This window comes from Cibotium barometz, chromosome 25, assembly GCF_041138505.1.
Source record: "Cibotium barometz isolate CiBa-2024 chromosome 25, ASM4113850v1, whole genome shotgun sequence".
In the NCBI taxonomy this organism is placed as follows: Eukaryota; Viridiplantae; Streptophyta; class Polypodiopsida; order Cyatheales; family Cibotiaceae; genus Cibotium; species Cibotium barometz.
In genome coordinates this window covers 13,450,442-13,522,530 of record NC_141070.1, presented here as the reverse complement: position 1 = coordinate 13,522,530, position 72,089 = coordinate 13,450,442, and the positions used below count along the sequence as shown (strand labels likewise).

Below are 72,089 nucleotides of genomic sequence, written 5' to 3'. Positions count from 1 at the left end.
TCAACCCTTACCATTGAATTCTAAACTTTAGTAAGGGGGTGAGAAGGCTTGGCCAGGATATCGGCAAACCAAAAGCTCTTAATAGAATCAAATCATTTAAGTTAGCTTCTTAACTATGAATACAGGTATATATTTTTATGTCCAAAAGTGGACTCATGAGTATATTTTTATGTTTATATCTATGCATGCTTATGCATAAGTAATTAGATTCTAAAAGAGGATGTTTGGTCACATTTGTATGTTTACATTCTTGTATGTGTATGCATGAATCATATAGATGTTAAAAGAGGATTAATGGTCACATTTGCATGTTTACATTCATGGTATGTATACATGAATCGTATAGATGCTAAAAATGGATGTTTACTTACATTTTCATATACATATTTATGGTATGTGTATGCACGAGTCATTAATGCAAAAAGAATGATCTGTAGTAACATTTTCATGTTTATGTTTATGCATGCATATTTATAGATGTTAAAAGAGGAAGTTTTATCATATTTTATGCTTACTTTTATGCAAGTATATGCATAAATAATTTAGATATTAAAAGAGAAAGTCTCATGATATTTTATGTTATGTTTAATTGATATTTATTCATTTCTTTGGAAAAGGAAATGAAAGAAACTCTTAGGATGGATATTAATTATTCATTTTTCAAGCTTCTTAAATATTAGGTTAAAATTTGAGAGATCGTTTGAAAAGCAGCCAAGTTATGGCAAAAATTTTCCTAGATGTAATTATCTTTGAAATAAGATGGTCGACGACCTAGTTCAATGGCCGTGAGTTAAGAGACGAGTAGAAATAATGGATAAAGACCACTTAGTCACAAGGTGAAGACCTGTGATGCATAAGAACCTTCCCTTGTTTTGAAGAAAAGGGGAAAGAAATGATCCTAGTGAATATAATCAAATTCGAAGGTTAGATCCCTGAGCGAAAAGGCTTCCTTGATGGGAAAGATCCCTAATAAGAGTGAATTTGCCCAATGTCTATGACTATAAATGAAGTCGTATAGAGAACCATCCTATAAAACTTGGTCTTGAAGAAAGGATCAAGGATCAATGAAACAACGAGGTGGTCATCCTCAGAATAGCCAAGAATCGTAGCGGGATAATGGCCATGTTGTTATCCTCTCGCTGAAGGATCGAGAGAAGAATAGATTTTTATGATGTTATGTGGATAACGAAAAGTTATGGGATTATATTTAGATTTTCTTTTTGTATTATAGGACCTGAATAAGTCCTCGTTTTGGGGGAGGATTCTACGGCTATGCCTCGCTTTTGATGGGAAAAAAAGCATTGATTCTGTGAACCAAGTGCGAGTCTTGTTCCACTGTCGAGTCTGACTGTTGACCTTAGAATGAATGGGAACGTAAGAAAGTTATTCAATTCTCAAGATCAGTTCGGAAAGGATTAAGTTGTCGGAATCAAAGGAAATGATTGTGGGAACTATCCCAAGGTTGTGATCAAGCTCAGAACGATGAGGTTCAAATTTAAGAAATTATTCGACGGATAGAAAGGAAAGATGATTGCAAGAAATGGATCGATGAATAACCTCAAAAAAGGACTGACCTTATCATAAGAGAAATGTCGTGGTTAGATAAGCGTATACTTGACTTGTTTGCTTAGAATTCTGTTCTACACCAAGATTGCCGGTGGGCATTTGGTTATATTTCGAAGGTGGAGGAAGTGATGTTGAAATAACAAAGGGCCGAAGAGAGTTGGAAATGAGAAACAACAATATGAGGAATGGAACTCCCCCTGGCAGATCGTTAACTCCCCCTGGCGGATCGTTAAGAGAGTATCCAAAACAGTGATCATTGAATAAGAGGTAACTCCCCCTGGCGGATCATTAAGAGAGTACTTGAAGAGTAAAAACTGGTATGAAATCAAAAATATGGGATGACTCACCCTGGCGGATCGTTAAGAGAGCATCTAAAGAGAAATAAGGATTGAAGGATAGCTCCCCCTGGCGGATCGTTAAGAGAGCATCCAAAGAGAAATAAGGATTGTGAAGGATAGCTCCCCCTGGCGGATCGTTAAGAGAGCATCCAAAGAGAAATAAGGATTGAAGGATAGCTCGCCCTGGCGGATCATTAAGAGAGCTACTTGAAGGGATAAGTAACATAAGAGTCAAGAACGAAGAAAAGAATTCATTATCAACTCAAAATTGAAGGTTCACTGATAATCAGGCAATAGAGAAGATAAAGGTTCAGTTATGTTTGGATAGATTATTTGAATAAATACTGTTTGAATTTTAAGGTGGTATGACTATTTTCTATGCATGTGATGGTCCTTACTCTGTGAGACAACGATGGGGCTCGAAGGGAAGACCTCTCTCTAAGTACCCGGACACAAACCCAATTGAATACTTTGGATTATAATTTAAACTAGAAAGCAGGTGGCAGGGTGGACCCAAGCAGTTATGGGTGCTTTCCAACATTAAGACTGGAAATTGTTGAGCTAGATAAAGATAGATGTAATAAGTTAGACCTTAGAGAATTTCAGAAGAAATCTCTTAATTTATGGTCTTTATACTCGAGAGGTAAGCTGTCGGCAGCATGAGCACGAGGAAGCCACATATATATCTTTTACTCGTGAGAAGTATGAAAGAGATATTCTCAGAAGGAGTCGTATAATACCGATAAAGTTTTAGATGATTCGGGAAACCGTTGGTTAGATAGACCTTAAGATGTTGAAAATTCATGGAGGAATTGCCTGTGTTCCAACAAGAAAAAATTTTTGGGTACGATTTTAGGATGACTGCCGGATTAGTCTCTTGCCCGGACATTTGTGGGCGAGGCCCCGAGTGAGATGCTCTACCCTACGTAGTTGCTATTCCGCTGCTAGCATTCCGATGGACAATAGAGGGTAGGGATCTCACAGTTGGTATCATAGCGATAAGAAAAAGTTTTGGATTTTGTGTAAAGTTTATAGGTTCTTTTGTGAAAATATTATCGTTAATCAAGAGACTGTTGATTTAGAATTCTTTTGATTAAAGCATAAGGAGCTATTAAGTCAAAAAGATTATGGAATCTTAAAGAATATCTCGTTTTGTCAGAATTATGTTTTGTGGTCATCGTGGTAGGTAGGGCAATCTTCGTTGTTGATGAGGAAGAGCTCGACCTAGATGTTCACAAAGCTCTTTCATAGATCTCAGCCTAGACCTTTCAAAGGTGAAGGGGAGCACTTGGGAGAAACAGTAGAGAAATGGATCGAAGCTATGGAGGAGTACTTCGATGTCAAAAGTTACAACAACGATAAAAGTAAGATGGCTCTTGCCAGGCTGAAGATCGTAGAGACAACCACAGTAGCGTGGAGGAACCGCTGTGAGTCAAACCGCTTGGATCGGAACATCGAGACGTGGGATGATCTCAAGGCCTACCTCAGAAAGAGATTTTGTCCTCCAGGCTTCTCGGAAACAAAGATGAATGAGTTTCTTGAACTAACCCAGGGGAGGCAAACTACAGAGGAATATCACCAGGCATTCGCTCTCCTCCTCAAATACTCGCCACCGCTAGATGAAGATACTCTTTTAAGATCAAGGTTTTCAGGACAAGGAAGTTAAGGACCAAGATTCCAGCTCCTTCCTTCCAGAGTAATCAAAGTCCCTTCCGTCAAAATCAGGGAAACCCTAGAGGTAGATTCCCTAACCAACCCTCAGCTTCGATGCAAAGTAATGCAAAACCTCGGTCTCAAAATTAGGGAAGTCAAAGAGAAAGGTTCCCAAACTAGCTATCTACTTCCAAAGTAGTAACGCTGGAAGTAATAGAAAAAGAAGAAGAGATGTAAGAGATTATCCTCCAGTTACGAGATGAGGACATCTTGTGTTTTTCAAGTGGGGTAGGATGTAAGATTCCTCCCTCCAACTTTTGAACATGTAAAGATGTAAGAACCTCCCCTTCAGTCTCTTGTAATCATCCCCCTCTTGTTTGACCCTGTTTTGGACTAGAGAGAGAATTTATTCTAGAGGGAGGTAGAATACTTTTGGAATAGTTTTGAGTAATATTGTTCCTTACGATATTCTAAGATGATCCCTTGAAACGGAATTCTGCTCTGAATTTTCTAAGTTGCATTAGTTTTGGATGATGGGTGAGCCAAGAGGACCCCTAGTTCAAAGTTCTAAGCCTTGCCAAATATTTTTTAATTTAAAAATGGGATATCCTTATCCAATAAGGTTGGAAAATAGGATTAAAAGAAAAATAGAAAAATTTAGAATTATCCACAAGAAAATAGTAAAGAAAGGCTCACATGAGGTGGAGATTTCATAATCATAAGTTTCTGATATGTAAAGGAGACTTTTTGGAGGCCTTTTGACACCTCAAGGGAGTGGGAAGCATGCTTCAAGGAGGCTCCTAGAAGTCCCAACAAACCTCCATTTTTTAATTCAAAAATACTCTGAAAGCATGGGATCTTTTATCTCTCATCTCTCCTCTTCCAAACTAGATAAAAAAGTGGGTGTAACTAAGCCAAATCTTGTCCAAATTGGATCAAACTGAAGCTGGAAGCCTCTAGATCCCAGTTGGTCTTGGTTGGAGGCCTCTCTCACCTATAAATATACCCCCATTCCTTTGTATTTTCATCTTAGTGTATTTTCACTTTAGTGTAATTTTCATTTTAGTGTATTTCCTTCATCCCTCTTCCTTGCCTCTCCATTTTGAAGCTTTGGTGCTTCACTAAACCATTCTATCTTTCCCTAATCCTCTCCATGGTGGCCATGAGTCTCTCCTCTTGAATCCTAATCCTCTCCATGGTGGTTTAGCTTCTTCTCTTGATGGTGAACCCTCTCTTGAAGGCTAACTTTCTCTTGAAGATTACCCTCTTCTCTTGGTGGCCAAGCCTCTTCCTTGAGGGCTACACACCTCCTTGCAAGATAAAGAATCAAGCTCATACCAAGGGTAAGCCTAAACAATGATGTTTATACTATCTTCTTCTCCTCCACATGCTTTGGAAGCATGGAGATGCATGGTTCTCTTTTCTAAATCTTGTTTTATGAATTAAGTGATGTTAAATCTCTTCTTTAAGCATTAAGGATTCTTCTTTTCTCTTCCATATGACTTGGAAGTCCTCTACTCCATGGTTCTCCTCCTAAACCATGTGGAGTTGGCTTATATGCAAATCTTTCATGTTTATGGTCATGATTTATGATTAATACTCATGTTTAAAGTAAAGATAATCTTTCTTTTTGATTATGTATGCATGAAGGATAACCCTCCTTCTTCTCTTCTCTTCCACATGCTTTGGAAGTATGCTACTCTCATGGTTATCTCTTTAAACCATGCTTTCTAAATAAGTAGATGATTAATGATGAAGATGTTAACCCTCTTGCTTAATACTTGGTTTAGGGTTTATAATGATGTCTAGATTATGAACATGGGCTTTATGTGGATGAGCTTTAACTAAGCTATCCTCTCGTCTAAACTTAGAATAGCCATGAAGATAGTGTCTAACCCATGCATGAGGATATCCATGTAGACTCATGGGTAGAATCAAATCATTGAAGTTAGCTTCTTAACTATGAATAGAGGTATATATTTTTATGTCCAAAAGTGGACTCATGAGTATATTTTTATGTTTATATCTATGCATGCTTATGCAGAAGTAATTAGATTCTAAAAGAGGATGTTTGGTCACATTTGTATGTTTACATTCATGTATGTGTATGCATGAATCATATAGATGTCAAAAGAGGATGAATGGTCACATTTGCATGTTTACATTCATGGTATGTATACATGAATCATATAGATGCTAAAAGTGGATGTTTACTTACATTTCCATATACATATTTATGGTATGTGTATGCACGAGTCATTAATGCAAAATAATGATCTTTAGTTACATTTTCATGTTTATGTTTATGTTTATGCATGCATATTTATAGATGTTAAAAGAGGAAGTTTTATCATATTTTATGCTTACTTTTATGCAAGTATATGAATAAATAATTTAGATATTAAAAGAGGAAGTCTCATGATATTTTATGTTATGTTTAATTGATATTTATTCATTTCTTTGAAAAAGGAAATGAAAGAAACTCTTAGGATGGATATTAATTATTCATTTTTCAAGCTTCTTAAATATTAGGTTAAAATTTGAGAAATCGTTCGAAAAGCAGCCAAGTTATTGGCAAAATTTTTCCTAGATATAATTATCTTTGAAATAAGATGGTCGACGACCTAGTTCAATGGCCGTGGGTTAAGAGATGAGTAGAAATAATGGATAAAGACCACTTAGTCACAAGGTGAAGACCTGTGACGCATAAGAACCTTCCCTTGTTTTGAAGAAAAGGGGAAAGAAACGATCCTAGTGAATATAATCAAATTGGAAGGTTAGATCCTCGAGCAAAAAGGCTAGATCCTCGAGCAAAAAGGCTTCCTTGATGGGAAAGATCCCTAGTAAGAAGTGAATTTTCCCAATGTCTGTGACTGTAAATGAAGTCGTACCATACTATAAATGTTGGTCTTGAAGAAAGGATCAAGGATCAATGAAACATCGAGGTGGTCATCCTCAGAATGGCCAAGAATCATAGTGGGATAATGGCCGTGTTGTTATCCTCGCTGAAGGATCGGGAGAAGAATAGTTTTTTATGATGTTATGTAGATAACGAAAAGTTACAAGATTTTATTTAGATTTTCTTTCTGTATTATAGGACCCGAATAAGTCCTCGTTTCAGGGGAAGGATTCTACTGCTGTGCCTCACTTTTGATGGGAAAAAAAGCATTGATTCTGTGAACCAAGTGTGAGTCTTATTCCACTGTCGAGTCTGACCGTTGACCTTAGAATGAATGGGAATGTAAGAAAGTTATTCAAATTTCAAGATCAGTTCGGAAAGGATTAAGTTGTCGGAATCAAAGGAAATGATTGTGGGAACTATCCCAAGGTTGTGATCAAGCTCAGAACGATGAGGTTCAAATTTAAGAAATTATTCGACGGATAGAAAGGAAAGATGATTGCAAGAAATGGATTGATGAATAACCTAAAAATGGATTGACCTTCTTAGAAGAGAAATGTCGTGGTTAGATAAGCGTATACTTGACTTGTTTGCTTAGAATTTTATTTTACACCAAGATCGCCGATGGGCATTTGGTTATGTTTCGAAGAAGGTGGAGGAAGTGATGTTGAAATAACAAAGGGCCGAAGAGAGTTGGAAATGAGAAACAATAATATGAGGAATGAAACTTCCCTTGGCGGATCGTTAAAGAGAGTATCCTAAAAATGGATTGACCTTCTTAGAAGAGAAATGTCGTGGTTAGATAAGCGTATACTTGACTTGTTTGCTTAGAATTTTATTTTACACCAAGATCGCCGGTGGGCATTTGGTTATGTTTCGAAGAAGGTGGAGGAAGTGATGTTGAAATAACAAAGGGCCGAAGAGAGTTGGAAATGAGAAACAATAATATGAGGAATGAAACAATAATATGAGGAATGAAACTTCCCTTGGCGGATCGTTAAAGAGAGTATCCAAAACAGTGATCATTGAATAAGAGTCCCCTTGGCAGATCATTAAGAGAGTACTCGAAGAGTAAAATTTGGTATGAAATCAGGAATATGGGATCTCACCTTGGCGGATCGTTAAGAGAGCATATAGGGGTGGATAGTCCAAGAGTGGAGCTCACTTTGATGCAAAGAAAGGGAACAACTTTAACAAAAAGCCTCCTCAAACCTTAAACAATACTCAAAGGATGGATGACCCAAAGATTGATGAGTTGAGAAGCAAAGGCTTATGTTTCAAGTGCAAAGAGCGATGGTCACCCGGGCATGTGTGCAAAGCTAAGAAGGTAGTGGCGATTATAATCCTCATGGATGAAGGATAGGATGCCAAGGAGACTCACGATGTTGAAGAATTTGAAAATTGCCATGAAGTAACACTAAATGAGGAGTCAAATAGGACAATTCTTTCATACAATAGGATAGAGAGTTTCCATTTGACTTTGGTGGTGGAAATGATGAGCAATTGGTGAGTGAAATGACACTTCAAAATTTCAAAAATTAGTGTCCAAACACCCTAAGGTTGGTGGGATCCATCAATGCGAGAGTTGCTCACATTTTAGTGGATTCAAGTAGCACCCATAGCTTTATCAATTCTAAATCCATCAACTCTCTCAAGCTTACTCCACAATGGAGCTACCTATAACCTTCCAAGTACAAGTGGCCAATGGGAAAAATGAGGAGACTAAGATGGCATGCTATTCTATTAAGGTGATTTTATCCCCTTCATACACTTGGGAAGGTTATTTGGTGGTCTTAGACATGGGTTCTATTGATGTAATATTGGGCTGTGATTGGTTATCAACATTGGTGGGTGACTTTCACATGAATCTAAAACAAGTTGTTATGAGCTTTGAACATCATGGAAAACAAGTAACCCTTGTTGGAAATCACTTAAAAGAGCTCTGTTCGATCACCCCAAAGCAACTAAAGAAGGAAATCAAGACTCCTGGCACTATCTATGTGTTTCATCTTGCTAAAGAAGGGATGGAAAGCAGTGGACATCATATGGACAAAGATTGGCAGTTCTTCTTAAGGAGTTTGGAGATTCTTTCAAGTGCCAAAGAGTTTGCCTTCTAAGAGAGAAATTGATCATGCCATTGTACTTGAACCCAATGCAAAGGTTATCAACAAGCCTCCCTATCGGTTGTCCAAGGTGGAAAGAGAGGAAGTGGAAGTGCAAGATTTGCTTTCCATGGGTCTTATTTAACCCTCACAATCTCCATTTGCTTCTCCCGTTATATTGGTGAAGGAGAAAGATTGGTCCTTTTGAATGTGCATTGATTATCTTGACTTGAACAAGGTCACAATCAAGAATAGGTACCCCATTCCACACATTGATGATCTCAAAGAGGGTTGTTTCACTTTATGGTCATGCCCTTTGGTCTTATAAATGCTCTAGCCACTTTCCAAGCATTGATGAATAGGATATTGGCTCCTTTTCTATTCAAGTTTGTGCTAGTGTTCTTCGACTTGAACAAGGTCACAATCAAGAATAGGTATCCCATTCCACACATTGATGATCTCAAAGAGGGTTGTTTCACTTTATGGTCATGCCCTTTGGTCTTATAAATGCTCTAGCCACTTTCCAAGCATTGATGAATAGGATATTGGCTCCTTTTCTATTCAAGTTTGTGCTAGTGTTCTTCGATGGCATATTGATATATAGCAAGAGCAAAGAAGAGCATCTATCTCATGTGAAGCAAGTGTTTGAAGTGATGATGGAGCACAAGCTATTTACAAAAGAGAGTAAATGTTTATTCATGGTCAATGAATAAAGAGAGTAAATGTTTATTCATGGTCAATGAAGTGGAATATCTTGGGCATTTGGTGGGAGAGAATGGCATAAGAGTCGACCCAAAGAAGGTTGCATGTATTAAATATTGGAAAACACCAAGCAATTCAACTCAATTGAGAGGATTTTTGGGGTTATCTTCTTTATATAGAAGATTCATAGAGCATTATGCATCAATAGTGGCACATCTTGCTAATCATCTCAAGAGGAAAGCTTTCTTTTGGGATTCTATCTCATTGCTGACAAAAGCGTCAATGAGCTCAAAGCGTTGTTTACATCCACCCCCATTCTTGTTTATCCCACCCCCATTCTTGTTTATCCTGATTTCTCCAAGACTTTCTATGTTAGAGCGGATCCAAGTAGAAGAGGAATTAAGGCTGTATCAAGAGCATGGAGTTATTGCCTTTGAGAGTAGAAAGCTTACTGTGAAAAGGAGATGGCATTGTATGTTATGAGCAAGAGATGCTCGCTATCCTTCATGCTATCAAGAAGTGGCATCATTACTTGTATGGTTCCAACTTCAAGGTGAGAAGCGATCATAGGGTGCTGAAATTTTTCTTATCCCAACCAACTCTCTCTTCCAAGAAAAAGAGGGGTGTTGGCCACTCTTCAAAGCTATGATTTTGAGATATCACACACATAGCAAGGACAATGTAGTAGCAGATGCATTGTTAAGAATGTGGGATTACACTAAAGTATCAATTATGAAGTTTTATAGTGATTGGATTAAGGAGATTCAAGAGAAATACCTCCTAAATGAGGTTGTTGTTCACATTTAAAGGAAATTATAACAAGCTAATCATGAAGATATTTCCCATTACAAGCAACAAGCTCTTATTATACAAGGATCGAGTGTATCTTATTTATACTCTATCCTACATACCACGATGCTTCATGAGATGCATTCTTCTATGATCATCTTAGTGTGTTGAAGACATATGACAAAGTGAGCAAAAGTTTTTTTCGGAAAGGCATGTGGAGGCATGTGAAGAAGTTTGTGATGGAATGTTCTTCATGTCAAAGAAGTAGCCATCAACTACATGGTGGTTTACTTCATCCTCTACCCATATGTTAATGGAATTCATTATGGGTCTTCCCAAGACTAGGCATGGGTTGGATCAAATATTTGTGGTGGTTGATCGGCTTACTAAATCAGCCCACTTCATTGCTACCAAGGTCACATATGGAGCAACTCAAATTGCCAAACAATTCATGGAGTATGTATTCAACTTGTATGGTTTGCCATAGAGACACCATGGGGACTTTTTGGAGATCTTTGTATGAGAAAATGGGCACACAAATTTCTCCATCTATAGCCTATCATCCTCAAATGGATGGGCAAACAAAGTGTACCAACAAGTGGCTTGAGGTGTACTTAAGGAATTATTATCATGATATACAAGCTTCATGGGATGAATGGTTGAATGTCGAATTTTGCCATAATTCAAGTAAGCATTTGAGCATTGGGATGTATCCCTTTGAGGCTCTTTATGGGTATCAAGTGCATGTTCAATAGCCTTTCAAGAAGACAAGGTAGTCAACCCATTGGCTAAAGAAGAGTTGGAGAGAATGAGGTAACTTCTTGAACTATGTAAGAGCAACATGAAGAAAGCCCAAGAGGTCATGAAGGCTAATGCGGATGAGCATAGGCATAATGTGAAGTTTCAAGAAGAAGATTATGTACTCTCTTCTTGAAGCTACCCACCAAGAGCCCTCACAACACTCTCACAAGGGGTTTATCAGTCAATTCCTAGTTCTCAAAAGGGTTGGTGATTTGGCCTACAAGCTTGATCTTCCTTCTTCTACAAGAATCCATCACGTTTTTCATGTATTTAATCTCAAGAAGTATGTGAGTTCTATACCTTATGAAGTGAAGAGCTTCCACCTATGGATGAAGAGGGTGAGATTATTTATGAACCATAGAGCATTGTCGGAATAAGAACAAGAGAGTTAAGGAATAGAAGCATAGAGGAGTTCCTCATCAAATGGAAGCATTAACTTATGGACGAGGCTACATGGCAACCACTTCCTTATGTGCAACAACAAGGGCTATCATTGGATGATGTGGTTTGACCATATGGCATGCATTTTATGGGCTTTATGACACCTACAATGGAAGGATTTACAAGGTTTTAATGACTACATGGGCTGTCATAACATTCCACTATGCACCAAGAGCAATTCTTTCATGTTTGGAGGATCTAATTCCACATCGACTATGCTATGGATTCATGGAAACTCTCTATGATTCATACGACATCATTATGGCTAATTCTAGAGATCCTTCCATAGCTTTGTGGTTATGATTAGAACCTTTCACTTCTCATCAATGTATATTTTAGATACGACAACTATACACATCATAGATTTTGAGGACAAAATCTTTAAAAAGGGATGCTTTGTAATAAAGTAGCAATGTTATAAGTTAGGTTTAGGATTATGGCCATTGGGCTCAAGTATAAAAGGGCACATGGACTCTCTTTTGTATCTTTTGATCATTTGACATTTGAATGAACCTTGGAGCCTTGAGCTACCACACTTTAGCTTATGGAAGACTATTTCCATTCTCATGGTACCACTTAGGCAATATGTGAGATACGTGTGTGAATCTTGCTAATTGCATGATAATCTACATGATGATGTGTCTTATATCTTAGCTTCTTAATCTTTCATTAGTGATTCTCCATTTCAAAGATGGTGGGTACCTAATGTCCTTCTATAGTGACCCAAGGATATTACAAATTAAATGGAATATCACTAATGCAACGTTAAGACAAGATTAAGCAAGATTAGAAGCTAAGATATGGAATAAATCATTATGTTGATTAGCATGCAATTAGTAAGAATCACACATAGTGCCTAAGTGATTTAACCTTTCACCAAAGGATGGAAATAGCCTTCCACAAGCCAAGGTATAAAAGCCATGAGGCTCCAAGAGTCAAGATGACCAATATCATAATATTTCCAAAAGATACAATAGTGGTCCATGAGCCCCCTTTTATACTTGAGCCTATGACCATGGTTCTAGACTTAATCCAAAGTTGTTGCTTCATTACAAACCATCCCCTCCTATAATGATTTTATCCTTGAAATCAAAGGGTTTTCATGTAGAAATCAAATATATACAAAAGGCTATGTATGAAAGCCAAAGATCGTAAGCCACTGTCATGGAAGACCCAAATACCATAACATGAATAGTATGACCCCCAGGGTTAAATGGAAAGAATTAGGGCCTTCCCGTTAATGAGATGAAGCTAAGCAATCTTCCACCTGGATCATATGGCCAATGTCGAAAATCATCATTGGAGGTAAGGTTAAGTATGTATCCTCCCAAATCAAATAGAAAATGTAAGGACCATCATCTTTACGAGACGAAGATAGTCATGTGCTCTCCATCAAAATTACATTCCAAATGACACAAAGCACATCCAAAAGTGAATGGCCCAAATGCATAAACCATCACCTTGCATCATCATCCACAAGGTCCAAATATGCACACCTCATAACTAATATCCGTATGAGTATATGTGTGATCATGATCATCCTATAGAGTCTCTATAGGTGTCACTCCCTGGGTGTCATCCTCTATGCAATGAGTATAGAACTTGCCAATATCCCATGCGTTCGGAGAATAGTCATACACATCACTGTAGTACAAAGCATCTCCAATAGGTGTGTGTAAAGCATCAATGTAATGCGCATAGCTATGATCAACATAGACTAAATCCTTGCGTGTATCATCATCACTGCATGTGTAATCCTCCCCAATGTCCCAAGTGTGATCCTCAAATTTAACACAGGCATGACCCTTGTCAATACTGGACCCTGATAAGGCATCCACATGTGAAGTGGTCTCATAAAGCTCACAATCATAAACCTTCCGATTTGAAATCAAAAAAACATCATAAGTTGGATTCACAACAAATGTAGTCCATAGACCACATATCAATGCATGACCAACAATATCCATAGGTGAATGCAAGGCACCACTGTCCACACCAAACAATGCATGAGTAATAATAACCCATGTATGAGCATTACATATGTCCAGACCATGAGCATCACACAAAGTAGATGCACAACTGTCCAATCTCTCGTGAACATAGGCATCCATCTCTTCCACAAAGTCATCATACCCATGGATACATGCATCAATAGAAGGTGTAGTGCCCAAAGCAAAACCATTCACCTCCATAACACATATGGACTCCATTATCTCATGCACATCAATATCTCTTGAAGACGAATCCACCAAGTCAACCCCAAGAAAAGATGAATCATTCCAAGAAGCTCGGTGCCAATCCACATGTTCTTGTTTCCCACAACAATTATTGATGTAACATGCCCATCTTCAATAATAATATATGCCCATTTGATAGATGAATTTATGGTCTTTTTATGATGTAAAAATTATCAATTTTATTAATCGAGCTAATTTCACTCGGAATCTTAAAAATCTAAGTCTCAATTTAGAATCTGCGTGCGATTTTACCCTAAAATAGGATTTTATGGCACTCAAAACGAACACCGGATTAAGCCTATACACAAATTTTAGTTATTTTTAGTTAAAATACGATAAAATTTAAACCTTAATAAATGCATGTCCAGGTGTCCGATTGACGATCTACATCCCCAGGACCACCAGGGAAACACATCGAACATTTTTGCTGAAATTTTTTTCACACCCGTTGGGCGCTTCGACACGCATATCGAGATCGACGTCCCAAATTAGGGATCCTCGCCCCAAAAAAATGGCGTTCACATACTCGGGCACTTGTACAATAGTCACGTAAGGACCAAAGGCCGACCACCCCAATGTACGGTCCACACTGGTCGACATGTGGACGTCCATGATGCCACTGACCTGGAAGGTACATGCTTACCTCAGCTTTTTCTCATGCACAGGTACCATGCCTTTCCCTAGGTTCATGCAGCCACACAGGTGAGCGTACTTTCATCGTACACCGTCCTTTGTACCCTGCTTTGCTCCCCTTTCCCTACACCCATACCCCTGTACACTTGACACACTGTACCTGACACTCTGTGCGGGACTGTACATGATAGCCATCTGGAGCCACTCTCCTAGCAAGCCTTTTTAGCCATCTCCAAGTAAGCTCTGTTAAGAATTTTTCACCATCTTACCCTTGTGTTGAGTAGAGGGTGTCCTTAGTTGCTCTCTGTGTGTGTGTGTGTGTGTGTGTGTCTCTGTGAATAGACTTAAGGGCCCCTCTCTCCTTGTAGGTGCAGCCTTTTGCCCCAAAATCTAGTTTAAGGACACCTTCCTCCCATTTGCGATGACTTTAGTAAGGGCTCTTTTGGCTCTTAAAGGTGGTTCCCACCTAGCAGTTTTATGCTTATAAAGTGAGCAAACGACCTCCGATTTGTGATCCGATTAAAGCGCTGCATTTCAGGGCAACGTGGGCTACGAGGAGGTGAATAGAATGGCTCCTCCACAAAGATACCAAAATACCACCTCAAAAAGCATGCATAACACAGTGACCCTAGAGGGAATGCTCCGGATGCGACCCCATTTCTCCCCTTGGGAGTCCCACAAGGAATTAATGGCCAAGTTAGCTTGGTCATCGTTTAAAAGAGGGTTTTTATTAAATTTTTAATATTAGCATTAAATTAATTAGAGAAAGATATCACTATCCTTGCTTTGAAAATTACCAAAATCCTTGTGATATTGTTGTTTTCTCGAGAAGGTGATGTTGTTTATCATATTCTATGGTTTAGTTTAAGTAATTGTTATCTTTATTAAGTTAAAAAGTATAGGTACATCTTCTCCCTGCCTCGAGGCTAACCCCGTTTCCATGCTTGTGTAGTTGGGCGGCGGTGTTAGTAGCAAGGCCCGGAGTCGACCCACGGTAACGCTCCTGCCATTGGGAAGATGAGGTTCACCGGTTTAGGCGAGTAATATGATGCTGCCCTGACGGAAAGTGGGAGGATGGAATGCCATGACGGCACCATCCTATGGACGGGTGGACCCGATTAGTCGGTAGCTTTCTAATAGATTAATTAGAGGTTTGACGTTAGGTAAGTAGGTTCTCGCGGGCAACTCTACTCTAGAGGACTAGGCCAGTGGGCGGCTGTGCCTTGCATAGATGAGAAAAAAAGCATTGTTTCTAGGAATTAGAATAGAGGTTGCCCCATTTAAGATTAGTCACTCTATGAGTGATCTGATTTTAAGAGTCATTTAGAAGACCACGCCTCCCCCTGCGGGATAGAACTACGTCTTACCTACGAATTGTATCCTTGTATCTTTACATGGTCAAGGTGTTGACGAGTAGGAAATTTTCGAGTTAGACTATCTTATGGTTTTTCCCTATTTCTTTAAAGGGGGAAACCTTACAATCAATGAATGCATCATAAAGCAGGGTGTAAGTAGTCCCTTGAAAAAGGTGAAGGAGGCTCGTCCACACAACTATCAATGGGCTGAAATTTTCTAGCCATCATAAAGCTCATCATTAGCTCACGATGGGCCACTACATCAACACATATGGATGTTTCCAACATAGAAAAAATATCTATGCACGCCGGAATACAATCGACACATGATATGGTGTCCAAAACTTCTTGCACTTGAGTGTATGGATTCACAATCACTTGCTTTTCAGAAATTTCACAGCAAGTGTGTTGTCCCTAAGGATACCCTCAATGAACTCACAAAGGCCCACATAATCATAGCCCATGTAATGACCAAAAGGTTAAGTGAGCAGGTAATCTCTTTTATCACTTTTGATACCCAAATCTTTCAACATAAGTTGAAGCATTCTGTACCCTCTCAAGCGTGAAGTGTAGCCAAGAATGAGGTACCACCAACTTATTTATTTCTATCTTGGTTAGCTCGACAAAGTTGCCTTTGTGAGATTGACCGTTTGGGTATGCATGTAGAAAAGTCTCACCAACACCATGATTTCAGACTAATGTCCTCATCAATTTGCATAATATTTTGAGATACTTGGATGAAGTCTTCGTCTAATCTTTGTACAAAACTCACTATAGTTTCTTTCTCTTGTCACACGAGGACAAAAAAGGAAACGTACCAATATCTCTCCATATAGCTATATACAGAGTCCTCATGTGAAGATACTATGCATCGATCTCTAAAGCACTTTTGCCCTTAAGTGGTCACAAAGTGTTGCACAACATCATATGCCAGATTCGAACAATCCCAGTCATATTTGTGCATTTCCTTCATCCACCAAGATCTAGCTTTTCCCTTGAAAAGCGAAGTCACTCTCTTCAATTTGTCAAGCTTGCTAGGAAAGGCATGAAGATAGGCATCCCAAATGAATCCAACGTTTGAGTCCCATGCAAGTGACTCCTAAACCATCAAATGCAAACAATGTTTGTGCAAATGGCTCTCCTCTTTTGAACCATAAACTACCCACTTGAGTAGACATGATATACTCAAGAAAAGTTTGCACTTTCATTGGTTTTAACAACCTTGCATGCATAAGCCTATACATCATGGCAAACATAAATCTTGCTTTTGCATCCACAACCTTTTGACTTTGAACATTGCCACCATAATGTTCTATACTCCTTATGTCCTCAAAAGAAGATTGTCCTTTATCTTGACTCTCAATTGATAAAGGCCTATGATAGGCATTTCCACCCATTGCCCTTGAAGATGAAAAGTCTTTGGTTGTCCTTGCTTGATATGGTGAAGGTTTGAATTTCTACATTCTGGAGTAAGATTGTAAGAATTGAGAGAATCCCTTTTACTCCTTCTTGATGAAAATAGGTACTTCCATCCTTCTACCATGTGCATCCCCTTGTCTCTCTATGAAGGACATATGTTCCCAATCTTGTGTGTCATGCATGACTCTTCTTCATCCCAATACATCTCCTCTTCTGCCCCATCATAAACTGATTTGTCTTTTGTTGGATAAACACCCTCCTCTTGGTATCCCTAAAAGATGTATCCATAGGCTTGAATGGTACTTTTAGCATCCATCACGAGTCCGATTGAGGGAGCCTTAATGTTGAAATCACAGGCAGCTTTCAAGGAAGCCTCTTGCCTAGCTTGCTTTTCTTCCCTATGGCTTTTAACATAAGTTTCTTGGAAGGTTTGCTTGCCAATGCCAACTTGATGCCCGCCATTTCTCCCTTTATGATTACTGACTTAAGGTTGATTCATGGATTGGATCAACCTTTCCTCCATAACTCCCATCTTTGTGAGTTGCAAGGCTTGAGGGTTTGGCTTATGAGCACTCTCCACATTCAAATCCTCTTCAACTTCCCTTGAGGCTTGACCCAATAGTGTCCTCCATATTTTGCATAGTGTCATGATCATTCATATACCCTCCATCCATTTCCTCAATGGCCAATGACAACTTCCTCGATCTCCCTTTTGGCATGCCGGCCCATGAAAATATAAAATTTTCCAAAAGTGGATGATAAAATAGAGTAGAGATGTCGACATGAGGTGATCTAAGGCTTGTTAGAAATCTCTTAAGATGCCCTATCCATCTATGGAAAAACAATGGAAATTGGATGTGCCCTAGTTAGTATTCTCTGTTTTAGAGTTAATAGGAATATAGCTAAAAATGAAGATTTACTCCTAAAATCCCTACAACTTATCGAAGTTCAAAGTTTTTTAGCCCTCTTGAAAATGCTATAGGAGTGTCTAAACAACGGTATAAGGGGTTTGGCCTTAGTCAATGTGCAACCATTCTTTGTTTTGACTTTTAAGTCAAAGTCAACCTTAGAGATTTGACCATCCAATGACATCGGAATTGGGTGTACTTTGGTTGCTGTTTTTTTAAATTGCCTTCCGGTGAAGTTATGCAATTTGAAAAGTCAAACAATGCTTGATTTGAATAGTTGACAACTTGATAGGAAGATCTAAGAGAGTACTTTGAGAGTACCTAAATGCCCAAACCGTAATCCAAATGTTCTCGGATTGAATTAGGGTTTTTAGTTTTTGAAAAAATTATCAAAGTGACTCCAAATAGCTTCTGATTGTCTTCCAATTGCACTAGGTCATCCTCACTTGCATCATAAGCATAATAAGCATTCCAAAGCACATCATAATGACCATATTTGCCTTCAATTTCTTATGTGCATATCATTTTTGAGAAAATTTTAAACATGGTCTCCTTTGCACTTGGATAAAATAGAGTAGAGATGTCAGCATGAGGTGATCTAAGGCTTGTTAGAAATCTCTTAAGATGCCCTATCCATCTATGGAAAAAAAAATGAAAATTGGATGTGCCCTAGTTAGTATTCTTTGTTTTAGATTTAATAGGAATATAGCTAAAAATGAAGATTTGCGACCTTGGTCAATGTGCAACCATTCTTTGTTTTGACTTTTAAGTCAAAATCAACCTTAGAGATTTGACCATCCCCCCATGACATCGGAATTAGGTGTGCTTTGGCTTGTTGGAGAGCCCTAAGGTTGTATAATGAGCCCTAAGGTTGTATTATTATCCCATGATGCCAAATGTCAAATCTCAAAGTCAACCTTAGAGATTTGGCATCCAATGGCATCAAAATTGGGTGTACTTTGGCTTGTTGGACAGCCCTAAGGTTGGATAAGTATCCCATGATGTCAAATGCCTCAAACAACTTGCTGTTTTTTTAGATTGCCTTCCGGTGAGGTTACGCAATTTGGAAAGTCAAACAGTGCTTGATTTGAATAGTTGACAACTTGATAGGAAGATCTAAGGGAGTACTTTGAGAGTACCTAAATGCCAAAACCTTGATTCAAATGTTCTTGGATTGAATTAGGGTTTTTAGTTTCTGGAAAAATTGTCAAATTGACTCTAGCTTCCGATTGTCTTCCAATTGCACTAGGTCATCCTCACTTATATCATAAGCATAATAAGCATTCCAAAGCACATCATAATAACCATATTTTCCTTCAATCCCTTATGTGCATATAATCTTTGGAAAATTTTTAACATGGTCTCCTTTGCACTTGGAGCCAAATCTCAATTTTCTTAATGCATCTAATCCAATATCCAATCAATCACTTGCACTTGCCCCACATTGCATACATCAGTTGGCATCACTTAATGTAAACACAAGATGGGCCCCATTTCTCTCATGCAAGTGTCCTTTGAAGTATTCAAGTGTCAAAGAAGTGCTTTGATGCTTGCCGATCTCTCGACCAAGAAGCACTTCCCATCATCTTACTGAGTTTAATGTCCAAGAAGGCAAGAGTTGGGGCTAAGTCTTCATGCTAATGTATCAAATCCTCTCTTGTACCGCTTTACCAAAAAAGCACTCATGGCATCGTTGGTTCAAGGCACGATCCCCTTTACTTCTCCATTGTATGCTAAGGTACCCTCACACATCACTAGTATGCTAGGAAAAGTAACGTGTGATACAAGGTGTAGTGTCGGTATAGATGAATACCAATTGTAGAAGTAGAGATGCTTTCATTGAGTTTAGCATGGCCTCATGCCACAATTTCATATCATTAACCAACTTAGCATGGACTCATGCTTCCTTCCATTGTCCAAAGTAGCTCCCAAACATCAAAACCACAACCAAACAATCATAACTCATGCCAAATATGAGCATATTGTCATCAATTCTTCATGCATATAAGCCTAATAGCATTCTAAGGCATCAAATGAGTGTAGAAGCTTAGATGAATGCCCTCTCAACTCAATGAAACCACAGTGGCATGTAGATGGCCAGAGTGATCTCATAAGTATGTAAATGGCTTCAATATCCAATCTAAAGCATCAATGCTACATCCATAGTATGTATTGTCATTCAACACATCAACCCTTAAGTAAGTGACAATCCATAAGCTTGAAATTCCATCCAATGATGCCACAATAAGACAAATCTTGGCCAAATGTCCAAAATGAAAGCCTATGCAAGCATCATGATATTAACAATGCTTTCAATAGCTTCAATGACAAGAGGGAATGGCCAATTTCTGAGAAATTAGGAATTCTTGAAGAAATCCCTAAATGCCATTGAATCTTAGAAAACAATCAAGGAATCAAGAAATGGCAAAAACAATCAAGGAATCAAGAAATGGCAATAGCAACTCACCAATGGCTCTTAGGTATCACCAATGGTTGTAGTTGATGGACATTTGCCCTCTCTTTGTGTAGATTTGTGAAGCATTAATCTCTAATTTGTTCCCTTTAAGAAAGCTCCAAAACCACCAAGAACCTTAAGAAATACACCAAAATGTCTTCTTTGGCCTTCCAATATAATTTCTAAGCTAGAGAATGTGTGGTTACTTGTACTTAGGCATGTTCTTGATGAAAATAAAATTCCGTACAGTCAAGCAGAAATTGCCGCAAGCGTGTAAGCTCCTTTGAAGAGGTTGCACAAGCCTAACAAGCCCCTAGTAGTGATGGTAGAAGCTAGAGAAGTCCCCTTACTTGTATTTAAGCAAGTCTTTGATGATTACAAAACTCTTTGTAGGTTGAATTCACCACCAACGTGTATGCTTCTTTGGAGAGGTAGCACAAACATATGATGCTTCTAAATATGTCCTAGAGATAGTAGATGGTGTACATGATAGCTCTTGATCACTTTGAAAGCTTAGGAATGGGATTTCTAGGATTTCTTGTTCTCATGGAAAGGGGAAAAATCATCAAATCCATGCTTAAAAAGCAGGTCAAAATGGTGCTCTATGTGTTGTTAAGAATGTCCCCAATCAAAGTCCCAAGGTTGTGTTTGCAAACGGTTACTATGTGATTTATCCTAGCCATGGAAAGCTTAAAGAAAAGTTTTGATCCAAGAATCATAGTCTTAACCAAAAACGTGTAAAAATCAATGGAACCATGGATCAAAACACAAGCGCTCTAATACCAATTGAAATGGAATATCACTAATACAAGGTTAAGATACGAAACACTAAGATATGATTAAGCAAGATTAAACACTAAGATATGGAACAAATCATTATGTTGATTAGCATCATGCAATTAGCAAGAATCACACATAATGCCTAAGTGATTTAACCTTTCACTAAAGGATGGAAATAGCCTTCCATAAGCCAAGTTATGAAAGCCATGAGACTCCAAGAGTCAAGATGACCAATATCATAATATGTTCGAAAGATATAAATGTGGTCCATGACCCCTCTTTTATACTTGAGCCTATGACCATGTTCCTAGACCTAATCTAAAGTTGTACCAAGAATCACACATAATACCTAAGTGATTTAACCTTTCACCAAAGGATGAAAATAATCTCCCACAAACCAAGATATGAAAGCCATGAGACTGCAAGAGTCAAGATGACCAATATCATAATATGTCCAAAAGATACAATAGTGGTCCATGAGCCCCCTTTTATACTTGAGCCCATGACCATGGTCCTAGACCTAGCCTAAAGCTGTTGCTTGATTACTACAAAGGTAACAAGAGCATTTGGATATCTAAAGTTATACTGTCATTACCTCCAACTTCTTCAACCATCCTAAGGAAAGTACTAACCCAAGGTGGCAATGGTAACCAAAGGCTACTGATATTATTGGCATAGCAAAGGGTTAGGGAAATCTTCAAGAATTCTTGGAACCTCGACACTGTTGCCAAACACACTCTGAATGGGATATTCCTTTTGTGTCCACCTTAGAAGCCTATGCTGCAGAAGAAAGCCAAGAATCACCAATTTTCCTACCGTAGCTAGCATCCCTCTCAAGCCTAGACAAATGGACCAAACACAAGTACATCACCAAGAAGGCTAACCATCAAAAAAATAATTAAAAATGTCAAAGAAAGCAATAAAAAGAGTGAAGATGAAGTAAGGAGAAAAGCAAAGTTAGAAAAAAGCAAGAGTGATGGAAAATCGTGAAGGAGAGTCTCCAAGGTAGCTAATACTAAACATGAAAGTGGTTCTCTAATCAAATTTACACTCATATTTTTTCTAATACCGATTTTACATATATTTATTTTACATTAAGATTATGGTGAACATTAATATATATTGAATATATACACACAAACATAATTTATTTATTTATATTTTTAAATATATAGATATGCTAATTTTTTCTCAACTCAAAAACAACCATTGTATAGGTTGTGTGTGTGTGTGTGTGTGTGTGTGTAAAAAAGGCTTTTTTTTAACAAAATAATTTTTTAACAAAATAAAAATATATTTTTAAAACTAATCCTAGTCTCTTATTTTCCCCCATCTCCAATTGTTTAATCTCTCTTTCTCTCTCCTCTTATTTCCCCCCATCTCTGATCTCTCTCTCTCTCTCTCTCTCTTTTCATCCATGCATCTATCAACCACTCTGTAGATTAACATGGTTTCACTCACACTACCTATTGTAAGACGCTTTGCTATCTTACTTGCTCAAACAAACACTTATTTTTCATAAGATGACACTCGAGTATATAAAGCGACCTTACCTTGTACTTAATGTCAAATAGGAAATGCCTAAGAACTTTGTGTATATACTTTCTTAAAAAAGTAATAGAGACCATACCATTTTTAAGTTTGGTTGCCCATGTGTAAAACTACTCACTTGTATATATGTCATTTTTTACAATAAGCAACACACAATCATTCCCTTGTAGTAGAATACTTGTGAGATTCCCTTCTTCTCTACTCTTGACTAGATTCGTCTTTTTTCCTCACTTTAAGTGAGAGAGAACCATTGCAAAGGACCACCTCTATTTTCCTCCATCTAAGTAAAGAGACCTCTCCCTTCATCCCATTAGGTGACAAGGAGCGTTTTAGTGTGACAATTGAGTGAGAACACGACGGACAAGCTAGCACACCCATATTGGAAAGCTACATTTGCAGCTCTAAGCCAAAGACCTATGACACATGCTTCGACAAGGCTAAGGTAAGCTCTTAACTTGAACATCTTACTTAGCTCTATGCATGCGTTTGTCGTCAACGTGTTTTGTTTTCTTCAACCAATCACTTATCAACGTTTAAGCAATCTTCTTTACCTCTTCGACTTCTTCAATCGGTCTTACTTGGTGGCCTTCATCAGTTGATCACACTCAGTGGTCTCTTCATCAACTTGAGAGCTCACGATTGAGTGGGGAGGACAAGGAGCTACCACGTGGCCAAGCAAGGAGGTGTGGTGTGGGAACACCCTTATAAGATATGAACTTGACAATCTCTTTATCAATTGGTCACGCTTGAGCAGAGAGGGACATGGAGCTACCAGGTGGCAGTTCCCTATAACATATGTAAGAAAGACAAGAAGATGAGAGTTCTTGCCGCTCGCACTCCATGAACACGCACGCACGCGCGCACACAGATACGAGTTCCCAGTCTCATAAATTATAATCACCTAACTACTTCTATGTAGAAGTGTAACACATTTAAAGGGCAACTTATAAAGAGTGGTTTTTGGACCTAATCTAAGAGCACACTTATCACCAATGACTTTTATGGTAATCGGCCCCGTAGAAAAAGTTGCCAGCTTACAAAACCTCATGTACGCTTTCGCAGCCTCTGAATGAATCAGACCGGATAAGCAAGATCGCTTGCACACGTGCTTACACGAGTGTTATTAGGCTAAGCATGAGGCTCATATCGAACTAAGGCCCCTTGTGTGGAATATACTCGTCTGCTGCTCAAGGCACGACATGTCCCATGACACCGAGTAGCTTACTAGGAATAAATTTAAGAATGGACTCCCTTTGACATTCTAATAAACATATTAATACAGTTTTGTACATCGACATATTGATATTTATGAATCAACATTGTACTAAAAAGGATAAAACCTGTTATCTTGTAAAAAAGTGGTTTGCCTATAACATCACTTTGTAGGTAGCATTTGCTTCAGCGCTTCTAAATACTCGTGTACAAACTAAGGCCCCTTGTGTGGAATATACTCGTCTGCTGCTCAAGGCACGACATGTCCCATGACACCGAGTAGCTTACTAGGAATAAATTTAGGAATGGACTCCCTTTGACATTCTAATAAACATATTAATACAGTTTTGTACATCGACATATTGATATTTATGAATCAACATTGTACTAAAAAGGATAAAACCTGTTATCTTGTAAAAAAGTGGTTTGCCTATAACATCACTTTGTAGGTAGCATTTGCTTCAGCGCTTCTAAATACTCGTGTACACACGTAAGATCTCAACTTCTCCAAATTTCAAAACCTTCACACAAAACAAGTTCCCTAGAGGATGGAGGTTCTCCTGTAGATCTACAAATTGCCTTGAACACTTTCCACGATGGGATCCTGGGCTCAATCTTTTGACTTGTTAATGGTGTTCCTCTCTGAAGACGGGCTAGGCATCAAGGTATTGAATTGATGGAACCACCATTATTAGAGATTGCTCCACCAGCATACGCAAGTACACTTACATGTGTAAGGACAGGGTTATTACCTCGCCCTGCACAGTTTCAGCAGGAATACGTTCGGGACTCTTAGTTCATGAGACCAGGAAAAGCTGGATTGAAGCTGTTGTTCTATTGGCCACACTTAAAGTAGTCGCGTTTCACTTTTTTAAGTGATCAGATCCCTTAAACTATCAACTACGTAATGCCCCTGAGGACTAAATCAGTCAGAAAAGCAACACCTCATCCCAGCCAATGTATTACAAAACCTTGAAGAATTAGGTAGCTTGCAAAAGATAGTATAAGACAGCAATTGCATGAAATTACTTTAACAGTAATCTAAAAAATTCTCAATAAGACTAGTGAGGACTTGGGTATCATGCTTCACTATTCCGCCACATGGACAGAAGTACATGCCCAATTCACCATTTCACTCGACTCTACACAGACTATCCTTATCAGGCTCAGTGCTTGCATGGTATCTATATAAACTTCCGAGGATCTGTCACAAAACCTGTCAAAGCTGAGGCGGCAGCCGTGTAAGGGGATGCTAAGTAAACTTGGGACTCCTTATGACCCATTCTTCCTGGAAAATTCCTGTTTGTAGTAGACACACAAACCTGTAATACAAGGCCAGTAAAACCATGAAAATTAAGGCGTCTTAGCATTAGCATTAAAAATAAAGCCACTCACCCACAGAAAGAGGCATGATACTACTTCCATTCCAAACACACCACCACGATGTCCAAAATGTAAACATTGGGAATAACAAACCTGTGGCTCATTCATGCGAGCATAGGTATCTCGAGGGCCACCCAGACAAGCTGCACATGATGGACTCGCAGGAGTCTCACAGCCAGCTGCCTCAAAAATTTGTGCACATGTCTTACCATCAGCTCCAGGTACTGGCAACGTATACACATCCACCCAAACCTTATAGACACAAAAAATGTACCGCTGTTAGTTCTCTCTCTCTCTCTCAAAGTTGATGCGGCTCACATAATTCACATTGATGCTGCACCATTTCAGAGGATTCCGTAAATTCAAAGGATCTGTTACATGGGAAATAGATAGTCCTCGGGATGATGAATACAGCCTATGGGACCAGTACAAGGCGACATCAGTTTCTTTTCGAAAGAAAGCTCTTATTAGTAGAAAAATGTGTATGCTAAAAAGCAGACTAAAATCACTCGAGGTAATGAAACAAAGTAGTAAAAAAGAGGAGGAAGGAAGCTGTGCCGTCATGCAGGGAGGAGGGGAGGGGCACTCCCTCCATGACTGGCCTCTCTTGAAGGGAGGCTGGAGGAGACTGAGGGTTTTAGGGGGGGAGGGCGGAAGGGGGGGGCGGAGAGCCACACTGAGGCCTGTACTGCCAAATTTGTCTGAAGTCCCCTCTGCTGAGAAAGAGGCCCAAGCTCCAATTGCGGAGGAAAGCAGTCCTCATAGCCTGGCAAGCACTCCAAGCAACCTTGAAGATTGAATAAAGTCCATCGAGATTAAGCATGTGGTGTCCCCCAGCACGGCAATGGAATCCTCAATAAACTCGCTGCACTGCCCCTGCTATAATGTGCCATGCATCAATGCTGGTGATAAGCGCCCAGCCGAAGCAACAGGGATGACCGAGATACAGAAGTGGGTGAGCTGAAATGCTAGGACCTCGCCATCCTCCTGGAGGAGGAATGCTAGGCTTGCCTCCATGGTCCAAGCAATGGTACCCCTGGATGTGTGGGAGTTCTGCAAAAAACTCCATATCCATGAGAAAAAAGCAGAGGGAAAAGCATCATGCTTCCTGTTGCTTTTTTGAGTTCATGTGCAGGGAATTTGTTTACCCTAGCCCCTTAAATCAGTGCCTTACTTTATGTGCTTTTTGGCTTTTACTTACGCTCTGATTTTCTCCTGGTTGGACTGTTAGGGCTATGCAGGAGCTAGTCACCATATTCCTATGTGTTGATATACATGGATGTGGAGCTGACCTTAGCTCTTTGCGGGGAACCCTTTTGGTCACCAAGAAGAGGGAATGAAGGAGAGTATATGAAGCAAGCATGTAAGCATGATGTTACGACCCCTGTGTTTTTCCCTTTGGACAACAAGCAGGCCGGCACGGGCATGGGATGGACACTGTGAACGGCATCAAGTTGGATATGAAAAGGAAACCCGTATATGGTGGCCAGCCCATGTGTGAAAGGGGACAAAAGGGATTTTATTGTTTATAAGGTTTAATAACCTTTGTTTAATAACCTTTGATGATAAAAATATTATTATTTTTGAAAGCATGCGTTTTTAATCTTTGCTTTTGGCGTTTTTGAGAAAAAGCGAATCACCTCTTTTAAAAAGGCAAAGGGTGGTGCATGGAGCAGCGTGCATCCCCTTGAGGTGGTCGCCGTGTGGAGTCAGCACTGCTACGCGTGGTATATACGGCTACTAGGCGGGTGACCAGGCGGCTACCAGGCTGCTGCGCAAGGGCTACAGCAGGGCGCTGCTGCTCATGGGCTACAGGCGACGGGTGGTGCAGCTGCTGCGCATGGGCTCCAGGCGGGTGCAGCTACGCATGGACTACAGGCAGGCATTGCTGCGCATGGGCTACAACCGGGTGTGGCTGCGCATAAGGACTGCAGCCAGTCGGGCAGCCAGGTGGCTGCGCATCGGCTACTGCCACCAAAAGGGGACCAGGTGGCTGTGCATAGGGGCTGCTGCTAGTCGGGCAGCCAGGCAGGCTTCAGGTGGAGGCTGCATGTGTGGAAGACCAGGTGGCTGCACATATGGGCTGCAGGCAGCAATGGGAGCCAGGCGGATGCATGTGTGGAAGCAGCCAACAGAGACATATCCAGGCGACTGTTGGGCTGCAGCACAACTCTCTCTCTCTCTTGGAAGAAGGCGAGCTAAAGGAAGCACCGAGGGGCTAACAGCCAAGGGGTTTTCTCTCTCTCTCTTTGCGAGCAGGTGGGGTTGCACGAAATACACAACTGAGAGACCTTTCTCTCTCTCTCTCTCTCTCTCTCTCTCTCTCTCTCTCTCTCTCTCTCATCGTGGATTACAGGCCTTGTTTACGAGATTGGGATACAGAGGATCAAGTTAAGATGCACAAGATGATGTTCTTGGAAGAGATGTGTGTTGCTCTTCATCTTGGACTTATTTGTATTTAGGGATTGCTTGACGCGTCCTCTATCTTTCTCTCTCAAGGTTTTGGCAACCGTGATTTGATGGTATATCTATCATGGAAATAGGACATTGGTATTTCGAGAAGAAACAGGACTTTGGCATCGAGGAAACAGGCCTATGGTTTATGGGATACAGGTCTTTGGTTTATCGGATACAGGTCTTTGGTTTCATGTGGAAAGCATGTTTCTGGATTCATGTGAACAGGTTGTAGTTTTCTCGAGGTTACATGCAAGCTGTGACTGTAGGAAAGGACATATGGTTTGGTACAGCCCTACTGCTGTTTGGAAAGGGTTTGAGGGTTCCATGGTTGAGATGGAGAAGACCTTTTCAAGCAGGGAGGTGTTGTACAGGTGTGCCCTCTCTATGGAATGCTTTGCTGTGATAACGAGAGAGATCTTTTGGAAGTCTTGGGTGAAAGTTTCGAGGAATCCTATTGGTAAAGCATTCGACAAGTTGTACTTTGTACTCAAATTTTGATGAAGTAAAGAAATACTGCAAGGGGCGCCATTGCGTTTTGGGGCCAATCGGTGTCCTTGTACTATTTGCAGGAGCACTCTAGCTCCCCCTGTTTGTTTTCTTTTCCAAGTTCCCATGGGTGATGAAGTGTTTTGTGTGTGAGTGTTTGTTTCACCGCCCGTCAGATTTCTGAAGGCCGGTTTCACATGACAAGGACTGTGCAGGTACTGTTCAGAGCACAGAGAGGAGGAAGACACACTGTTGTGGTCAGTTCAGGCTGCCCAGGAGATTGCCCAAGTGTGGGGCTTTGATCCCCAAAAGCTGGGTATACCCGAGTGTGAAGGGAACGCCTCTCTTCATGGCTGAAGGTCTGAACTTGGGCGCACAGCAGAAGGTGCCGGATTTCTGCCTGAAAAGCATGGAGTGTTGGCGGTGAAGCAGATGTGGCTGCATGGGCTGGATACAGGCGCACATCAGAAGATACTAGTTTGTTGCTTAAATAGCATGGAAAGTGTTGGCGCTGCCTTGAAATGGACACATGATACTTTTAAACTTGAAACGTGATGATGTGGAGCTTTTTGAGGAGTGTTTTTAGAGATGCCTTTTTGGAGCCAAGTATGCTTTTTTGGGGAGAGTGCACTGTGTAGCCACTCTATGCATTGAATTCTCTGAAGTTGACCAAGGATAATGCTTTTTGACGCATCGAACTGCATACTTTGGTGGTTCCTACTTGTGCATCCCCTCCTTCATCGACTCTCACCTATCATAAGTACTCATCCCACCATCTATTGCTCATACACTCTCTACAAGTGCTTCCTTTTCTGAACTGATTTATGGCTTGAGTATATGGACACCTCAATCTCTTCTGTAGAGGTACATAGAACCTCGCCGACTGTCAAACCTCTAGGGTCTCCTCGTAGGGCATACCTGCAACAAGACTCCAAACCTGCAAAACAAAGCCACAAAACCATGAAGGGGGTATAGGCCTCACTCACCACCCAACCACGACAGCCATGGGCAAAGCCCACAAGTCTTGGTTGTCCCCACTGAGGCACGAGCTGGGCTAACTAGCTAGACGTACCGACCAGCCTCTACCCCATGACATCCCATTCTGCCATGAGGCTACCCTCGTGGGCCTCGAGACTATTGCCGGCCTCGGCTGCATGAAGTAGATGCACGTCTGCACTAGATCCAAGCCCTTGATCGCAGAGCTCTTGCATAGCCTCGCGAGACTCTCATTGACTTATTGACCCTGGCCACCCTTTTATAGGCTCTTGGCCTGTCACCGGGCATCCACACACGGGTGCCCGCCCGTCAGTCCATCCCCAACCCAGCTTGCCAATCTGCCTCCCTAGCTCCAAGCTACCCCAAGCCTTGAAGTTAGTCTTGTGTGCGTGCTGCACACGCTAGATACACCCTGTGCACATGACATACTCCCCTTCCTCTAAGAGCTCACTCTTGAGCTCAATAAAATTTCAGGGTAATCGCTCTAAAGGGTAGTCAATGTCTCCCATGTAGTGTCCTCCTCAACACGATCCTTCCACTTGATCTTGTATTCCATGAGTAGCATATGCCACAATCGTCTTTCATGAAATCAAGGAATCTTTTCCGGTTTGTGTGGCACAAATGTCATATCCTCAATATCTATGATTCTTGAGGAGTAACTAATTGGTCTACTCCACCTAGTACTTCCTTAAGTCTACTGACATCAAATAAGGGATGAACTTTCACATGAGAAGGCAAGTCCAGTTCATATGCAACTAAACCAATCTGGCATTTAACCCGAAATGGTCCGCAATATCTAGGGGATAATTTCGGAGATCGGCCTGTCCGTAAAGTCTCAAAATCTTTCGAAACTCGAGAATACACCATCGTTCCTTCATAGAACTCTCTCGGTGAACGATGTCTATTCGAATAAAATCTGTCTCTGTCTTGAGCGCTTCTAATAGATTCCTTCGTAACTTGTAACATTTCTTGCATGTCTTGCAAAAAGATACGCGCTGCATCATGCTGCTGAAGTCTTGAAAATCCCACGGTGATAGGTAATCTAGGTTGAAATTTATACATAAGTATAAAAGGACTAAAACTTGTACTCGTATGCTTAGTACTGTTGCAACATAGGAGACATATGCATGAAGCATGTCCTCCAAAGTCTAATTCACCCTTTCAGTCTAGCCCTCAGATTGAGGATGATATGAGAAACTCAAATTTAAAGTTTTTTCCAACTTCTCAAAAACAAGAATCCAAAAGTCACTTGTAAACTTAGAGTCCTTCCCTATCACTGACTATGTCATGCGGTAAACCGTACAGTCTAAACAATTGCTCAATATACTCCCTTGCTAATTTTGTAGCTGTAACAGTCTTCCATGTAGGTAAAAAACTAGCCGTCTTTGTCAAGCGGTCTACCACAACCCAAATAGAATCATGACCTTGACGTGTTCTTGGCATTCCTGTAATAAAAACCATGGAAAACCTGGGATTTGCAAAGGATGCAATAACTCCGCCTGCCTAAAGCATTCAGCTTTATTTGCTTGACAAATTTGACACTTGAGGACATAATCTTCTACATACCCTTTCATCTTTACCCAATAGAAAGTGTCTCACTAAAACTAATGTCATGCGTATCCCGGAGTGTCCAGCAAAAGGGACGTCGTGACACTACTTATGAATCTTGGACCTAATGTCCGAGACCTGCGGTATACAAATTTTGTCATTACGGAACAGTAAACCATTCCGAATCATCCATTGGTCTCCTGCAACCTGAATCGTAGGCTGCTTATTCACCGAGCCTTGGACAATCAATGAGCTCTTATCCTGGATCCTCTGCCAAGATGGACCAAAATAGCTATCAGTCCTACAAAGCCCTCTCAATGACTGATATAAGTCAGTGGAAATATCGGTAAACGACAAAGTATTCACCTCTCTGATCCGACTAAGCGCATCTGCTACATTATTCATGGACCCCTTGCGATAGCGTATCTCAAAATCAAAATCTTGTATTAACTCTGCCCCTCTAATCTTTCGTCCTCTCAAATCATCCGCATCACACACATACTTGATTGACTGATCATGATTGACTGATGATCAGTCAATCAATACCACAAACTTGGAGCCATATAAATAATGCCCCCAAACCTTGAGAGCGTAAATGACAGCGTAAAGCTCCTTCTCAAGGATTGGCCAATGAGATCGAGTGTCATCCAGCTTTCGACTCTCGAAAGCAACAAGCCTACCATCTTGGAATAGAGCAACCCCGATCACATAGTCACTCGCATCGGTCTCAAGAACATAAGGCCGACTAGGATCGGATAGTGCTAAGGTAGGTGCTTCCTTGACTTTATCTTTCAAAAGTTTGAAGGCCGTATCCAATCGTTATTCCAAGTGATAGACCAATTTGACTTACGTCCATGATCTTTCAACAAGTTGGTCATCGGTAGTGTGAGCTGAGAGTACTCCCGTACAGATTTTCAAAGAAAAACAACAAAACCGAGAAAAGAACGAAGTTGTCTCACCATCTACGGTATCGGCCAAGCAAAACCTTCTGCACTTGATCATAGTCAATGCTCAACCCATCCCTTGTGATCTTGTGTCCCAAGTAAACGATTTTTGTCATAAAAAACTCACATTTACTAAATTTAGCATACAGTCGATTCTGTCTTAAAATAATCAAGACAATCGTGAGGTGTAATATGATCCTCGAGAGTACGACTATATACTTACATATCGTCCAAGCACAACACCACAAACTTCCCCAAATGTTCACGAAAAAGATCCTTCATTATTTGTTGGAAAGTGACTGGAGCATTGGTAAACCCAAAAGGTAATACAAGAAACTTGTAATGGCCATACCTAGTCCGAAAAGCGGTTCTTTCAACGTTTCTTTCATGAATACGTACCTGGCGGTAGCCAATACGTAAATCTATCTTCGTGAAATACTTCGCTTCTACTAGGCTTTGACTTCCACGTGAAGCGGTCAAGGTTACCGGACAACCAGCCACAAGTAATTCCAACATAGGAACTGACTTGAACAATCGAGCAGGTGCTTTGATGAATGAGATGATAAGGGTTTATCGTATTATTCCTAGCGAGGAGCATGCCACTCAGCAAGGGTTGGAGAACATTGTAGGATTCGAGACAGCGGCCTACGCAGAAGCGACAACTTCACGATGTTATGCCGGCTCCAATTTTAAGGTGCCACGAAGTGCTTTCATAGCTTCCCGTACTTCCGCCCATGAAGTGAAAGTCCATAACACCAAGCGCAATAGGTGTTCCATTTAGATATCCGTTTCAGACAAGCATAGGTACAGCATCAACGGGAAATTCTCCATCTCTGTATCCATTTAAGTCTTCTATACGATATCCGTAATCCCTTTCAATCCTTGATTCGATATTCACAGATATTGGTTGGGTAATAGTAACTACATATCGGGAATCATCAATCATTTTGATTTGGGACAATAGATCGTCTTTTAATACAAATCATTGTGTTTTTGTCACCTTTAAACCATTCAAATTGGATAATATTGATAATGTACGAAATCTCGTAAGGACCTGAGATCTCAATAGCACCCTTGTCTAAGGCTTTGAATGAGACTTCGTATCCGAAATGCAAAAACAATCTCTAGAATATCCCCCTAACCCGAATCGGTGAAGATTTAACTTTACAAAGAAACTTAGTTTATGCATGTACATCTGCAATATCCACAGATATTCCGGGCGGGAAAGTGGGGCACGGCAAGCACTCCTTCACCTCATTCCATTCGGGAAAGGGGTAACCAAAGGAGCACACGGGTCTGGCTACACGTTTAACATATCAGAACAACTGATACGGAATCATTGCGATGATACAAGTTGCGACAATGTTCTGCAATGCACTACAACGCCCTAAATGATCTACACCTTACAAGATGGTTAAGCCACCACCTGCAACGCTAGATAAGTATGCGAGAAGCCGGGTTCTATCGTAACAAGTACCCGCAAGGAAAAACATTCGCGCGTCTTCCCACGCGTGCTGGACACGTGTTAGCTGTAGGAAGTATTGTTCCGAAAACGACTCCAATTCGCCAATTGAGGCTCGACTCGCTTGACGTTAGCGGACTCGCAGGATACTATCGGGCAACATCTCTTTATGGGTGCACGCTGCCACTACTCTAACCACTTCTGATCTTTTCAGAGACATATTGGGTACCGCTTCCTTGATCACATCAGATGCTGGATATCTGACACGTAGGCTCGTTGAAGTAGTTCAACATATTGTTGTACGCGAAAGGGATTGTGAAACTACCAAAAGCATCGCTTTGAATCTCATTGAGGAAAGAAGAGGACATTCGGGTATCAGTCGGAAGATACTAACAAGAGAAGAGGCTGGGTTATGTGAAGGTACACGCAAACGGGAATTCTCTTGTTTTCTCTTCCACTTCGAATCTGAATTAGTTTAGTGCAGGTAGAGGAACGGTCAATGATCTAGAGAGAGGATAGCGGTTCTTGATTGTCACTTTGTTCAGTCTCTTGTAATCTACACACATTCGCCAGTTTTGATCCTTCTTTCTCCTAAGTAACACAAGCGCACCCCAAGGTGATTTACTTGGACGAATCTAGCCCATCCTCAAATAGTATGCGAGATGTTTAGCCAACTCATCTTCCTCAGCATGGCTCATCTTGTATGGCGGAACGCTAACAAGTTGAGCACCAGGGACTAGATCAATACGATGATCAACTGCCCTTTAAGGTGGTAAACCCGATGGCAGCTCATTAGGAAATACATCTTGAAACGAGTCAAGTAACTTCTTAAACTCTTTGCTTTCAAACACACTTAATTCATTGACTTCCATCGCAGGTACGAGAAATGAAGAAAATGCAATAAGGAAAGTAGTGTACAAAGAAGAATCCATTATATTTCCAAAATCAACTGTATTTACAAGAGGTCCCTGAGAAGTATGTATACAATCACCTTGAATGCAAAACTGGGTGTTCCTATGTTCAAAAGAAAGAGAATGACTACACCAATCTATCTGGACCTTAAGGGTCTTAAACCACTCAACCTCTACTAGCAAGTCTACATGCTCCAGATGCATAACATAGCACTCCAGAACATCACTGTAGCCCTGAATCCGGATTGGTAGCTTCTCCACCTTTCGATGCCACACTTGCCGACCCGCCGGTAGGTGTACCTCATAGGTATGATCGCTAGGTGTCGTGTCTAGACCCAACTTTTACACAAGTTTGTAATTTACAAAGTTGTGTGAGCTTCCGAGATCCAGAAGAATGTATATTCTATGGCCGTTCACTTCTCCATAAACTCGGAGAAGATCGTGCAAGCCGAAAACCTTAGAGTTGAACAGACAATCAGAACATTAATTAGGGCGAGAAATAACATTGACTGAAGTACCTGTCAAAGACAACTAGTTTGCTACCTTCATCTTGGGTCCTGTGTTGGTCTTAGCACCCTTCTTCTTCGGGCACTCATTACGCATGTGTCCTTTTTCTTCGCACATGAAGCAACGTCCCTCCTCCTTGAGCTTCAAAGCCTTGAGAAGACGGCTTTTTTTCGTTGGAGTCGAATTTAAATTCTTTGAAGGTTGGTCCGTAGACATTCCTTCTATGTGCTAGCTATCGGCACGAAGAAGTTCTTTTTGTACTTGTTCCCCTACTCGGTTAGGGTCTTGGTTTTAGAAGAGACCATCATATCATCATAAATACACACAGAGTGAATGGCCTTGTCCAAAGTTTTGCACTTGTTATCCTTGACCTGTAAACGGTACGAGTCTGGTAATCCTGCTACGAAGAAACACAAAAGAGTAGTAAAATCCATCTTTGTAGCTTTCATCTGCAAGTCTCTAAATTTCTAGAGGTAGATCTCATAAGTGCGGTTTTGCGAGGACATGGTCAAACTGGCAAACTGAGCAATTGTCGTTGTCCTCCTCCTCCTTGAGGAAACCTACTGCTAACTAAATCTTTTTGTCATCGCCATATGGATGAAACTGGAAGTAGACCTGCCACGTATGTAGCCACGTGTCCACAATCTCCTTGGTACGTTGCTTTCGCTCGCCCCCAAATTGCTCGGGAGTGATGTTGGGACCTAAAGCAGACGCCAAAGTATCCATGCCCGAAAGAGTAGACAGGGTAGTGGTCAAAAGCGAGATGGAAGTCTATAAAGTTTGCATATGCACGGCTACCTACACTTGATGCTCCGTAAAAGAAGCCTCTAGAGTGACTTTAAACTCCCAAAAATCACATTTAGTCACGAAATCTTCGAAAAGATCGCTGTTGGCGGCCTCAGCAGGTTCCATCTCTGATTCTTGGGTCGACATCACGAAGTGGGAAAGGTGGAAAGTGAGAGAAGTCGTCTCCGGGAAAGAAGAAGTTCCCGAGAGGATTCCCAAGCACAAAGGGTTCCAGTGGCTTGAAGGAGATCTAGCTCCCAAAGGAAAAGAGAAAACAGAAGTGGCTGCAAGCCTGAGGTGGAGCAAGAAACCTGCACGAGAACTCCCGTGCGGAAACCCATGCTGGTTCTTTTTTTTGTAAGCCCACACTTCCACGCTGAGTTTTTTTTTTTTTCAAGCCCACGCTAGTTTAGAAAAACTACCATGCTGGTTGCTTTTTTTTTTATAACTGCCACGCGAGTTGCTTTTTTAAAGAATGGGGCTTTCCTTTGATCTTCTCTTCTCTACCTACCGATTTGCATGCCCTCGAGGCACGCTCTAATACCACTGTCAAACCTCTAGGGTCTCCTCGTAGGGCATACCTACAACAAGACTCCAAAAGCCTACAAGTCTTGGCTTCCCCACCGAGCCACGAGCTGAGCTAACTAGCTAGATGTACCGACCAGCCTCTACCCCATGACGTCCCATGCCGCCATGAGGCTACCCTCGTGGGCCTCGAGTTTGCTGCCGGCCTCGGCTGCATGAAGCAAGTGCACGTCTGCACTAAATCGAGGATCTTGACCGCAGAGCTCTCGCATAGCCTCACGAGACTCTGACTGAATGACTGACCTTGGCCACCCTTTTAAAGGCTCTTGGCCGGTCACTAGGCGTCCAAACATGGGTGCCGCCCGTCAGTCGATCCCCAATCCACCTCGCGAATCTACCTGCCTAGCTCCAAGCTACCGCAAGCCTTGAAGCTAGTCATGTGTGCGTGCTGCAGACGGTAGATACACTCTCTGCACATGACACCGACCTCTCCCGCAAAGAGTCAACCTAGAGTAGCTACCATACTTACTTCTCTTGTACTAGGTGGTGACATGGTTCAACCCAATATACCACAGGTATTCCCTTAGTACGTGGCACAGCCTTTACTAGCAACAATACAAAAAGGTGTGGATCCCAATTTTCTTCAAGATTTTTCTCAGTTTGATGCTCCGTATCCTCAACATACGAGCTATGTGCAACCTTCTCTACCTAATGGACAGACATCACCCGCTCCTCAACCTCCTGCATCTCCTTTTGTGGATTCTTTGTACTCCACTCTACTTGATTTACAGAGAGTGGCTGAGCTATGCTCCCAGGCTCCCCAAGTTGCAGCTAGTAATCCTCCTCCTTTGCACGTTTCCTTCCACCCAAAACCTTTTCTCAGTGGTGAGGAGTGTGAGAAACTTATTTGGATAGCTGGCTTCGGAAGTGGACCGCTTTTTTGATCTGTACAAATGCACTAATGCTTAGCATATTACTCAGATTCAAATTATGCTTTAGCATAAAGCGTTCGCCTAGTGGAAGGGGACCTCTGTGTGAAGCCAACAATATGGGTTGATTTTCAGAATGCATGTAAGACACAATTCCTCTATATAAACAAGAGACAACTTTCATAGGTTGTTTGAATTGGAGATGGAAAGAAGAGCCTCGATAACTATTCCTGGGAATTTAAAGACTTAGTGAACCGTTGTAAGGCACTTGAGGAGCCACACAACATGCTGTATTATTCGGCCTTCCACCAAATTATCAGAATGAGGTCCTTCGGAACACATTCATTTTCTCAATGACATCTATTGCTATGCCAAAAATTTTGATGATACCCTTGTTGTTTAAAGAGGTGGTGAGCCTGTAGGTGATACCTCACGCAAGAGCCAAAAATCCTTTGAAGACAAAAAGCGAGGGCATGTTCCAACGTCACAAGAGGGTCAATCATCGCAATGCAATCCCAAGAAGCGCTCTAGAGGCAAGAGAAAGTCTGCATCGAATACCGAGGAACTAGTGGCAAAGGCGCGGAAGGACAACCTATGCTTCGAGTGCAACCAACCCAGCCATCACTACAAGGATTGTCTGAAAAAGAAGTCTTCAAGGGGTATTTTCCCCACAGTAGTCACAAACAAGCTTAAGTTTATCTTTATTGTGACATTCATTCTTTATGTTACCAAGTTTTCCACAATGATAGCATCTTGAAGTTGAGACATTAATTGATTTGTCCTTTAAAATCTCCCACCCTTTGCATAGAGTGCTTGCTAACTTGAATGTGATTTGAATCGTTCTTTATCCTTGAATTTTGATTCATGTTTAAGAAAAGATGATTCTATTCTTGAATTTTAGTGTTGGGCACATTTTTAAGTGTAACAAGAAGTGATTCATATGGTTCTTTATCAACACTCTTTAACAACATACACATTACGGAACTATGGAACTGCAAGGTAGCTCTTCGATCTCTTTTGTTGAAATTCATCATCTTGATAGTAGTAGTTGCCCAGGATGTCAGATTAGTGAGTGTGCCTTTGGTCCACATGATCTCCTCTCAGCTCAGGGATCTATAGGCGGCCTACGGGTGCGGATTCTATTTGACAACGGCTCTACTCACAATTTAATTTCTTCACGTTTGGTGCAAGCACTCCGGCTACCCACAGAGGCAAGTGACCACTATTATGTGGTCAACCTTGCTCGGAGTAGAGACGTGCGAGTGTGGGATCGAACGGTGCCTAGGCTGGAAGTCCAGATGAAGGACAATCAGAAGGATTTGGACTTCCACATCATGAACCGTGATAGGGTCAACATGATCTTGGGAATGCCCTAGTTTTTCAACAAGAGTGAGACGATGATGTTGGATTATCCGTCTATAGACTCTCGTTTGTTCATGACAGTGAACGGTATATAATCTGGGGTGATGTCCCCCATGGATTTTGTGATGTAAGCTCGACTCAAGCTTTAGTTGAGGATATATATAAAACTCTTTTTGATCCAAATTGTGAACCACATTGCTGTTTTCATGATCTTTTCAATTCTGAAATTTTATTAAGATCATCTACTTGTGAATGTAATTCTATCTCAAGCAAAGAAATTTCTAAGAGAGTTTCGTGATGTATTTCCGAGGGAGTTACCAAATCATCTGCCACTCGAGAGGAGATTTGATCATGTGATTGAGCTATTGCCTGGTAGTTATTTATGTCTCCCGGCAACCTTATTGGTTTAGCCAGGAGAAGGATGAGATTGCTCGGCAACTATAACCGCTCCCTACGAGAGGCCTACGAATCGAAAGATAAAATACACATTATTAGATCACTTAACCAATACAAAACAATGGAACAATACTTGCACCATTAAAACTGGAAATGGCAAAGAACACTTGACACCATCAGTGGGGCTGGAAAGGGCTGCCTACCCCCCCCCACCCAATACAGTTTGTATTTCTTGGAGTATTATATGTACAAGTGTTCAAGGGCCCTACGGCCAGATTTCTCCATAACATGGGAGTGAATACAACTAAAACAATAAGATTTCTGTCAATGAAGAATCGGTTGTCGAAGTAGACCAAATCACAAGTAGTCTCACACCTTCATTGGGTGAACACCCGCTCCTCACTGGTCTTCTGGGACCGTGCACCAACAAGCACACCCGTACTAACACCTGGCAAGATGAGACACAATGGAGGGAGTGATACATGGAGCTCCCAAATAAGCTTTGCTCCCAGTTTCCCTCAAACCCCATTGACCTTCACTGGCTCCTCTGAATGTGAGAGCGCGGTCAGGATACTCACAGGGAAAGATCACCATCCCAATGGCCTGATTTAGATTCAAATTGGAATCTAAGGTGAGGAGACTATCCCCCCTTTAATATGGTCCTAGTTGGTGCAAACATTAGCAATCGGCGGGTACTGATGATGGGTACAGGGACAACAACAGCCGGTACTGATGGTGTGTAGAGGAGCAGCAGCAACCAGTATAGAAGCAGTAACAACCGGTGCTGATGGCGGGTTCAGGAGTCACAACAACCAATGTTGATGGTGGGTTCAGCAGCAGGCAGCCAGCAGGGCTGGTAGCGACTACAAGAGCAGCAACAACAGTCGATGGTCAGGCAAGAGTAGCAACAGCAGCCGACAAGAGGACTGAAGGCGATCACTCGAGCAACAGCCAGCGACAGGGCTGGAGGCGGGTGCTGATGGGAGGGTATAGAGGCAGCCACAGGCGATGATTTTTCCCCATGCAATCCTTGGTCTAAAATATTATTAGGCCTTAATCAATGGTTAATTCTTGGGCACCCACATTGAAAGGTGTCCAGTCATAATTTTAAATATGTGTGAACGCCCAACCTTATAAATATTAAGGTTTACACTACTTTATAGATTTTACATTTGAAAAAGGCCAAAAAGGTAATACTTACCACCTGTCCACACGCCACACCAACTCGTCAGCAAACAGCACACCCACGTTACACTGGGGGCATCCCCTTCCAATGTACTGGCACGTCATAGCAGGCAAACACACGAAAACAAGTCATGTGAAAACAAGTTTATGCATGCAAACATGAATGCATGTACACATGTAATAAACGAAATCTCCCTTTCATGAAACTTGTACAAGAATTTCTTGTCGGGCAAAAATTGGCGCGGTAAAAATGTGAAGTCCTGGTCTTCATATGGAGTGACAGTCCCAAGACAAAACACAAATCCTAGCACGGGCCTTCCTATGGAGTGACAATCCCATCGACAAAGCTGGGCACAAATATCAGTCCTACTATGGAGTGACAATCCCATGGATAAGACACAATCCTGGTCATACACGGGTGGCAACAAACAAGCTCCCGTCCATATGGCACAATACTGGTCACACACGGGTGGCACAAAACTGAATCCTGTCCATGTGACACAAAATGACTGACACTTTCACATGGGGCACTAGCCTAGCCACATGTGAACATGGTACAAATCGGGTCGCTCTATGGAGTGACAATCCCATAGAAGTGGCTCCAGAAATGGAGATGGACCAAATGGTGTCAGCAACTACAAGATTATCTTGATAAAGGTTTTGTTCAGTCTAGTAAGTCTCTATGGGACGCTCCCGTTCTTCTATCTCGGAAGAAAGATGGTATCATACGCTTCTTTGTAGATTACAAAGGCTTGAATAAACTCACTGTCAAGAACAGGTATCCTTTGCCAAGGATGGATGACCTAGTAGATCATCCTCAGGGTGCTTAAGTCTTAAGTATTTTACCAAGATTGATCTGCGGTCGAGCTATCATTAAATAAGGATTAAACCCAAGGACGTACCTAAGAAAACGTTTCAGACCCACTATGGCCACTGAGTTTTTGGTCTTATCGGTTGGGTTGACCAATGCTCCTGCTACTTTTCAACAAATGATGAATGATTCACAGATGATTTGGCAAGTGAAATCATTTCTTGGTTTCACTAGCTTTTTCAAGAAGTTCATCAAGGCTTATGTCAGAATTGCTGCTACCTTGCTGACTCAGCTTTTAAAGGGGGTGAGAAGAATAAGGGCAGGGCAAAATAAGTCCTCCGATGGTTTGGAGTCACAAGCTAGATCGGTGTTTTAGAGCACTAAAGGAGCTAGCCACCTCAGCACTTATGTTGCAAATCATGGATCCTAATAAACCTTTTGTGGTCGAAACAGATACCAGTGATTATGCAATAGGTGATGCCTTGTTCCAAGACAAGAGACCCATAGACTTTGAAAGCAAGAAGCTTTCAGAGGCACAAATGAGATATCCTATCCACTCCCCAAGAAAATAAACTTATGGCTGATGTCCATGCAATGAAAATCTGGAGACACTATTTATATGCGTTTGGATTTACTATCCGAGCAGATCACCACTCGTTGAAGTATATTTGTGATCAACCGGACCTGAAGGGTCAAAAAGCCAGATGGATTGACCTCATGCAAGAGTTCGGCTTTGAGATCCATTATCGTAAGCGAGAAACTAATTAGGTTGTTGATACTCTTAGCAAGATCCCCAAGGTCAATGTTATCTCTTTTACTGAGGTGACGACTAACTTCTATCTAGCTCTCAAAGGGCACTACCAACATGATTCCCATTTTGGTTGAATCTGGCAATTGGTCCAGGTCGGCGGTTGCAGCCCACGAGATCTGAGTGTTCCAGACACTCCAATGCGTTCTACTGAGAGAGAGATATTGGAAAAGTATTCCATTAGAGGTGGATTACTATTCAAGGATGGCAAGGTTTGTGTGCCGAATGATTTGGACATCCAAACTTTGATATTGCATGTGTTGTAAGCCTAGGGGGTGTGCCATGACAGATTCCACCATGTATAGAAATATAGAGAGAGAAGATGGAGAGAGAGAGAGAGAGAGAGAGAGAGAACCAATCTTTTACATAAGTTCTTGTGCTTTGCTTTTTTGGCTTTAGGGCCTTGCTTTTTGGCCCTAGAGCTGCTTTTTCATTTTTGCTTTTTGGTCAAGTTCAATCTCCTCTTGCCAGTGGTGCTCTTGGCTCGCAATCAACTCAATTTGACTTTTTGTGCTTTTCTCTGCTTTTTGACCAAAATTGGCGCTTTTCCATGTGCAAATCTTATGGTTTATGTCCCCATGTCTTCTTCTATCTGTCCAATGTTCGGGCAAGGGTTCCATTGTGTAAATAGAGCCAAGGAGGTCAAATAGTTACAAGTGCCATGATGCACCTAGTGTGGGACACCCGAGTATACATAGAACCTTGGCCTTGGTTGGCCAACATTTCCACTGGCCACGCATAAAACCCTTCATTGAGGATTATGTGTGGAAGTGTAGCCAATGCCAGCTAATGAGGCTAAAAGGCTTAGAGCTACAGGGTTATTGCATCCTTTGAAAATTCCTAAGAACAAGTGGCGAAGTGTTTGTAGTTGGATAACCCCGAATGAGTAGAAGCCATGATTCAATGTGGGTTGGTGTTGACTGATTGATGAAGATGGCTAGATTTATCCTTACCAAGTCGTAGGTGAAGAGTCACGAGTTGGCTCAGCTCTTCGTGGAGCAATTGTATAATGTCTGTGGATTGCTCGAGGAGATTGTCAACGACTCGGAACCCAAATTTCACTGCACAATTATGGCAATCAGTGTTTTCCAAATTGGAAACACGCTTGACCATGTCATTTTCAGATCATCACAAGTCGGATGGTCAGACGGAGAGGACGAACCAGACTATGGAGGATATGCTAAGGACGCATGTCTCCAAGAGACAGTCTAAGAGGAAAGGTATCTCCCACAAATTGAGTTTGCTTATAATAGTAGTAAGCATGCAGCTACTTGTTTTAGCCCATTTATGCTTGTGTACGGTTATCAACCAAAGTCACTCGTTGCCATAGGACTACGGGAATCAAGTTGCAATCAGCAATGGATTTCTTGCATGATAAACGAGTAATGCTGAAAGTTGCAAGGGAAAGCGCAAAGAGCGCTCAGGATCGCACTCAGTATTACGCCAACCAACGACGACGGACTACATGAGGGCATGTGGGTATATCTCAAAGTCCCAAAGGACTCTTAAGACGATGAGGATTGGCAAGTATTACAAGTTATCTTCTCGATGTTGTGGTCCTTACCAGATTGCAAAGAGGATTAGCAATGTAGCTTACCAGTTAGCACTACCTCCTAAAATCAAGATTCACCCTTTTCAAATCAGTTGTTTAAAGGAATGTCTAGGTGAGAATCGGTGATGAGATTGTGCCAATAGAGGAGATCCCTAATCTCGCGGACATGACAACGTATATTCCAATGGAACCCGAGTTGGTTCTGGATCAACGTACTACACGGTCTCGGCATACCATTCAAAGTACTTGATCAAATGGAAAGGATGATTTGAGGTCAAGGCTACATGGGAGCCAGTGTGTAGTCTAAAGAGTCGCTTTCCTAGATTTATTGCTGAGGACATCAATGGTTCTTAAGGGGGGAAGTATGTTACATCCCAAGGCTAACCAAGGTTAAGACCTTCAAGTCAGGTTGACCATAGCCTATGGGCAAGGGATCTTAAAAGGGGATAAGTAGCTATCATGAGACGTGCTATATTTGACTCCTAGTTTATAGGAGGTCTATGCAAGTAACTTTATGAGTCAATTTGAGGGTGTTGCATGCATTGAGCTTGACCGTGATAACACACAACAGGGCCTTCTGTATACCTTTATGTGGTGAGAATCTTTAGCATCCAATTCACAGAATAGAGAGAGAGAGAAGAGAATGAGAATGTAGAAGATGACACAGTATTGACGGGTTTGGTGCAATATAGCAAGTTTTTTGCTATTTTAGTGTAGCTTTTTATGGGCATTTTATTTTTTTGCAAGTACTTTAGCCGAAATGCTCAAAAACGGGCGTGACGCCCATCAAAAAGCAACTATGAATACAAGTTTGACTATCCGCGAGCTTTTGTGTGTTTTTCATGTTTGTTAATGCTTAATTGCACAGTCTGCTAGCCTCGGGACTTTACACACCTCCTAAAGCTTAACCTCCCAACTTTATGTATAAAAAGCTCTCTCTCTCTCTCACACCCACGGGCTCCAAGAGGTGACTCGGAGATCATACACAGCACTATCGGGCTTAAGCAGGGCTGCCCCTTGTCTCCTGCTCTATTTGGTCTATACATTGACGAGATCTCGGATTACATAGACAGACAGGGAGGACCAGGAGCACATTTGGCAAGAGTACTGATACCGATCCTCTTGTATGCAGATGATATTGTTCTTATTTTTGATTCACCAGAGGGGCTGAGAAGGCATTTGGATGCATTACGAGCTTTTAGCGAGACTGGGACCTTATTGTGAACCTTGGAAAGACCAAGGTCATGATCGTTAACACCTCCTCACAGTGGATAAGTAGATCTGCAGTACAGTTTACATACAGTGGAGAGCCTGTGGAGTATGTTACCTCATATGTATACCTTGGGATCACTTTTGCTACACCTCAGTTCTCCATGCGGAAGGCGGCCAAAGCTAGATTGATGAGGGGATATGCAGCCCTTGGCTCGCTAGAGAGGCAATGCTCACAGATACAGTTTCAGGAGCCGAGGACGAAGCTTTGGCTATTTGATACTCTAGTTACACCTACACTACTGTATGGTGCCCCCATCTGGGGTCCTAGCTTATACCACAGGAGGAGACAGAGGAGAGAGCTGGCCGAGATAGATACAAAGGAGGTATATGATGGATGGAAGCCGATGGAGAGGCCCCTAGCGGCAATGATCTCACGCATGATTAGGAGTAAGCCATCAGTGCCACATGAGATTATGCGGGTAGAGATGCGGGCTGCACCGATAGTGACAAAGGCTCTATTCCATACAGTGACATACTGGCACAGGCTATGGGAGTTTCCACTTGATAGATACCCCCGGCTAGCGTTGGAGTCCTCAAGAGAGTTGACACTTTAGGAAAAACAGAGTGCTGATATGCACAGTTAGGCACTTGGTTTGGCATGCACGGTATGCAGATGGAGGCACTTCCCCCATTCTAGTACAGCATAGAGGCCCCGTAATTTGCTCTCAGCCGCACACAATGGAACAAGGTTATCAGAAAGGACATTGTCATATTGGATACTCAGAGGACATGGAGTTCACCTAGTCGTCCACTGGGGACGAAGATGGCCTTCTACAAAGATCACCTCCTATGCTTGACAGAGGATGGGTTCATCATCCGCCCACGCTACATGGACACACACCTATCCTTTGGGGTGAGATGTGCGATCGGCTAGATCTGCACCTCGTCCCACCAGCTGAGAGTGGAGACTACCAAATATGGGCCTAGGGCGGCCGCACTAGAGGACAGGATATGCCAGCTCTGTCACACAGAGCCCGAGACAAAGGATCATTACATATGCCGATGCCCTAAATACTATGAGATTCGAGGGAGGTTCCATTGCCTCTTCCGAGCTGGGTTCGGACCACTTTCCAAGATTATGGACTTCCCGAATTAGAGATGCCTAGGACTTTTTCTTCTCGAGCTCCGTAGACACAGGGATTCCTTAGTGAGATCCAAATCAACTGTACTTACTCGAGAACCAGCACAGAGAGCGCTCTCATCGACTACTTCCATACCAACACTCCGAGGGCCGATCCACCCATCATACCCAGACCACATGCTAGTAGAGGAGGTCGGCCGAGAGGTGTGACACTCAACAGAGCCATTGAGTTATGCAGAGCTCGACGCCCCAGACCCATGGCCCTCGCCCACGGCCACACCACCACAGGAGGATCCGGGCCATCATCTCTCATCATTGCAAGACCTTCTCGCGCCAGCTCAGTTTTACTACCTTGAGCACCATGTCACAGCGGCCCATGAGGGATGTATTAGGGTGATATGAGAGCTCTTTGCTCATGTACCTAGATCCGATTTTATAGTTCTAGATTTTTGTTATCTTTCTTTATTACTAGTTTGTACCCAGGATGATGTACCTCATGGATATGATGCAATCTTTTGGTCTCATAGGTCATTTTGGCCTTTTGAAGACGTTAATACAACTCTCTCTCTCTCTCTCTCTCTCTCTCTCTCTCTCTCTCTCTGCGATTTCTTTAAGAGCGTTATATCTTAATACCTTACAACCATGTGGTACATCACTTCTTGCTCAATGATCTCACGTTCTTGCATAGGCTCAAGTCCAAAAACTTATCAAGAACTTCATTTGGTCTGGAAGCCATGGCACAGCTGCCCCCACCAATGTAAGCCCAACTCAACGTGCAGTGACAGATTCCATCATATATACAAGAGATAGAGAGAGAGAAGGGAGGGAAAGAGATGGGAGAAAAGGGGTTTCACAGAGTACACCACGCTGAGCAGGGAACAGGCCCCGCCCCCTCTTTAGGAATTTATTTCAAGAACAATCCACGGGCTTTTCCAAGCCAGGACCAATACAACAAATGAATACAATATCAAACAAAAGTGCCGATGTCGAGGTCGGGCTGAGTCGATGTCGAGGCACAAGATAACTGATGCCAAGCTCACCACGAGGATGACCCACAAGAGTCTTACACTGGGCTAGTACCAAAATCCAATGTTGGAATCAAACTGATGTTTCCAAATATCCACAAGGCTCTCTACACTCAATCCAGAAAAAGGTAATCCCAAGAGGCTCACACCAAGGTGGCAAATATATGACTTGAGGCACAGCCATGGAACTGGTGGTGAAGGCACATAGAGCAGGCGGCTACAGGCGGCACAGTGGCGGTGCAGCTTACTAGCGGTGTAGAGGCGGAGCAGCCACAAAGTTGGCACTGCAGGGGTGTTGCCGCGGTGCTGGGTGGTGTGAGCAAGTAGAGAGAAAAGATGACGAGGATGTTCCTTTTTCTCCACAAGTAAAAGCTCCGAGAATTTTCATGGCGGCATACTGTTGCACATCACCACTTATATTAACAAGTGTGAACGGGTAACGTTCATGGGTGACGGTTGTAGGCCAAAGACCCAGTGATGTGTAGCATGGGGGCACCAGCGGGGAAACAGGGGGACGTGAGTATGGTCTATGGCCGGGAAGGTACACACTGGATGCCCGAGGTCACTCATATATATAATGGTTGGGTGGTTAAACATGGTATGCCAAGCTAGGTTTATTTTTGCTATTCTTGAGTTCTTCTTCTTCTCTCACGTTTTTTGCATGAGGCTTGAATCAGAGATCTAGAGCTTCTTGCATGGAAGTCTGACATTTGGCATGAGGCTTGAATTAGAGATCTAGAGCTTCTTGCATGGAAGTCTGACATTCGGCATGAGGCTTGAATTAGAGATCTAGAGCTTCTTGCATGGAAGTCTGACACTAGCAAGCCCCCAATTCGCACATTCAGCATTGCTGATAATCTCTCTATATCCTGAATGTACTCCTCAAGGGTTTGAACCTCCGTCCCCCACTCTGGAGAGACAGCTAAGGGCAGATGCGAGACCTAACATGGCCGTCCTGATCTTCCTCTATGGAATTAGCTCCTCATGCTTACATTGGCCGTGTGTAAGCATGGATCACCTGTGGGACTGGCTCATAGTTACCACCTCTTCGATATGAACCTAGAGCCAGGTCGGCCAAACAAGGGCAGAAGTTAATGATCTTTGGCAACGCTACAACCATGGGAGACTGGTATCCAAAATAAGTCTATACAGAAACCATTTCATCAAGCTGACCAATAAAGCCGAGTCAAGATGCCAGCAAACTTGAGAATTCTCACAACATGAAATGAGAAATTATCTGGGGCAGCTCTGTGTTTCATCACATAGGTTGCATATAGAGACAGGCCAAAGGGTGGATCCTACAGGTGAGTGTAAGGAATTTCAAGCAGTAGGTATGCACGGTGTGTGATACAGACTAGGTGGAGATAGTAGCATCTGACCGAGAGGAGGTGGAGACAGAGGAACATGCTATCCTTAATTGTCCAGTACCATATGGGTACACTTGCAGTCATTGAGTATGGAGGGCTCAGCATGATACAGGCCCTCTTGTTGTGTGTAAAAGGCATTCACAGGGTCATCAAGTATAAAAGACCAGATCCGTGTGGCTCTCTACTTGAAAGATTTGTGGGCATGGATAGCAACTCTTGCAAAAGCAAGCACACAGCAACAAGAAGACACCACACAGATACTCCTCAGTTCTCTCTTTCCACGTGCTGGCCAACACAAAGTGTGGGAGGCACACGACACTGACCATAATTGGAGACCACCAACAATTAATGGACTTCTTTTGAAATATCTCAAGTCTCACAGCATCATGCAGACCCGAGATTTGTGGTCGATCCCAGGCCCGAAGGATCATCTTGCAGGAGGGGGAGGCCCAGGTGGGTATCCCAACATGTATAGACTCTCAAGCCTGATGAATCATCTTGGAAGAGAGAGAGCACATGTATAGTATATACTCTCGACCATTACAAGGAGAGGCTACCCTTTGAATAAGGATGTCCTTCAGAATCCAGATTCACTGTGGGATCATGCATGGGGATTCAATAGATTGAGATACCTAGCACAAACATGGCCCCCAAGTGAAGTTACACCTCTCTCTCAAAAAGTTGTACTTGGAAGAAATCCACAGTGTGTCAGCTTTTCTCACGTAATCATTGTAATTTATAAAGCAACCCAATCTTTCCCAAACAATTCTGTGTAAACAAGTGGAACATTGATCGCTGGTATCTTCGCACATACTACTCTTTATAAGCACGCCCCTGTAATGACGTACCTTGATAGTCCTTTACAAAGCGATCAACAACAGACCACCTGTCAAATGAGTGCTTACAATGGAAGACTTAAGTTTATTTATGCATCAGTAGGTAGGCATGCCTTTGTAAGATCTAAGTTCAGATCCAAGAATCATAGTAGATATTCATGTTTTGGTATAAACAATAGATTAGGGTACATGTCTTGTCTCTCTTCTCCTATGTATTTGCAAGATTCATACGAATAGTGAAAATCTAGTTTGTTAGCGTTAATCCAAGTTGAAGTCTTCTGCTGTTAGCACTTTGTGACCCGAAAGTACAACAGCAATCCCTGCCAGTAAAAGAAGATGTAGACAGCCAAGACTGTTTTGTGTTAAATTACCACACCCAAGACTCATTCTGGACTCAAGCAGCTCCTGCTTTAGAAAAGAAGGACAGTTCCAATTTCATGCCATGAAGCCTGCTCCCTACTAGGTGTTTCAAGAGTCCACAAGGCAGCCTGAAATTTCCGCTAGAAACTTCCCCCGTGAATCTAAACTGGGGGAATCCCCACCAGCAGGTTGGCGGCACATGAAACAAGTGGTAGCTCAATTTTATAGAGCCCTTAAAGGTTTTCTTGCGGTCCTCAACCTGCAGGATTGATGATCTTGAGGAATAGCAGAAAATAACACACAAGCAAGACACTAAACTAGAAGATCAGGGAAGCAGAAAGCAGTATAACACATTTTACTATGTGTTTTAATGTCCACCATGAAAGAGAACCCAAAACAACACATAGCTCAACTCGACCAGAAGCAGGAAAGAATAAATCAGAATATTAGCTGCAAATTCGGACATGCACAATAAATTGTGCTTGGGAACACAAAAGTAAGACAATTTGAAAAGCATGGAGGAACATATAAGAATCGCACCTTTTGAGTAGCTGGAACCAAAAATGTGGGCACCTTCACCTTCTGACCCTACAAAATTACAAAAAAAGTTCCAGACATGGAATGAGTGCACACAAACGAAGAAGTGTCAGCTAAATCATGACAGAGTGCAGCTAGCAGTTGAGAATATAATAGAGACCCAAACACATACAGAGACATTCAACAGCTTGGCAGCTGCCAGAAAGTCTTCCGTTTTTCCACCCGTGCATGAACCAATGTAAACCCTGTCAATCTTTACGTCTTTGCACTCTCTTGCGAGAGCACGATTATCTGGAGAATGTGGCTGCAAACAAGAGGAGCATTAATTAGGTCATTAATGTTTGGATGAAAGAGGATTGACAACCATGGAAATGTAGATGTAAATACATCATTAATTTAGAGTTGAATGTAATGTGGTGATCTTAATGAGTACACTAGGCATGAGTCCTATTAGATTTTCTTGTAAGATAGCTGTAAATTCTGTGCATTGACCAACCACAAGGTAAGCCACACACTTTCCAAATGCATGGTTACGAACACAAACTGACAAGTATATTAGCAGCAAGTAATACCTTTGCAACAACCGGCTCCAGTTTGGAAACATTGAATTTGTACTCTGCAGTAACCCTGAACACAAGGAATATCCCCCAAAGAAAAGCAGATGTATGATTTGTTAAGGTATCTATACAAATAAATAGCCCCACCCAAGTCCAAATCTTTGGAATATATATTTACCTTGCAGAGTCATCAGTATAGACTGGCTCAAAAGGTTTCGTATTCTTCCCCTATGTACGTAATCAAGAGAGAGAGCAATTGTAAGGAAACAAAGCTGACACAACACTAAGAAGCAACAAAAACACGATCTTTTGCATGGCAAATAATTTCATGTACTGCAATGCTACATTGCAGACCTCAAGATAATTGAATGTGACTTGATCTGCAGCAATAACACCATTCTTCCCACCAGCTTCCACCACCATGTTACAAAGAGTCATCCGATCTTCCATCTTGGGGGGGGTGGGGTGGGGGGGGCACAGATCCCATAATACACAATCAGGCAACCTTATAAACCAGGAAGACTAGGAGACAAAACCATAAGGAAGTTTTGCTGCAGCCTACTCTAGAGCCAAGCAAGCAGGGAAAGCATAAAAAACAAGTCTTCAAATGAACTCACTCTCATACTTTAGAGCAGCAGGACTAGTAACCCAAGATTATAAGGAAGTGTGCTGCAGCCTACTCTACAGAGAAGCAAGCAGAGAGACAAAAAACAGTGCCATATGCCCACCGTCATACTATCCACAACAGACCCGACAAATTCCATAGCCTTGTATGTAGCCCCTGCCACCGTTATTTCACCAATTATCTGGCACCATAGTAACAAAAATGGCAACATTGAATAAAGAGCATCAAGCCAACTCTAGCAATTCAAGTTCAGAGATAGAAATGAACAATAGTACATCCTCAAAATAACGATGCTCCATGCCATACCTGTAGAATCAAATCTTTTGCATGCAAAAAGCTAGGCATCTCTCCATCCAGAATAAACCTCAGGGTCGGAGGCACCTGATATACAGAAGTCATGGATTATTCTCAAACCTAGCAACAAAACAAAAAGAGAACAAAAACGTCATGAAGACCCATTTTGCACAGCTCCAACCCTGCATTAATTAACCCTCAAACCCATCCACTAACCCCTCGAATCAGATGAACACAGGAAGCCTTCTGTATCTGAAACTGGCCACCACCACAATCAATAGTTTTACCTTCACAAGTAGCTTCCCTGTACCCAGGATGAATCCTGCATCCGTATTACCAATACCAGTGGCAAATTGCCCAAATGCACCAGCAGTGCAAGTATGAGAATCAGTACCAAAAAGCACCTGAAAACAGATTCATGTTCAAAAGCTTCTCAAGGCCAGGTATGCCACTAATACAAGATTAATAGATAATGACACAAAAGACTAAATGCAATGATACTGACCTCACCAGGTCTACAATGGCCTTCTTGTGCCAATGCCACATGGCAGACTCCCTTGTAGTCTGGATTTACCTGTCCATAAAGGAAAACAAACATTAAGAACCTCTCTAAACTTCTGTGGTATGACTAACTCAAAAAACGTGCCCAGATAGACCTTCCTACCATCACACCAACAATAACAGAAAGCAGGGAGATTAGCTGGCTATGGTGGAAACACCACCTTGAAATTGCTCAAGTCTGTTATATCATAGAAATACTTGATGTTTTGTTCGTGTGCAAACTCTCTGATGATGTCCACATTGCGATTTGCCCGCTCATCTGCTGTAAAAATGTAGTGATCCGGGATAATCACAATCTTCTCACGATCCCAAACCTACTTCAAAATCAATGCAAGTGATCAACGAATCAGCTCTACATCTTGAATATTTTAGATTGCTCTGCATTACAGTACAAAATGCATACACTTACTTTGGCATCCATTCCGAATTCTTTTTTGAAAATTCCGATGGTTCCTGGTCCACAAACATCATGCGTCATCAATATGTCCGTATTGACCCAGATGTTCTCACCAGGAGACAAACTTCCCTTTTCACTGGCCCGGGCAAGAATCTTCTCTGTTATTGTCATGGCCTGCTTCACCTACAATTTTTATCAAAAAACAAAAGCAACCATCATTTCTTTTGCACCAAAATGTACAGCACATACGATAAGGCATGCACTCAGGGATTGACACGCACAGTCTATAAAGGCCTCAAATGTTAAAATGGGAAGAAAAGGGACAACAGCTTGCCCTAAGGACTGGTCTGTGGCAGGACAGGAAAGAAGAGGTTGCAGAAGAAAAAAGCAAAGCAAACAGATGTTTGCCACCCCAAAAATATAAAACAAAGAGCAGCCCCAAGGTCTGCCAAAGGTCATAATTGAAAGAAAGAGCATCACAAGTTGTAGGCCCAAAGCATAAACTGTAGAAGGCTGGAAACAGTTGATTATTGCTGAAATTGAGCACAAGGGAAGCCTGTAGGTGCTTACAAGCATAAGAGACTGTTGCTACAGCCAATGACCTCCAGCAGATATGCAAGAATAAGATGAAAAGTGAGGGGAAGGGTGAGAACCCTTATATATCCCTCCAAAGAGCTGGTCGGCCAGCTGTAAAAGACTGACAGCTGTCTAGTAGCATAAAATGCTATAACATGCCTCAAAATGGTAGAAAAAATCCCAAATAAAATTGGCTAAATATGCCAATGCAGGGTCTCATAAAATGACCAATACAAGCATGAAAAAGGTGATATAGACCCTCTGGAGATGATATATTCCAACACCTCCTCTTCAACGCTAGAGGGGTGGTCCAATACTAGAACGCTGAAGTAACACCTCCAAAGTAGCTCTCGGAAGTGGTTTGGTGAAGAGATCAGCCACATTATCCTTGGTAGAACAATAGGCCAGCCGAAGAAGTCCCAACTCGATCCAGTCGCGTACAAAATGATAATGCACTTCAATATGCTTGGATCGCCCCCGTATCACAAGATTTTGAGCTAGAGCAATAGCACTCTGAGAATCCGAGAAGATGGTAACTGGGGAAGGGTCGACACAGCACAAATGCTCCACAATCTAGAATCTGATGAATCCAAAGTGGCCGTGGCACCAAAGATTAAGTGTGATTCCTCTCAATAGAGGACATCTCTGCCTCCATGGTTTGCCGCCATTGTGGTTGTCCTCTGGACTCTCAGGCTCATTGAAACCGGCCTTCAGAAACTTGACAGGCGGTGAAACAAACACTTGCACACAAAACACTTCAACACCTTTGAGGAACTGGAAAAGGAAAACAAACAAGGGGAGCTAGAGTGCTCCTGCAAAAATTACACGTACACCGATTGGCCCCAAAACGCAGTGGCGCCCCTTGCGGTATTTCTTTACTTGATCAAATTTGAGTACAAAGTACAACTTGTAGAATCCTCCACCAATAGGATCCCTTATAGTTTCACCCAGGACTTCCAAATAAGAACTCTCGTTATTATAGCACAGCATACCATAGAGAAGGCACACTTGTACAACATCTCCCTGCTTGAAAAGGTCTTCTCCATCTCTATCATGGATCCCTCAAACCCTTTCCCAAACGGCAGTAGGGCTGTACCAAACCATATGTCCTTCCCTATAGTCAAAGCTTGCATGTAACCTCGAGAAAACTACAACTTGTTCACATGACTCCAAAGACATGCTTTCCACATGAAACCAAAGACCTATATCTAATAAACCAAAGACCTATTTCCCATAAACCATAGGCATGTTTCCTCGATACCAAAGTCCTGTTTCCTCTCGAAAACCAATGTCCTCTTTCCATGAGAAACCCACAAATACACCATCCAATCACAGTGCCAAAAACCACGGTTGTTTTCCATAGCAATACCCTATGCCTTTCCATAACCCAGAGAGAAAGATAGAAGACGTGTCAAGCAATCCCCTGAATACACGTAAGTTCAAGATGAAGAGGAACAACACATCTCTTCCATGAACATCCTATCTTGCATCTTAGCTTGATCTTCTGTATCCAAGTCTCGCCATAGCTTGTGTGGTGACGGTGTTGTAGATGCCACCGGCCACAGCTCCAGACATGCCATCAACCAGGCCCTGATCATGGACCCCGGTTCCTTTGTAGTAGAGCACCCCCGGTCCTTCGACTGAGCTCTCTGCACCATAGCTCTCTGCAAAAACTCAGTAAGAACCTGCACCATAGCTTTCTTTAGAGGGTCACCCGCCTGGCTCCTTCCACACACGCAGCCAAATGTCCACACACAAGTAACAGCCCGAGTAAGGGGGAGGAGGAGCAGTCCCAAACATCCGCAGCCTTGCACCACCCTGCGGTCCAGTCCGATGCTCCCTGCAGCAGCCCATCCCGTGCTGCTTGTCCTATCGACCTTTACGCCACCAGCTCAGCCCACGTGTGCATGTTGCGCCTGGATGCGATTCCTGCAGCCAGCCCACGTACAACGCTCTTGCCACAACCCTAGGAGTCGCCCTTGCTCTCTCACGTGTGCATGTTGCGCCTAGATGCGATTCCTGCAGCCAGCCCATGTACAACGCTTCTTGATACAACCTTGGGAGTCGCCTATGCTCTCTGGCGACCTACCACCCAAGGAGAGAAGCGTCACACGCCACACGACATCATACGTCGAAATCCGCCACCCTTCGCTTTATAAACTTGGATGATGCAATTCAGTTCGCTTTCTCCAAAAAGCCAAAAAGCAAACAGCAAAGACGCATGCTTCCAAATATAATATTTTTTTTAAGTCATCAAATATTTTTTTTAAGTCATCAAAGGTTATAAATCCTTATAAACTCAAAATCCTTTCGTCCCTTTCTTTAAATCCTTTCGTCCCCTTCACACTTGGACTAGCCACACATAGGTTTCTTTCTCGATTCCAAACTGATGCCTTTCACACTGTCCATCCTGTGCCCGTGCCCGTGCCCGTGCCCGTGCCCACCTGCTTACTGTCCAGAGAAAAACACAGGGTCGTAACATACCCCCCTCTTGAAAATTAGCAAGCGTCCTCGATTGCACTCAATAACACAGTAAGGCATCTTATGAGCACAGGCTCCCCATATGACAAAAGCAATGACCCTCCAATGCACCTGGGTGATCAAACAATCATCCTGGACAATAAGGCCACACCGTCATGTCAAAGTGACAAACAACTCTTGCTTGTTCCTTCGAAACCTGCAACAAAACCAAGTGGAAACACGTAACCTGTGTTAGCCAAAACAACACCATGCATCATTCTACATACGACAAACATATGCATGACACATATATGCATTCACAAACAATATGCTCCTCAAGATGCTCTACCTACTCCAAAAATAACAGTCTCAAGGCTGCTCGCAAGCCTTACACCCATGGGCATCCCGTAGGACCCACAACTGGAGGTAAAACATGAGCATATGAAAGCACTCAATGCATCCAAACAATACATCCACTAAGTACTCCCCACATATGTCTCATGGCCATCCCGCAAGAGTTGCACCCAGTGGTGCATCCATGAACATAATAAAGTACTTGATGTATCATACCAACATACATGCCTCACACGACACAATCCGGAGTATTCCCAATGTATTCTCATAGGATCCAATGGCACGAGAATACAATAATACCTCAGAAAGTGTATGCATACATGCACAAATAGAGTTCGATCCATATATCGATGAACCAAACCAACTCTAGGACTGCTCGCAAGACTTATGCCCTCCATAGAGTTATCCATAGTTGCAGTTATAGTTCAAGGTGCGGCTGACTGTGAACCATACCCAACTTTACCATCTCATGTGACTAGTACACAATATCATATAAGTCCCATAAGCAGATGTACTGTCAGCCTCCAGTACCTTCGGGTGAATACAAAGATGTCACCAAGCGACTCCTAGATGACAACTGAGCCTGTCCGTAACAAGGGAGCGGAGGTGCTACCCCCCTCTTGAGCATCAGGCAATGCTCCAGACCTATGCTCTGCTGAACTTGAATGAGCCGTAACAAGAGTCGGCTCCAACTCCAAGGCATCAAGATAAAGCTGCAGTACCTCAGGTGAATCTGCAATACCTCATGTCACGATTGTGACGTATGTATGTATCAGATCCTCTCTTCATTGCTGATTCCTGTTGCAAATACAAAGAGTAACCGAAATGGCTCCTGCCCAAGTGAAAAAAATCAACCAATGGTCGAACGCCGAGTATCTGGATCTCCAGCCCAATCTGAATCAGACCATCCAAGAAGAGTGCACCCTTGGCCATAGAAGATGCCAAAGTCCAAAGTACCACGCAAGTACCGAAGAACCCTGAGAGCACACCGGCAATGCTGTTGACGGGGTTTGGATGTGAAAGAACTCAATAAGCTAACTGCGAAACAAATGTCCAATTGGAACTAGGTCAACCATAACAAACAACTGACGAGAACCTGATATTGTCCCTGATCAATCCCTGGAGAAGCATCAAGAAGAGAAAGCTTCTCACTAGTATCCATAGAAGAAGATACTAGTCTACATCCAATCATCTGAAACCTGTAAAGAATCTCCCATGTGTACTTCTGCTAAGAGAAGAAAATACCCTAAGGGATCTGTCAAATCTCAAAGCCAATAAAATAGTGCAGAAGCCCAAGATCCGTCATCTCAAACTCTGTCTCCAAAGCATCCATGACTGAACAAATCCTCACAGAATTAGAACCTGTAAAGATGAGGTTATCAACATAGACCACAATGATAACAACTAACCCCCTCTCAAGGAGAATATAAAGATTCGAATCTGCATGAGAACGGCGCAAGCCAAGCTTCTGAAAGAACTCATCAATCCACTGGTACCAAGTCCGTGGAACCTGCTTCCGACCATACAAATCTTTCTTCAACCGGTACACCCGGTCCTGTCTGCCTAGAATCTCAATCCCAACCTCTAATCAACATTCACTTCCTGTGTAAGCTCTGCATTCAAGAAAGCCTACTTGACGTCCATCTGGAATATGGGCCATCTATGATATCCTGCAAGAGCAAGAACGGTTCGAATGGTAGTCACCCGGGCCGTCGGAGCAAAGGTCTCATCGAAGTCGCCTTCAAGGCGCTGAGCATAGCCCTTAGCAACCAACCTTGCCTTGTGCTTGTCCAAGCTGCCATCAGCTCAGTACTTCCTTTTGAAGATCCACCGCACACCAATCACCTTACGTTGCTGTGGCCCAAGCACCAAAATCCAAGTGTCATTCCGTTCAATAGCATCTAGCTCTGCCTGCATAGCACGACGCCAAGGTTCATGTGAAAGAGCCTCGTCCACAGAAGTGGGATCAGAAGGACCATGAATAAAAGAGGACATAAGAGCATAGTTAACAAACATGTTACCTCATGAATTTGTTTCCCTGAAACTCTGGAAGATCACCTGAGAGAACTAGGCGGAGGAGTAGAAGGAAGCTCTCATAACACCCAAAATCACGAACTGTCTGAAAATACCATCCAAGCACCGATCTAGTCGAACTCGCTAGAGGAGGAGCAAAGTCATCATCATCATCTGACTAAGAATCCACAGTTGGAGGTGTAACAAAAGCAGGGAAAGGAGAAGGAGGAGGCGGAGGAAGAAGAAGATCACCACCCCCCTCAGAAGATGGAGGAGCCTCTCGAACACCACATCACAGCTCACAACCACCTTGCCGTCTTGCTGATCATATAGACGATATGCCTTGGACACACAACTATATCCGAGAAGCTTCATCAATTATATCTGGTTCCACTTGGTCTTTCACTTCTGAAGTGATCAGACTTGCATATGGTTTTAACCAACTGACATGGAACACATCGTGCATAGTCCAGCTCGGAGGTAGCTTCAACTTCATTGAAACCTCGTTAATCTTTCTCTAGATGGGAAAAGGCCCGAAGCTCTTGAATGACAACTTTGGGCATCGCTTGTCCACTTGTTTCAACCTTTGCTTCATGCTCCGAAGATAAACCCAATCACCTTTCGAAAACTTCATATCCCTTCGCTCTTTGTTGGCCTGTCGAGTGTAGCCCTCCTATGCTTTAGGCAACCTGTCTTTTACTAACTCCAAAATCTCTTGGTAAGACTCTGTCAATTTATTCCCTTCAGGTACTAAAGACGAGGTTCTGGTCAATAGCGACTGGAATGGTCTTCCAAACGCTACTTCATATGGAGTCCTGCTAATAGTTGAAGAAAAGGAATCATTCAAAACAGCTTGAACTAAAGGCAAATATGATTCCCACCTACCTTGCTGATCGTGGACATAACACTTCAGTACATCAAAAGCCAATTGGTTGTAGATTTCTATCTGGCCATCAGTCTGTGGGTGAAATGCACTGGAAAAATTCAATTTAGTACCAAAGTTATCAAACAATGCCCTCCAAAAATGACTGTTAAACTTGGAATCTCGCTCTGACACTATGGTCCTAGGGATTCCGCCAATCACATTGACCAATGCCGAATGAACAAATAAGTAACATCTTCGGCAGTCACATTCGCTCTGCATGGAATAACCATAACAAATTTGCTAAATCTATCAACTATAGTCAAGCACTGAGTATTACGCTTACCTGGACTGGGAGGTAAATTTGTAACAAAATCCATCGATATATCTTGGAAAGGTCTCTCAAGAATTGGTAAGGACTGTAACAACCCTATCTTCTTCCCACGACGAGCTTTCAACTTTTGACAAATGTCACATTGTTGCACACGTGCAAACACATCTCGCCTCGTCTCTAATAATATTGCCATTCTAGCTTCTCCAAAGTCGAATTCATGTCCCGATGACCACCAGTAATGGCGTCATGGAAAAGAACTACCCTAAACGATTTCATGACACACAATTGGCCTTTGTAGAAAAGCCAACCATCACGTATCAAAAAGTAGCATGTCTTTTGGCATCCACTTCATGTTCCCACTCTGTACCGAATGTCTCGGAATCCGCGTACATGTGCTTCATATCGTCTAGTCCCATACCAACAAAGTCGAGTCTAGTGATCTGAATCAAAGTCACCTGTCCCTTCTGGCTCAAAGCATCGGCCACTGGATTGACCTTTCCTGGAAGGTACTCAATCATACCACCAAATTGCTGGAATATCTAGCTCCAGTGGTGCTATCGGTCACTCCATTGTGCACTTGGCATTGTCTAAATCCAATATAATGCCTGATGGTCAGTGCAAACCTTAAAGTCACGACCATAAAGGAAATGTTTCCAATGTTTCAAGGCCTGAATAACTACGAGGAGTTCCCGATCTTAGACCGAGTAATTCTTTTCCATAAGTAGTAACTTACGAGACATGTAAGCTACTGGATGGCCATTCTATTGTAATACACCACCAATTGAGATGTTACTCGCATCGGTGATCAATTGGAACGGTTCATCCCACGAGGCAAGCGCTAGACAAAACGCTTCTGACAAAGCCACCTTGAGATTCTTGAATGCCTCGAACGCTCGTGGAGTCATTCAAATCCACTGCCTTTTAGTCTTGACACCCTTTAGTAGATCGGTGAGGTTCGTCGAGAGGTTTGAAAACTTGTCTATGTGGGTGGAGTATGCCTAGCATATACCCACAAAGGATCTGATGTCATAAGCAATCAGTGGTACTTCCCAATTAACAATCTCGGCCACCTTGGCCGGATCAAGTAGAATGCCTTCTACACTAATTATATATCCACGGTAATGAACCTCGAACAAATAAAATTCCGACTTCTTCTCATCGACATAGAGCTCGTTGCTTTCCAGCATTTTCAGGACTTTCTCCACATCAATGTCATGCTGCTCAACAGTAGCTCAAAATACCAGTATGTCGTCCAGAAATATAAACACACTTTCTAATCAATTCCCAGAATACCTGCATTGTCATGCGATTGAATGTGGTCGTCAAGCCAAAAGGCATGACCACAAATTCATAGTGGGCCCGTTCCGTACGAAAGGCTGTCTTAGGGATATCCCTCTCAACAATCCTCACCTAATGGTACCTACTCTTTAAATCGAGTTTTGAGAACACCTTATCCCCATTCAGCCTCTCGGGAATATAGTCTATTCGAGGCATTGGAAATCTACTCTTGATAGTCAGCTTATTGAGTGCACGATAATCGACACACAATCAAGAAGACCCATCCTTCTTCTTGACAAACAGGATCGGTGTTGTAAATGGCAACACACTGGGACGAATGAAGCCAAATTGCAATAATTCTTGGAGTTTACGGTCCAACTCCGATTCCATTGCCTTAGAAAGGTGATATGGAAACTTACTCGGGGTTCCAAGCCTACGAGGAGGTCGATCTTGTGGTTCTCCGGTCAGGACTGGGGGAGCTAGGAAAGGTGATTGTCCCGAAGAAAAATCTTCTTGAACTTTTCATGGAGAGCCAAATACTTCTCGCAAGCACTAGCCACCGTCTAGGCAATCCGGATGTAAATCATCACACAATGTATGTCTTTCCTGATCGCTCGTTTAGCCTGCAAGTGGAGCGGAAAGTTAGGGATTCCTAGCTCACACTTAATGATCACTGGGACGTTGGACACATTCCGGCTGATCTAGAAAGTGTGCTTATCCCACTAGACATTAGGAAGGAACTTGTGAAACCACTGAATGCCCAAGATTATGTCTACTCCTACAAGAGGGGCAACCATAAAATCACGCACAAACTCTATGCCCTCAATGACTAATTTAGCACCTAGAGCTTCAAACTTAACTCTCGTCGTCATGCCTGTGCTAAAACCCTCAACTTGCTTGTCCACCGAAGTCAGGATGAAACGAGGACGCCAAGCAGCTTGTTCCATGACCACATCCTTTGTGCTGCCGCTGATAAATAAGACGACTCTTTGGCCACCTATGTAGCCAAAGGTCTTAAGCAATTCGTTGCGCTCATACTCTTGGTCATGGGCGCCCTTCTACTTATCTTCGAGCTCTCGGCTAATGACCCGCATAAGAGTGGGCTACCTTCAAAATGTCAATTATTCTTGTACAAATCCATCAATACAAGTTAATTGAAGACAGGTTATGCAACATACTTATTACTAACCCATGGGTGCAATCCCAGCGTCCCCAGATCCATGAGCTTCTCATGCAATAAAATACAAGCATTGTTCGGGCAAACAAAACAATACACACACATAAAAATAAGCCATGCACAAAAATGTATGCATTTAAACACATATTTTTGAAGAAACCCCATCTATTTACATGTACTTGATATTTACAAGGACTATGGTATTTGGCTCTCCAAGATCCATCAAATATCCATGGCATTATGTATTGCATTTGGTTCTCCAAGATCCATCAAATGCTTAACATGCTTCTATGCAGCCAGGATCTCGTAGATACAGCTAGCATACACATACATGGGAAGCTTAACCCTAAACATTCCATGGCTACATGTAGTGTCCACCACCCATGTCCATTGTAGTGTCCAACATCCATGGCCATGGATAATAGAGAATTTACAATATAAATCCCGAGAAATTAAGGAATAGTTACACCAAGACTGCAACTGAGAAGTCACAAGCGCTAGTACACGACAAGCACCGACTAATCGAAGAATACCATCATCCTTCTATGTCTGAGACACCGTTGTGGAGGTAGAGTCCTTTGCTTCTTCATACCGCTTCTTTTTCTAACATTAGGACTGTTTATGACCCTTCTTGCCAAAGTAGTGACACTCCACGTCCTTGTTTTTAGACGATTTATTTTCATCTTCGTCTTTATCTTTGTCATTATCCTTGGAGTTCTTGTTGGAAAGGCATAAACTGACAAATTCATAAGCTGTTTTTCCAAAGCCAAAATCCAACCCAGAGACTTAATCTCGTAAAGATCTGCAAAATTCAAATGCCTTCCAAACTTCATGTGCAACATCTGCTGTACGCACATGTGAGAGAACAGAATCTTGACAATTCAACATTACAAAGGAGAAAACACGACGATCATTTGCTTGCCAAACATCAATCTGTGCCTGAGTCATACCAACAATAGAAAGGGTGGGAGGGGTGGCATTGGCAGCTGTAACAAGCCAGTCCCAGAGATCCACTCCGCATAAGGCTGATTTCACCTTCACCTTCCATAAAGTATAGTTGAAGCCATCCAACTTTGCAGACACAGAGAACATATGAAGAGTAGTCGGGGCAGCCACCACTAAAACTCGAGCTCAATCTCATAAGAAAAAATGCACAACTCATAAGAAGGAAGTGTCCTCCCCAGGTACCGGATGCCACCAAGCCTCAAATCAACAAACCGACTGCTGCAAACAACCTGTAGATGAAGAAACGCAGCACAAACAATGATGCTTCCCTGATACAAAGCAGGCTGACAGCTGTATAGGAGTCCAGGGGGGGTCAAATCTAATGAAGATTGACCACAAATCTGCAGTGGTGAAGTACCTCGAAAAGGGCAATCGGACCAACAGCAAAACTGAGAAAAAACACAAAAGAGAAGGTGCTGAAAACAGGGCAGAAACTGGGGCAGCAAAGTAAACTCTGAACCTAGAGCAATGATACCATGAAAGAGTGCACAGAGCGGAAGCAAGATGAGCACTAGCGTGTGCTGATCTGAGATGTCCGAGAGAGAGAGAGAGAGAGAGAGAGAGAGAGAGAGAGATGAAGCAACAAAGCTGAATATACTGCAATGAAAGCAATCCCGAGCAAGAGACATAATAGGTCTCATACAAAAGATGACCAAACTACTGAAAAGTGAAGAGGCTAGCCCACCTATATATATGTCATGAGGGCTGGCCGACTGGAACAAAGGAACTGGCCGACTGGACAAACAAGAGCTAGCCGACTGGAAGTGAGTCACCTGACTTGGGAAAAATACCAAGAAAATAGGGAAAAATAGGGGTAGCCAGCTCACAACCAAGGGCCATAAAAGGGATCAAATGTGGACATAATACATGGGCAGAATTTGGGGATGAATATGCTAACAGGAATGCATAATTCCACACTCAAACTAATCCAGTTTTGTGAAAATTTTAAGCTCACCCTGTCCAGCCCGTTTGAAGTTACAACCTAACTAATGTATTGAGATTACAGACCAGCTGATAATGTTACATATTAAAAACACACCAAAAAAAACATCAGACACTTTTCTTAACGGGATGAAGTTGGGGTATAAGAGTACTCACAGAGCCGGTGGATGCAGGGGGCCTTTCTTGAGGGCGGGGTGGAGCAGCCACGGCTACGATGTTGCAAAAGTAATTTTCGGCAGAAACCCTCGCATAGCTAATGGGTTTCCATGTCATGCTCGCCCCACCGAGCGACGGAGAAGAAAGAGAGCTGAAAATACCTTCACCCTGCATTAGAAATATCCGCTCTGATCAGATCCACTGAATGGTCGTCTACATTTGTTAAAAAAAGCAAGCTTCAAAAGAGAGATCACCTTCACCAATGGGGAAGAAAAGCTCGTTGCTGCAGCCATGGTAGCACTTGCAGCGGCCGCCACTGCCTTCTATCGCGATGAAAAGGAGTCAAGTCACCGATTTTTCTAGGTGCTGGACACCAATTTTTGTGTGCTCGAAAAGAAGTTTTTAATTTTTAGTGAAAATAGGCCACCAAAATCTTTCTTTGTTTGGCATTAACTAATTAACTATCCGCGGCCAAGACGTGCAAATATTTGGAAACAAATCAACTTGTTTGGCATTAATTAATTAACTATCCCATTTTCTATGGCGGCCAAGGTGTGCACATATTTGGAAACAAATCAACGCGTATCTTTTCGCAATCTTCAAATAGCATGTTACTTATTGTATACTCTCTTTCAACACAAAAGATGAATCTAGCTAGCCATCCCTAATATGGAGGGCGATGAGGAGGAGGGCAATTTGATTGTTTGCGAGCAGTGCTCATACTCTGATCTCTTGACAAAGAAGATGAGCCCACCCTTGCCCCCCCTCTCCCTCCCTCTGTCTCTCAGATTTTAGGTCTATGCTGGAAGCGCTCTCTCTCACAAGTCTAAGTCTACACTGGAAGGGGGAGGAGGTCTATAACTAGAAGCACTCTCTCTCACACATAGGTCTAGGTCTATGCTATAGGTGAGAACAAGGTGAGTAGGAGCAAGAAGGGGGAGGAGGAGAAGGAGGAGAAGGAGGTGAGGGAGAGTTATGGCAAGTGAGCAAGAACGTCGGGAGAAGGAGGAGGGAGATGAGGCGATGGAAGAGGAGCAACGATAGATATACCTTGCATTTTACATTAATTAATGCCATCGATGGAAGAGGAGCAACGATAGATATACCTTGCATTTTACATTAATTAATGCCATGTCAGTGGCATTAATTAATGTAAAATATAGGTTGTGTGAATACGTATGCAAAATATGGGTTGTGTGAAAAACCTCATCTCGCAATATTGCAGGTACTTTGAATATTTTATGATTTTTTAAGGTATTATTACTAAAACCTCCATGTAATTTATGAATATTTTATGATTTTTAAAGGTATTATTACTAAAACCTCTTGAAAAAAGCACCAATTTTTAAACCTTCAATCTCAACATTTGAAGGTACAATTACACTATACTCGGGTTTTTGTTAAACACCGATGCAAGGTATAGGAGGGATAAATCTAAGACCTTTTGGGCTTGTCCTAAATTACAACAGGCTTATCATTTGTTTACATTGTAAAAATTCCTTAAAATTGGAAATTAGTATTGTTTTTCTTTAATCTTTCTTTGTTTTTTCTTCTCAATCTCAAGAGTGCTCCCAATCAAAAGATCTCGGGTTCGAGCCTTATCTCCAAACTTTGGTGCCATCATATGGTCAGTTGGCTTGGCTATGACAATAAAACTAATGCTCCTCCTCCCCTCCTCTTGTTGGCTAAGGTATGATGATAAAACTACTCTTACTTCTCCAATCCTTCTCTCAAGTCATATATTTTTTATAATATGATATTTTCGCCTCAATAATCATCCAAGAATTTGATAATGCAAATTATAGGTACATACATGTTATATATAATAATATATATGTATGTATACATGCACATGACCCACACACATATGTTGATTATTTAGCAATAACAAAAATGAATCTCTCTCTCTCACACAGTGCATCAGAGGTGGTAAATGCAAATAACATCAGTAGCTTATTGTTCTGTGGATTGAGGTGTAGATATTTCTAAGCGTTGTCTTTAAGGAGGTGGAAGTAACTAATGTTTACCTTGGTTTCTCATTTGGGGATTCTAATGATTGAAGTTGTGGGATACATGGTGATTAGTATACTGTAAAAAAAGTGCACAATATTGCAGTCCAAGCCTCAAATGTGGATTTTCTATAGTTGTATGATGATTTTGATGGCATGTAACACAAAATATCAAATCACACCTTCGATACAAGTGTGGGTGACCTTGCAGTCCAAGCCTCAAATGTGGATATTCTATAGTTGTATGATGATTTTGATGGCATGTAACACAAAATATCAAATCACACCTTCGATACAAGTGTGGATATTCTATAGTTGTATGATGATTTTGATGGCATGTAACACAAAATATCAAATCACACCTTCGATACAAGTGTGGGTGACCTTGCTAGTCATGAGTTATCTACCCTACTATTTGTAATGAAGCAACAACTTTACTAGCTAGACCCAGGCACATGGGGTTTAGGACACATTTACACATGTGGGATTTAGGGCACATGGGCTTTGGGACTAAAAAAGGCATGTGGGATTTAGGACACATTTACACACGTGGGATTTAGGGCACATGGGTCTTGGGACTATAAAAAGCATGTGTTCTTTGCATATTGTACACCTTTGATTACCTTCATTACCTTTCCATGACATTGATCATGTTGACTCTCTTGGTTTACATTTGGCTTATGGAAGGCTATTGCCATCATGACATTGATCATGTTGACTCTCTTGGCTTACACTTGACTTATGGATGGCTATTTCCATCCTCTTGCGCGAGAGGCTAAACCACTTAGGCATCATAGATGCAAGCTTCCATGGTGATTTGTCCCATATCTCAGCTTCATTAAAATTGGTATTTGAGCTTTGATTTTGATCATGGGAATTTTGATTTTCAACATGACAATAAATTTGTAAGAAAATGGATTTTAACATGTGATTTGATAGATTTTCTTGATTTCTGTACATGTTTTTGAATTTTCTTGGTTTGTCTTGGAAGTTTTCCTTACATATCTTAAGGGATTTTGGTCAAACACGATGATGAATCAATTGCCACGTTTTTTTCTTTGGGTAAGATTTGAACCGTTTTGGTAAATTTTGGGATGGAGGATCAAAATTTTGAGACATTGGACAAAACAATTGGGAGAAATCTCTGTTCCTTACGTTTTTCATCTTCTCCCTCCCTTTGCTTAAGCTTATCATGGCCTTAGCTCACCACCTACACTCTAAAGGCTTGCCAAACATTAGGGTTAAGCTAGGGCAAGAGCTAAGCAACACATGGAGTAGTCTTCATGAGGTGAAGAGGTGTAGATTTTGCTCATAAGGTTGCAGTTTCAAGCACCGTTTCGTGGAGAAGAAATGGTGTTTGGTTGCTCCTCATGCTCTACAATATGCTAATGGTGTTTCTAATCAAGGCATTGGAGGATTTTGAGGGGTTTGCAAGCTTCTATGGTGAGGTTTTATGGCTTTTCCAAGATTTGGGGTTTCATGAAAGATTTTAACAAAATTAATATCATGATCGATAGGCAAATCCTCATCATCAACACTTTACTCAAATTGAATCGGCAATTGGATCATTGGGCATTGGGTTTACGCAAATAAGGGACAATGTATTAACTATGCAAGTATTAATGGATGGAAATTATGCAATGCAAAGGCCATGGTGGCAATGGACAATGGGATTTGATGGTAATAAGTACAATTGAGGTGGTAATGGTTACCTATGTACGTGGCATGCATCGTTGATACCTTTTGGACACACTTATTAATTTGAGATTCGATTGCAAATACATAGGAGGTTATGCCAAAATTTTTGTAGTGCATAAATTTGGCTTATCTATGAGTTTGGGATGCTCAAATACATACCTAAGATTGCTGGGTAACACTTTTGATGTAATAAAACATTCGCAAATGCAAATTGGGTTCGATTATGTGAATTTTGGGGCACTTTGACTATGTTCTGCAGAATTACAAAACCCTAATTCAGTTGAAAAGGGGTGGGACTATTTTGTGGTATTTGCATAGCCTTATAGTACTATCTAAGGGCTACATCTAGAGCCGTCAAACTTTTGATTCTGATATTATTTGCATACCCAACTGGCAAAAGTTCACCGCAACTAGAAGGTGGGCCCAGTCTAAAACAGAATGGTATTTTTGGAAATTGAGCATCTAGATGGAGTGTACATATCACTGGCTTCCTAACAAACCAAAGATCACTCGATTTGGACATCATACGTGGTCAAACGGCAATAGTTGGATCGGTCAAAAAAGTCAAATAGAGGATAGTTCTTTGTCAAACTTGGCTAAAGAGTATGCATGGATGCATAGTGCTTGTCAAAAGCATTCCATCACTCTATAGTTTGTCAAATTTAGACACTGTTTAGTCAAGTTACATTAATTTTGGTTTATGGTTAACTATTCTCAAAAGTCAAAAAATAGAGACATATGGACCAAACTAAAACAAAACATAGTTGGAAAATAGATACTAAGAGCTTTCCAATAAGCCTTAGTTCACTTGAAATCAGCATTCCTATTATCCCCCAAGGTATTATTTGGAAGTTATGGAAGATTTTGATAATGAGGATGATAACTATTATGAGGGCAAAGATTGTTATAGCACGGATAATGGAAGTTATACCGATGATGATAAAGAGGATTACATTGGTTCCAATTTTGAGGATTACACTTCTAATGAGGATAGTTGCAAGCTTAAATACTCTACTTGCATAGAAGGTGACAATGAAGATGTGTACTATGCCTATGATTCTCAAGGGCATGCACAAGACGTGCATTTTGATGACTTTGCTTATAATTTTGGAGAGCATGCAGAAGATGTAGATTTCGATGACTGTGCTTATGATGAGTATAGTAGTTATGATTATTCACTTATGGCAATGAGGATTGGGTTAATGAAAGTGAAGATGAATCTCAACTCAAGACCTATGAGAGTAACAATGGAAGCGATCGTTTGGACACACCTATGAGAGTAACAATGGAAGTGATCTTGTGTGGACACACCTATGAGAGTAACAATGGAAGTGATCTTGACGAGGATGACGACGAGGGTTTTGATGTAATGCAAGGAAGAGGCAATGTCTTCGATGCAATGAAAGCAAAAGGAAACAATGCTTTTGTCAAGGATCAAAACACTCTGGTTGAGCTTTCTCAAGTTGTCATTATACAAGACTTTTTGGAGACAAAACAGTCCAAACAACATGGTATTTTAATGCAAAGGCAAGAGATTATAACAATAAGTACCAAGGAAAATGAACGGGGAAGATATGACAAGATGTATAAAGTTGTGTGCTCCAAATTGCCAAGCCCATGAAGAGGGATGAATTCAATGAGTACATGGTGTCTATTTAAGTAGGAAATGTACGGTTCAAGCATGGCGAACCATTCTTCCAAGCTATGTTTTCATTTAATGGTGAAGGAGTCACTTGTGTACAACTTAAGGAATGGCTTCACAATTGGGAGGCCTACTTTTATGCATTTCCTTGTGGAGACAAAAGCAAGGTGAAGAAAGTGACTTCACATTTCATAGGCGAAACTAGATTTTGGTGGTTGGCAAGCATGTGTGATGTTGGGAGAGTTTAGCCTATGAAGTTATGCAAAGCTTTGTGACTATCCATAAGCAAATGAGCTTTAGAACAAGATGCATGGCACTTCTGCATGACAAGTCTTTGTCTAGGTATGTCGAGGAGTATTGGTATCTTTCTTTCGTTGTGTCAAACTTCAAGGAAAAAGGAGACATAGATAAATTTGTGCAAAAACTAGACAAAGGTTTCATGCAAGTGGTTTGATGAATTATGGAGAGTGATGATGACATTGTCCTAGATGAGATCTTTGTGTTGGTGGGATTTTCTACAAGCCAAATTTATGTTTTATTGGGCAATCTACAAGGAGTTCACTTCAGCCCATATCTTTTATTGGAAGCCACTCTTATGAGAACACTACAAGTGGAATCAGTGTATATGAATTGTTTGTGCACCTCTTGATTTGAGCAAGGATAGAAAGTCTATTATGCACTCAATTTTGGATGTTGGTGGCTTTACAAACAGCAAAAGGGGATATCCATTCACTCTTGCATTTAATGAATGCATGGATTATGATTATGTGGGGCTTTATGAGCACATTATGGGAGTTGAAGTGGACAAAAAACTTGTAATTTGTGGAGCAAGATGAGGAGAAACCATACATGCATCAATGCAAAGATTTGGATTTCATCTTGAGTTATGATTACACCTCTACACTAGTGGATAATTCTTATGCTGATTTTATGGAGGAGGTCTTGGATTTTGATGATAGTATTGGAAGCGATAATTCATGCAATGATGTGATGGTGATACATTGGATGCACATTTCAAGTAGTTATATGTTAAGAATCATTCCTATGTGGTTCTATTCATGGTGATTTGCAAGATGTTTATTATGTTGATGGTTTGGCCTTGCTTATATCTTGGCACATTCAGATTTGGAGACGTTTAATTGTGATGCTCATAGATACTCTTATGAGGTTAGATATCATATTTATGAGGCATTTGTGTTTGTTCATATTTCCTCGAAAATATAGAGGAAGGCCACATTCACACTTATGGTTACTTGATAATACAAGATGGGCGTATAAGCTTTCCCTTGGATCCTAGTTCTTTTGGTGGCCACTTTCTTGATCATTATGGATGCTATTGTGATTCTCATGAGATTGTGAGACATCAACATTGGACGGTGACCTTCATGGAGTTCCATTTGATCCAAGCGGTCATTTGGATCATTGCATGGAGCTTCCTTCCTTCATACACGTGGTTATGCACGTGTGTAAATGGATCATTGGTTCTTAGCACTTCCATTTGACCCTGGGGATTATGCGATGATTGAGGATGGATCATGTTTTGCAACTTTGGAGTTGGTCCATGCAGTTTTCCATTTAATCGAGGAGGTTACAAGGATCTTATGATGTTGGTGTTATTTATACATAGACACTTGTGGTTCTCCATTTGATCTAGGAGGTTACAAGGATCCTATGATGTTGGTGTTATTTATGCATCAACACCCGTGGTTCCCCATTTGATCATGATAGTGACTTGGTCTATTATATGGTATCATGAATCAATGGGTACCTTTTATAGTCTATGACTCCATACGTTGTGGGTCAATTTTGCCTTTTTTTCATGACCACCCTTTTGATTTCGAGGATGAAATAATTATAGGAGGGGATGGTTTGTAACAATGCAAGAACTTTACTAGTTAGGCCTAGGCACATGGGGTTTAGGACACATTTACACGTGGATTTAGGGCACATGGGCCTTGGGACTATAAAAGGCATGTATTTTTTGCACATTATACCCCTTTGATTACCTTCATTACCTTTTCATGACATTGATCATGTTGACTCTATTGGCTTACATTTGGCTTATGGAAGGCTATTTTCATCCTCTTGGTGGGAGGCTAAACCACTTAGGCATCATGGATAAGCTTCCATGGTGATTTATCCCATATCTTAACTTCATTACACTAGTGCTAGCTATATTTTTTAAGCAAGTTGTCCATTAGCTCATTACATTGGGTAGGTTTTTTAATAAAGTTGTCCATTAGCTCATCAATACTCATCTACTTAGGGCATGCAGATTGAAGGTGTTATGCTTTCACAGAGGTTTCTAAAGGTGTTCTTAAGTGTGTTGCATTTTGGAGTTAATAATTTAGTAGATTTTCATGTAGAAGCATTTTCACACAGAGAAACAAAGTTTCTAAAACATGTAAAAACCCATGGCTTTGCCTTCAACATATGCACCCAGGTTTGCCTAGAGTAGTCATGAGTAAAAGTCACAAAGTAGAGATATCCTTTCCTACCCCCCTGATTGATGGTGTCCTCATGGAACCACATACATCACTATATACAAGTTCTAATTTATGGATAGCCCTACCTGACCCATTTTTCAAGAATGATGTCTGTTGCATCTTACCTAAAATCCACCCCTCACATACATGTTTGATGGGAGCCTTAAGCTTTAACAAATTTGACACCATTTCTTGCCTTTAAAGGTGCAACAAACTACCGCAATTCAAGTGACCAAAGCTAGCATGCCATAACTCCGCATCACTCATAACACGTGTGGTAGTAATTGAACAAGTATCATGTAACAATCTCTCATACATGTCTAACCTATAAAGCCCATGGCTTAGAGGACCAGATACCATAGTGATGTCTCCATCACTCCAGTCATATCACATCAATAAATCTAACCATTAGGCCTATCCAAGCAATGGCAGAGAGACTGCTAGTAAATTCTTTTTTATACTTGACAAACAAGACTTATGAGAGAGTGATTGTCCCACCATTTGAAGTAGTGTGACTATTCCTCCTTGAGGAGTTGTTTGCACATGTGACTATTCCTCATTGAGGAGCAAACTCAAGTGAGGAAAATAGATCATGTGCTTGCTAGTACCACTATCAAAGTACCAAACATGCTGATCTATCATTGGCATGCATACGTGATGGATAGATGGATCGTAACTATGGTGCACAATGAATGCCCAATCATCCTATGCATAGTTCGCAGACTCCTTCTTTTCAGTAGTTGGTGTTGATGCATTAGCCATAACCATGAGTGTCTATTTCTTCTTCTCTTTTTTTCATCCTTTTTCTACATTCATTGATGTAATGGCCTGGCTTCCAACAATAGTTGAATTTGCCTTTCTTCTTGGGCTTATCACCCTACTTCTTGACATCCTTTCTAGAAGACTACATTGATTATGCCTTTCGCTCATAGCTGCCTAGAGAAAAGGCTTTACCTTTACCTTTTTAACTAGTAGCAAATGCCTAATCTCCCACGTACATTTTCCTTACTTCTTACGCTTATCATCCCCTTCTTGGTATACTTTCCAAAAGACTAGGTTGATTTTGCCTTTGTCTTATAATTGCTTAGAGGAAAGGCTTTTGTTGCATTCCCTATCTCAAGAAGACACCATAGCCACAAGATAAGGGAGGAGAGGAGGGCTCTTATTCATGACTTACATGTAGAGGAATTGTGGATAAGCTCCGCATTGCTGGTTATATGTAGAAGCTTGCATGGTCCTCCAACCCAAGCTTCTCACCCCCCTTGAACCCCGAACACTCTCACCGATCACCCTCCG

At 41.7% G+C, this 72,089-nt stretch overlaps 1 protein-coding gene across 1 annotated transcript; it reads right to left on the bottom strand.

Moving 5' to 3' along the window:
- Window positions 1-24,773: 24,773 nt before the first annotated feature.
- Window positions 24,774-63,367, bottom strand: LOC147624259 (3-isopropylmalate dehydratase large subunit, chloroplastic-like). The gene is made up of 15 exons (XM_086819229.1): window positions 63,213-63,367; window positions 62,959-63,126; window positions 51,814-51,984; window positions 51,566-51,718; window positions 51,349-51,417; window positions 51,131-51,247; window positions 50,856-50,930; window positions 50,653-50,730; window positions 50,279-50,374; window positions 50,103-50,152; window positions 49,940-49,994; window positions 49,540-49,671; window positions 49,371-49,418; window positions 25,318-25,476; window positions 24,774-25,163 (listed from the first exon to the last, which is right to left on the bottom strand). The coding sequence occupies exons 1-15, from the start codon at window positions 63,249-63,251 to the stop codon at window positions 25,026-25,028; spliced, it is 1,548 nt and encodes a 515-aa protein (XP_086675355.1). The 5' UTR covers window positions 63,252-63,367; the 3' UTR covers window positions 24,774-25,025.
- Window positions 63,368-72,089: the final 8,722 nt, after the last annotated feature.

Excerpts from the sequence above, each read along its gene's own strand:
- LOC147624259 (XM_086819229.1), bottom strand. The coding sequence starts at position 63,251 with ATGGCTGCAGCAACGAGCTTTTCTTCCCCATTGGTGAAG. Across the intron at positions 49,995-50,102 it reads TATACTGATGACTCTGCAAG|GGTTACTGCAGAGTACAAAT; the intron begins GTAAATATATAT and ends CCTTGTGTTCAG. Across the intron at positions 49,419-49,539 it reads CCAAGCTGTTGAATGTCTCT|GGTCAGAAGGTGAAGGTGCC; the intron begins GTATGTGTTTGG and ends GTAATTTTGTAG.